Source organism: Phytophthora infestans, genomic scaffold (genome assembly GCF_000142945.1).
Source record: "Phytophthora infestans T30-4 supercont1.36 genomic scaffold, whole genome shotgun sequence".
NCBI lineage: Eukaryota > Oomycota > Peronosporomycetes > Peronosporales > Peronosporaceae > Phytophthora > Phytophthora infestans.
In genome coordinates, this window is record NW_003303723.1 from 826,406 (window position 1) to 883,016 (window position 56,611).

The following is a 56,611-nucleotide window of genomic DNA, read 5'->3' on the forward strand; positions in this document are numbered from 1 at the left end:
TTTTGTTGGGTTAATCACATATCCTGTGATCGGCTTTCTACGGTTTTTGGCTGGCACACAAAGCTCACATCAGCGTACAGGTTTGTTACAGAACATTGTAGACATATGAGATCGTTTTCAGGATAAAGCCATCGAGTATGTATTAATTGAGTCATTGCGGGAACGCTTTTACCGGTATACGTTTATTTTGTAAATAAAGCGATAAGCTAGGCTGTCTCGACGACGCCTAGTGTTGGCGATACTATCCCCTAGCGGGGTACTTCCGGACCGCCCCCCCCCCCCCCCCCCCCCCTCACTTATATTTTGCGATGCAAAAGAAATCCTATATGCCAAAGCAGCACTGATATACTGATTACATAAGGCTTTTGGAATGGTATTTTTCCATTTTTACGTTAAATTCGTGGTATTATTTCTTAGGCTAAAGTACGATACAAAAAAATGTTTACTGAGCGCCAGTGATTTGCAATAAAGCGCCGCGCCTTCCAATCAAAACATCAATTAGGTTTCCATATTGCTTACTTGGAACCGTCGCCCCTAAGATGGCTTTCTGCCTCAACTAACATATTAATCTTTCACAGTATAATCAACGCGTACTACAATAAGGTAATGTACGTCTTATACTACGCGCTGTACACTGTGCTAGAACAGTCTAAGAGTAGTGGTAGCGGCACATATGGGTGAAAATTTTAAGTCGACTTATTCGCATTGTGGTGTACACTGCTCGGTTTTGTCGTTGATCTACAATATCCACCGAGGTTAATCATCAGGCAACCGCCACCGATACTAGATCATAATATATGTAACTCAAAAGGCGTTTTGGTACAGAGAGATCAGCAACAGGGACCTTGCTGGCGGCAACATGCTTAACTACGGTGATGCGGATACCCTACCCATCCGAGGCACGCTTAGCGTAGAGGTGCCGCTCAGGGTCAAGCACACACACTTGGCCAAGGTTTACTGAGTCGTTCACGCGTCAGAAAAACGCTGACGGCTCCCGCTTACTACAATCTCTTCCCATACAGCACATTCTGCGTCGTACGAGCGCACCTTCAGAGCTTTGGCGGACGCTTTTCCCACCGACGCGTGCGTCACAGTATCCAGATACCACAAGGTCGTACATCTTTATATAAAGAGAGACATGAGTCTGAGTCTGGTGCGAGAGCATACGCTTTTCCAGCCGAAAATATACACTTTTTGGTGAGCGGTAGACATAATTTGACACGACCAAACACTTATGCCTCGAACTGACCGCTGGTATACACTTTTCTGACCGCTAGCAAACACTTAGAGAAAGGACGTGGGATTTCACCTCTTTTACGTACGTCTGCACTTTCCGCACGGAGCCTGCACAAAACGGGCGAAACGCTCATAATTTCCTGACTTTGTCAATTAATTGTGAGCCGCTGGTCCATAATTATCTGACTTTGTTAAGTAAATGTGAGCTGCCCGTTCATAATTACCGCTCCACAGCTCAGTGCACAGCCTCACCAGACACCGCCGCGAGGCGGTGAAGGGCTTCCCACTCGACACGAGTGAGATGAGGGAAAGCAGCATGTTCCAGGGTCGGCCCTGGAGTTTCAGACGTCATACCTTGGCTCATCGTGAACTTGGTCATGGGAAGGACTACAAAGTGCTACCAGGTGTAACGGGCCTGGGGTGTCCGTTACTTGCTTACACGTAGTGATGAGGAAGCGTACAAGTTCAGTGATACTGAAACCAAGTACTTAGTCTGAAGGAAAATCAACTCTGTTTTTATTTAGGTCCAGGGCAGCTTGCCCTGACCACTCAAATACACGTCAACTCCTTATTGGTTGATTATGGGTCTGGCTCCCCATATTTCAACCAATAAGGTGACGGCAGTGTGTACACGCTACTCGTGTGCTGCTGCACCTACTTTTGTAATGCAAATCTACCTACTTATGTAATGGTGTGAACCACTACAAAGAACCTATAAAACTACCTACATATGCAACTTGGGAGAGCCCATTACAAATACCGTACATGCAGCAGAGCTCGTTCGTCGACTGTGCGTCGACATCGGGTTTGTTTTTGGAACTACAATAGCGTTGCTAGATGATGATCCTATACGACTTCGTTCTGCGAGCGTTGATGATGTTGGACTAGCTCACGTTGGCAATCCAAAAAAGTAATGAAGCTTATCAGCGCTCTGAGCTGGTGTGTGGTGCTCACAAATAACGTGCGTGAGTAGATATGAACCAGTGCAGCATGGAGTAGTTTCGCTGGTTACTGGCATCTTTCATGGGGATCATGTCTCTGCTAGAGGGGGACTTCTGTGGAAATCGTCTGCATTCTTCAGTGTTCATTATGTGGGGCGTCGCCAGGAGTCATATTCGCCTGCCTGTAGTTATTCACGCTTTGGACAGAGACTACCAAATTTTACAGTCAATCAACAGATTACTAGTGTTGGTGGTAGCATCATCGGTACGCACAAGCGCACGGGGAAAATTATATTAGCCTTTAAAAAAGTCAGTATCAACAATTGATATCTGATAAGGGTGGCAATCGTCATACTGGGCGACCAAGCGGCTTCTATCAATGCCGGTACGATGCCCGTGCATGCACTCGCTTATCGTTCCGGCCTTAAAAAGGTTGCGTTGGGCTTCACGACAATGTCAAAATCTGGTCCTGGGCACTGGACGAGTGTCACTAGTCCTACGCTGCGATATAATCTTCACGAGGGTGATTTGGTTTCAGCATTCGAAGACAAGGTGCAGCTACTGACGATACCACAACGTACTCCGGATTGGTTTATGCTGCGTAAATTTGGAATAACTCGATCCTTTGCAGCGAAGGTTTTTAAAGCTATTACCCGCTGTGGTGGTGATTCTACTGCGGATGACCCTATGATAGACCCCGCGAGTCCTGATGTACGAGCAATCATCCTTCTACATTCGGTACAACAGTCATGTCAGTCTTCACCTGAAGTACTGCTCGAGCAGTCTTTTCGAGAGAAGAGCTTGAAAACAAAATGCAAAGAGCTGAAGTGCTTGAGTCAGGAAGTCTTGCTACCTGTTTCAGGAAGGAGAAATGATCTAATCGATCGCCTTCTTGGTGCTAGTATCGTCGTACATAGATTTAACGCTGTACAATCCATCTCAAAGGGCGTAGAAACTACACAGGTAGAGCGCTAGAGGGATCACACCCACCAGGCGTGGACCCGATTCAGGCTGGATAGGGACAAATCTAAAGAGGACGTTTGAAGGCAGCCGCAACCCGGTATTGTCTTGTGGCATGTCCTTCACCCAGTACACCCGTACATGTACCTACGGGACATGGACCCTTCCGTCCGCATGTAGACGCTTCAGGCCTCGTCCCCCTCAGTCAAGGCGCATACGTCTAACCCGCACCGTAACTCTTACAGTCACTAACCGTGATCCGAATTACTTTAAATGGCTATCCTCATCTTCGCACCTCCTGACCTTCTGTGCACTTACCATACTTTACGCTCACTCTACGCCGCCCTCCGTGAGCGCAGTGCGCAACGCTAACAACCTCTTCTTGCCGTTGGGTGAGACCGACAACCCGTGCCGCAGAATATCACACGTGTTAGATCAGATAAGTAACTCTTCTCTCTGTCGCTGAGCAGAATCACAACTGTGAGCTGGACAGCCGAGCGCGCACCAAGAGCCCTCAGTCTCACTTAAACGCACTATAGTCCTTACTCCTGCCAGTACACCAGTCCACGTGTCTTATCTCCTGGCGATCTATCCCAGTCTCACAGGTCCACCAACTTCAACGCCATTAGTCGGTGTGTCTAGCGCTCTGTACAAACCGCACAAACTTGACACGATCTCACCCACTCGTAAGATCTATCGTCTACGATACCTGCCCTTCAACTGCTAATCGTAGGCTCATGACACACGCCATCCCCGGACGTGAGCCCTCGATCTTCCCGTCATCGAACAACTCCTCGAGCTGCTTTGCTGGTAGCCACTTCGACGTCTTTGGTCCATGTGCACTCGCCTGGAACTCCACCTGGTATTAAGGCTCATAGTGATTTGCTCGGTTACGCACTCTCCGTCGTCCTCGCTCGCTGACCGATTCCCTAGCTGCTGTCTGTAACAGGTACTGTATCGGTGGTATCGCCGGTGTAGGTCCGCGACCTCGCATGGTCTGTGTCGCCCCACCGTACCCCTCGTGTTTCGCACCCAGTCGAATGTCATCTGGCTCGTCGTACTCTCGAGATGCTCTATCCCGCCCTGCACTCGTTGAAACTTCGTTCTGTATATGCTTCGGTAGCTCTTCTTCCGGCGCAACACTGATTCGTGTGTGATCATGTAGTCCGACATATGTAGCTCCATCACCATCGGTTCCTGTAGCACCTAGAGCTTCGCAACTTTCAGCTGCACCATCCTCCCTTTGTTTCCGTCTCCGTCGGCTGGTCACGCACAGCTCCCCGCTTGACTGCACTTCTCGGCATCCAGTCCCGTCGCTTGTCCCGTAGTTCTGGAGTGACGGCTCCACGTATAGCGCTGGTCTCTGCATTTGCTCTCCATTTCCCGCCTCTCCGTCTCGGTACTTCTCTGCCGTCGTGCTGTTGACGTCTGGCATCTGATGTCGGTCGCTGACCACGAGCTACCGGTCCCGTCTCATCCTCAGATCGACAAGTAACTCCTCTCTCTGGCTCTAGGCAGAATCTCAACTGAGAGCTGAGCGGCCGAACGCGCAATCAGAGCTCTCATCCTCACTTGAACGCACTAAAGTCCTACCAACCGCTCTCGTAGGTTCTTCGATACCTTCGCCCCAGCAGTATCACCTAGCTTCCCCGCCACTCATTATGGGTCTTCGATGTCGTGCGCCTGCCCCCCCCCCCTACTCCTGCCAGTACACCAGTCCACGTGTCTTATCTCCTGGCGATCTACCACAGTCGCAATCACTTCACAGGTCCACCAACTTCTACGCCACCAGCCGGTGCGTCTAACACTCTATACAAACCGAACAAACTTGACACGATCTCACACGCTCGTAAGATCGATCGTCTCCGCAACATGCTCTTCAAGTGCTAATGGCAGGCGCATTCCACACTAGTACTAATGCCGCACCGGAGCATGACGTATCAATCGAAGACACTAGATTCGACATTGGTGCGGACCTCAGCGCGTGAACCTTCGTGATCACCTCGTCCTCCTCCTTGAGAAAATCCTTTACGACAAGATTGAATATGCGGCTAGAACAGCCTAGATAGGGAATAGTGCCTTCCTTGATACCAATATACTGGTTTACCGAGCAATCATCTCCCGTGATCAACTTGACCGCGTCCCAGGTGGGAGAGACTAAGGAGCGCCCAAACTGGGAGCAACTTAACATAAACAGAGCAAACACATGCGCAAAGCAACACAACTGATAAGATCGTCTTATCAAGAAGTGTGAGAAGATCTTTGCCGTCTTATTAACGAATTCTATTCCTCGACAATTTTTTTGACGTCCTCAGGTTGTATTACCATAACTACAATTAAGCCCATCCACAAACACCGCTACAGAATGCAGATAGCAGACCCAGCTCTCATCGACCAAGACATTATTAGTAGCTCAACGCAGCCTCAGCTTTCACAAGTATATAAAATCGATTCCTTCTGAAGGTTTACACCCTTCTGAAGCTGCAGCTGAGGATATGATCCACAAGTGGACTTTGTCGAGGCACTTCAATGTGTCTAGACAGAAAGTGAAGAGAAACAAGAATGGCGCCGTCCGAACAAGACTGTTCGCTTGTGATAGAAGTGGAAAGCCAAAAAATACTCGTCATCTTTAAGAAGGGGATCGTGTTAGAACAATGCGTGGCTCGAAACGCATGGGATGTCCGATGCGTATCAAGATTGCAGCAGTCGACGAGAACAATACTGAAGGCCCATGGAAAATTGTACACACACGCGATGGAAGCGGTAAACACTATCATCCACCTTCTTTAGACGTTCGAGTACACGTTGGCCACAGGCAACGAAGCTCTAAGCAGAGCACAGCGCCTGAAGTGTCGATAGTGGGCGCTTTTTTTTATCAAAAGGCAGCAGGGGTTCCCATTTCAAAAGTTTACGCAACTCTCTTTCTGGCGAGCACTAACTCGCTTCTCATCCCTAAGGACATTGCCAACGTAAAGGGCGCTAAACGAAGAGATCTACTGGCAACCGACACGGCAATTGAAGCTCTTTTTCGCAATTTGACTGAGCATGGCTTCCACTTTAAGTATGAAGTTGATGAGGATTCGCGACGTCTTAAGTGCCTGCTGTGGGCGCACCCAGACACCTTAATACTTGCCCAACACTACATGGGTGTAGTAGTTGTTGACTGTACATACAAAACGAAGAAGCACAATTGGCCTTTGTTCAACATCATTGTCCTCACCGGGCCTAACAAGGTACTCCCTCTCGCTCAGTGCTGGTTACCAGGAGAAGCAGAGCATAATTACACATGGGCATTCACTCAACTGAAGTCACTACTCATAGACAACTCAATCCCGTTACCTCGGCGTTTTGCAACGGATCGAGACCTTTCTTGCATGAATGCAAGTGATACCGTTTATCCTGGTGTACCCAAGATTCTGTGCCGCTGGCATGCTAACTGCAACGCTCTCTCGCGGGTCCAGGACGATCTAGGAACTGTACGACTATCTCAACCTGGGCCAAATGGAGAAATGAAACAAAATTCAGTAGAGACCGACGTCTTTATGGCGAAGTATATTGAGGCGATTGCTTCAAAAACCACCACAGAGCTCGAACAACATTGTGTTGCACTTCACGATCTAAGTAGTGGTACCGCAGATTACCTAAAACGTACGTGGTGGAAATACAAAACACGGATCGTTAAATGCTGGACGAACCGATACGCGCACTTTGGATGCCACGACACGTCTACTGTAGAAGGAACCTACGCTAAGATAAAACGATGGCTCGATACGTCAAAAGGCGATCTGCTAACTGTGTTTGTGAAGCTGTTACCCTGGTGGAGTGCTGCGGCTACGTCGATCAGCTACCAGTCTTCAAAAGATGCTACAATACCACCGCACAGGCTGCGCTATGAACAGTATTCAGCGGTGGTCCGGTTGATCTCGACGTATGTGCTCATCAAGACGGACAAACTGTGGAAATAAGCTCGCAGTATTGTCACTTGTGGAGGCGAACGAACCCAATGCTCAGGCGTATTTCGGCGCACGCTCGGAAGACCATGCATTCATGAATTAGTGGAGATTTACGAGTCAAATGGAGAGTTGAAGATCTTACCTGAGCACTTCGATAGGCATTGGTGGGTGCTTTCAAATGACTCGCGCTTACAGTTTCGGGTTCTTGAACCAGCCAACTTTAACGACAAGCGCCGATCGGCCAGCTAGAGACGACCACATATTGCTGGGTTTGGCTCAACCAGCACTCGTCGAGAGCCGTCGTGGTTTGAAAGAAACGACCGAGCCAGCAACAAAGATCCACCCAATTTTTCATTTCAAGCGCTTCTTGAGGAAGACAATTTCAGCAGTACAGCACATCTACCGCCGCGATCGTGGGGTTACGCAAGCTTTAATTCATTTCAGTAAACTCATTTCAGTAGTACAGTAGACCTGAAAACATAAATGATAAAAATGAAATAAAACCACCGGGAGGAATCGAACCTCCTTCTTCCCTTTCGGGCGCTTTTCCATTAAGCTATGGTGATGCGCTAAAGACATATACATATCAGTTTTCAGTTAGTACTCACGTCTCCTTAGCCATAGGTTAAAGGTAGAGTAGCTTACCTTGAGTTGTCTGACGGAGAATTAACGGCATGCCGCGACAACCCTCTTAGGACAAGTCCCCGCTCATTGTGCCCTTCGGCAGTCAATCAGACAATGAGCTAGAATATACGAAAGCGGGAAGAACAAAATGGCAGCGAAATCCGCATGAACGCTCTTGAATAACTTTCTCGAAAGAAGACCTTCTCCGTCAATCGGAATAATTGATGTTTTATGGCTTCTATTGACCCATATTGAATAACATCTTGTACATTATTTTCGCTTCAACGTCTTCAGACATATGTATGTGTTTGCTCTATTTATGTTAGGTTGCTCCCAGTTTGGGCGCTCCTTAGTTTCTCTCGTCCCAGGTGTGTCTGTCATAAGGTCGAACTGACCCTGTGTGCAACGGGGTTACATGGTGTGGAACACACAGGGGTACGAAGTACCCGGAGAGTTAACATACTCTCAGTACATAAGTTGGAGAGTTAACAAGGTCTCTCAGTACGTTGGCTGAAAGCCACACGTTATGCATTTGATTAGGTTTAACTATGTTAGATAATTAAACAGACACATTTACCCCTAGGCGGCTTGGTCGCAATAATAGTAAATAAAACACTTCTGGTTTTGAAGCATAAAAGTTAAGGTGTTAACTTTGAGCCCTGGTCTTGGGCTGTAAGTGTCCTTTGGATAAGGAACTTAGTATTAGTGACTCTTTGAGTCGAACGTCTTCCTCTGACGCTAAAGCTACGGCAGTCCCGTTGCACTTGGTAGCACTTGCAGTCAATCCCGCTCCTGAGTCGGCTGACTATATCCTCTGCGAGGATGGAACACCCTGTGTTCGCAAATTTGCCCCCGGCGCAGCAGGACGCGCTTACTAAGCTTATGTCCTTGCTTGGCCCGGAGGGCGTGGCTCATCTTGCATCGCAAGGACCAGAGGCGGTCACCGCCAGGCTGGAATCGTTCTCCCGCTACGAGAACGCGCTCTTGGAGCACGTCCAAGAGAAGATGAGCGCCGCAACGGTGGCAGCGTCGATGACGCGTGAAGAGTCTATGAGACTGAAACCGCTCATGGTGAGCGTAAAAACCTTCGAGGGGAAGGATGGAGAGAATCTCCTTCTCTGGACCCGTGAGGTCGAGATGGCCATGGGATCGGCCCTGCTCCAGTCTGAGCATCAGCGCGTGGCGCTGGCTATCTCCAGGCTTGAAGGTCGCGCTCGCGAATGGGCACTAACGTGCGGCACGTCTGTTGACGCTGCATTTACCACTTGGGAGCAGCTGAAGCAACAGCTTTCGCGCGTGTTCGCGCCGCCTAATCAGGCGTACCGTATCCGGTCAAAGTTCCTTTCTACCCGCCAGGGTAAGAAGGATTTATTGGACTATGTCCAAGAGTTGAGACCTCTTATCGCCGGAATGGCGGCGGACCCTCTTCCGGAACTGGTCAGCGTGACCGTGTTCATGGAGGGACTTCGTGTGAGCGCAGCTCGAACGGAAGTGTTCCGTGTACACCCTAACTCTTTCGAAGAGGCGGTGAATGTGGCATTAAATGCCGAGCACAACTTCAGGTCGGCGCGACCTGGTTGGAGCGCTGGTAGCGCAAGCTCTTCGAGCGGTCTAGAGCCGATGGACCTCAGCTATGCTGAAGATGAAGAAGCGGAGCTTCTTGCTGCGGAGCAGCGCGCCGGTATCCGCCGATGCTTTGTGTGTAATAGCTCTAAGCACTTGAGGGCCTATTGCCCTCTGCGCAAGAAGCGCGGGGCTCCGGCGAGCCAACCCTCCGGGTTATCGCCGGGAAACGGCAACTCCCAGTAGGCGCGGGGCGGCCTACTGGGGAAGAACTGAGTTATGTTGTGCCTCGAGGAGGTAGAGGGCAACGGGGCTCAGCCCCGAAGAGAGCTGAGCTCTCTTACGAGAAGAGTGTGTGCAAGCCGGGCTTGCTGGTCGTTCAAGCGAACGTGAAGAGCTTTGCAAAGCCATGGAGAGTCTTGATTGACTCGGGAGCCTCGGGCAACTACGCCCCGTCGCTCCACCCTAGAAAGAGAGTCAGCTGTATGCTGAAGCACTGGAAGTGCCAACGAGAGATATGATCTCTGGTCGTCTCGCGACGAGGACACTGGTAACTATGTCGAAGGTCTCTGTCGACCTTGGAGTGAAGTTTGAGAACTTTGATAGCGTGGAACGCTGTTTGGTCTTCGACCTGGATGCGAGGCATGACCTCATCCTGGGCATGGCATGGCTGGAACGCCATGAGCCATGGATCGACTGGAAGTCGAAAACGCTGGGTGCGTCGCACCCTGCTCCTAGTGGAGCTTTGGTGAGTCATGAACCCACCTCTACTAGGAAGCAGAAGCGCTTTTGGCGCGAGCACGAGGCCGAGGCGGCCGTAGTGCTGGACATTGGTATGTCCGAAATTGTCAGCAGCGAGGTTGCTGTTTGCCCTGAGGGCGTACGTGGTGCGGCACGTTATCCGCTGAGCGGTGCAGGTCAGATCAATGACCGACTGCTGGGTCCTGGTGAGGACGAGCGCGGAGTGGCGCGTAATCCACTGAGTGGTACGAATCTGGTCGATGACCTACCGCTGCGTGACCCGAGGGTCGCGGTCGACTGCGAGTCGAGGCATCATGGGCGTGGCCCAGGAGATGCAGGTGAAGTGACACCTAGTTCACTGTGTGAAGGCCAAGGACATCTTGGCTTTCAGCCGAGTGTCTTGCGAGACACTGTATTCTCTTCGAGGAGTGATGGTGCTGCTGCACCCGGTGATGGTGACGGAGATGTTGCCACACCGCCCTCATCCGGCCGGGCTCGGTCGCGTAGGGAGAGGAGAAGAAGACGCAGGGCGTCTGTGACGTCTTCGACGTCGGACGATGTGTCCAACGTGACGAGCAGTGATGCTCCACATGATTGCTGTGAGCAGCTGTATACACTCGTGAACGGAGTGACGGGGGAGGTAGAAGGCGATATCAGCCTTGGCTCTCTGCCCGCTGCGGACGCTCTGCTAGAGCTGGACGAAATGTCCATTGCCGAGTTTGGCGAAGCCTTAAAGACATGCGAGCTAGCCGAGGTGGTCCTTCTGGGACCTGAGGAGGAGATGAACTCATCATCCGTCGTGGACGACGCGGTCCTAGAGAACACCAAGAAGGCGCTGAGCGCAAGAAGTGGATCGGCAATCCTCAAAGATCCTTCGGATCCCTTCTACTCGGTGGTGAAGGAGTATGGAGACGTTGTCTTGAAAGACCCACCGACGGGCCTGCCTCCGGATCGAGGCGTGTGTCATGAGATTGACCTGGTTCCTGAAGCCAAATACTGCGTAACAAGGCAATGTCCTTTGCCGAGAGAGCAGTGTGACGTCATTGACGCATTCTTCCGTGCGAAGCACGAGGCAGGGATGGTGCGTGAGAGTAAGTCTCCGCACTAGACACCCACGTTCTGTGTCAGAAAGCCGAGCGGCAAGTGGCGCATTGTTCATGCTTTTAACAAGCTAAATGCGGCCACTATCCCGGCGCAAACGCCGATTCCTCGCAAGGATATTCTGCAGAACAACATGGTAGGCTGTACGTTGTACAGCGCGCTCGACTTGGTCGATGGCTACTATCAATTGCTCATGAGAGCGAGCGACATTCCGCTGACAGCGGTGAGTACTCCGAGCGGTATGCTCTGGGAGTGGCTGGTGATGCCCCAGGGGCTGTAGAACGCACCAGCAACGTTCAATCGTCTTGTGACGCAGTTGTTTAGGCCCCACCGGGCGTACGCTCAAACGTACTTTGACGATAGTCGTGCTGAGCACGGAAAGTCAGACGTGGAAAACCACATTGACCACTTGCGAGCGGTGCTCGAGTGCATGCGCACTAATAAGTTGTATGCCAACTTGGACAAGTGCGTCTTTGGCGCGGAGGAAATACCTTTCCTCGGGTGCTTCATTGGGAAGCGAGGCTTAAGGGCAGATCCTGCCAAAGTCAAGGCCATCGTGGACTGGTCGGTTCCCAAGAACCAAAAAGACGTACGCAAGTGGCTAGGCTTAGCCAATTACTTGCACAAGTACAGCGCGAATTACGCGGAGATGGCTCGGCCATTATCAGATCTCCTTAAGAAGGAAGCACCATGGTGCTGGAACGTCGAGCACGACGGAGCCTTTGAGGCTGTGAAGGAGAGCCTCCTCCAGGCTCCGATCCTTGCGCTACCGGACCCGGATAGCCCGTTTAGCGTCGTCTGTGACGCCTCCGATTTTGCGATAGGTTGTGCTTTACTACAAGCAGACGCCGAAGGGCGTGAGCGCGTGATCGCGTTTGAGTCTCGCCAGCTCAAAGCTGCAGAGAAGAACTATCCAGTTCATGACAAAGAGCTACTTGCAATGAAGTATGCTCTAGTCAAATTCAGGGTACACCTGCTAGGCTCTAAGCCTTTTGTGATCTTTACTGATCATGCGTCGTTACGCACTGCGACACAGTCGCCTAATCTCTCGCAGAGAATGGCAAGATGGCTTTCCTTCTTTGCCGAGTATAACTTCGAGGTGAAGTACAAGCCGGGGCGACTTAATGTAGTGGCCGATACGCTCTCGCGCAGGCCGGACTACGAATTAGTTCATGTCACGACAGTGACATCGTCAGTACCTGACTTGATACGCAGGGCGTATGCGCAGGACGACATGTGCGTAGCGCTGCTACGGCTCTTGGGAGCGAAGAGCTTAAAGACTCTGACAAGGAATTGTCTGGGCGCTTACGCGCAAGGCTGCATCTATACTCACTCGATGGCGGCCTGCTGTACTACAGCACCGACTCTGAGGATAACCCTCGTGTAGTCGTTCCTCATGATGAGGATCTAAAGTATCGAATCCTCTATGAGGTTTATGATACGCCCGTGGGCGGGCACTTAGGTCGGGAGAAGACCTATGGCTCGGTGAGCTCGATGTACTGGTGGCCCAAGATGTATAAGTGGGTCGGCACCTATGCACGCACGTGTGAGACGTGTCAACGGACAAAGTCCGCGCCGAGCACGGCAGCGCCATTGGCGAGTTTGCCTGTCCCCAAGAGATGTTGGCAGTCCATGAGTATGGACTTTGTGTTTGGCCTTCCCAAGGATAAGGCGGGAAACACGGGTATTGGGGTCTTAGTAGACCGATTGAGCAAGATGGATCACTTAGCGGCGGTGCCGGACACCATTGATGGTGAGGGTACAGCTTTGCTGTTTTTAGACCGAGTCTTTCGCCAACATGGCTTGCCTGAGGCAATTGTCTCGGATCGATCACCGCGAAGTTCTGGACGTCCCTCTTCAGAGTGCTTGGCACTCGTTTGGACATGTCCACAGCGGACCATTCGCAGACCGATGGTCAAACCGAACGCGTGAATCGCGTTGTGGAGGATATCCTCCGAAGCGTATGCGCTGAGGCGCCAAAACGCTGGAGCCAGATGCTCCCACTCGTCGAGTTCGCATTAAATAATGCAGTGCACGCCTCGACAGGCTACACTCCGTTCTATGTGAACGGCTTGGTTAACCCTCGCGTCCCACTGACGCCGCCACGCAGTGGCTCAGGGCTTGATGGGGGAGGGATAGCCGAGCGGCTAGCTGATGTCATCCCTGTTGCGGTTCGCAAGCAAGTCAATGACTTTGTCTCTTTGAGACTGAGCGTAATGCGTCAAGTACGCGACGCTATGGCTGAAAGCCAGGACACGCAGAATGAACATGCAGATGCCAAGGGCAGAAGCAATGTTGAGAGGTTTGAGATCGGTGACCAAGTTTTATTAAACGCTAAAAACCTACCTACTCATGCAGTGTCTGCAGTATTCAAGACGAAGTTAAGACCTCGGTTCATAGGACCGTTCAAGGTCTGGGCCAGGAAGGGCCTAGCGTATACGCTCAATCTTCCGAAGAAGATGCGCACGCATCCGGTCTTCTATGTTGGCTTGCTTAAGCCATATCAAGACCCTGCTCAGGTGAGCGCGGAGGCGTTGGCACCAACGGTGGCTGGACCACGGACAGCTGTAGGGCAGCAGGTGGTAGAGCCACGGGAGGCTAAACGACAGCAAGTGGTGGATCCACATATGGCTGATCAACAGCATGTGGCAGAGCCAGAGGTCGCGGAGCGAAGTGCTCGAGATGCAGGAGCAAGGCAAGCTGAACGTTCAGCCGAGCGACTGGACGCTCAAGGTTCGAGACCTGGTTGTGAGTCAACAGTGGTGGCTCTAACCTATCCACAAGGTGGATCATCTCTTCGAGATCGACCGATGGGCGGTGAACGTGAACGTTCGCGTCGTGAACGCCGGCGTCGTATAGACGCAGACGTCGTTCCGGCAAGTGCTGACTCTCCCCGCGAGAGCCAAGCTGAGGCAAGGCCTCCTCCTGCTCTGCTCGATGAGCATGGTGAGCTCCACTTTCACGTGGAACGCCTTGTGGCGTGGCGTAGACGCCAGGGTCGTACCCAGTACTTGGTGAAGTGGAGGGGTTACCCTCACTCACAGAGCTCATGGGAGTTTGAGGTTATCCTCCGGCAAGATTGCCCTGACGTCGTTGACGCTTACGACCGGGCACATCATGTGCCGAAGCGCCACCATGGCGTGCGACAGCGTCACCAGGCGCTGGGCGCTTCCCACTAGAGTGGGGAGCGATCAGGTCAGTAGTTGAGCTCAGGCTCTGACCAGTGGCTGCAGCAGCCAGCTCGTACGTATGAGCGGTGCTCGCAGCGGGAGCAGGAGGTGGAGAGACCTCGTGGTGATAGGGACATGGTCCCGAAGGAAGCAGGTGCTTCGTGTTGTGCTGAACAAGGTTCAGGCACAAGCGTCTCGATAGACGCATAGTTGTTTTGAAACAACTTGCTCGATGAGCATGATCCAAATGTGGATGCGCTGTATCAGCGAAAGTGGTGTCCTGAACGGGGATCGAACCACTGGCCTTTGGCTTGACAGGACGGAGCTCTACCATTGAGCTATAAGGGCGATGCCCGTACGTCAGTCCGAGAACGGACTACTCATGGTATGAGAGGGCTGCGCCCGGGTGGATTTGAACCACCGACCTGTGGCTTCCAAAGCCAACGCTCGACCACTGAGCTAAACGGGTGTTGCCCTTAAGCTTGCCCAAGCGTGGACAATCGTTCATGGAACGAGAGGGCTGTGCCCTGGTGGGTTCGAACCACCGACCTGTGGCTTCCAAAGCCAACGCTCGACCACTGAGCTGAAAGGGCGTTGCCCTTAAGCTTGCCCAAGCGTGGACAATCGTTCATGGAACGAGAGGGCTGTGCCCTGGTGGGGTCGAACCACCGACCTGTGGCTTCCAAAGCCAACGCTCGACCACTGAGCTAAACGGGAGTTGCCCTTAAGCTTGTCCATTCAAGGACAACAGTTCATGGAACGAGAGAGCTGTGCCCTGGTGGGTTCGAACCACCGACCTATCGCTTGTGAAGCGAGGGTTCAACCGCTGAGCTGTTGTCGACGACTCGAATGAGTCAAGAGCATTGCTCTAAGCAGTTTGCAACTCTTGGAGTAGGCGCGGAGCGCGAGCGTAGGTCTGAGACCGCTTGAGAGCAAGATGCGCGCCGCGCTTGGAATCGTTGGTCCGTGGGCCGACGACGAGAAGCTGGGCATCAACGATGCGTAGGCGTTTGTGAGCTCACGGAGCTGTACAGCGCTGGTGTGAGATGTAGTAACCTCCGCCGTCTTAACAAGACGTGACCTTGCTGAGGAAAGTTTCGAGAACGGAATGTTCTCATCTTAGTGGGGGAGAGTGTAACGGGGTTACATGGTGTGGAACACACAGGGGTACGAAGTACCCGGAGAGTTAACAAACTATCAGTACATAAGTTGGAGAGCTAACAAGGTCTCTCAGTACGTTGGCTGAAAGCCACACGTTATGCATTTGATTAGGTTTAACTATGTTAGATAGTTAAACAGATACATTTACCCCTAGGCGGCTTGGCCGCAATAAGAGTAAATAAAACACTTCTGGTTTTGAAGCATAAAAAGTTAAGGTATTAACTTTGAGCCCTGGTCTTGGGCTGTAAGTGTCCTTTGGATAAGGAACTTAGTATTAGTGACTCTTTGAGTCGAACGTCTTCCTCTGACGCTAAAGCTACGGCAGCCCCGCTGCACTGTGCGCTCAGATTTTCTTTAGGTTCGATAGAAGAGAGCGTCAAGAGTAGGAACCGGTGGGACGTGCACTCCAAGTCGTCGAAATAGCCATTTGAAGTCCAAATACTGGTATTGCCGGTATTACCAGCTGTGTCGTGCACTGTAATGATTGCTACATAGTGACAATCGCTACTGGTCCAGTACGAGTCCAGACGAGTCCGGAAGCTCGCCCGCGACACGGGCTTCGACAGCCTCGCTCACTAGCTTCACGTACTTTGATAGAGTGTCCTCAGAGATGGTTCCGAGAGCGGAATTCAGTCTCGCGAGGCGGTGTTTCAACGAACTCTAACGCAAACCGTCCGGAGATAGCCCACTCAAGCCAGCGGTAGAGATATCGAGCACGCTGCCTGGTAAAACGTAGGCTTAGGTGATTTTGGCGGCGTGCAGCTTCCTAGGCCTCTTGCTCATAGTCGGCATGGCTGCGACGCAGGTGATTGAGTAGGTTCGTGTAGCAATTTTCCTTCTTGTAGGTCTTGCCACATGTCGTGCAGGTATGCATGTTGCCTCCAACTGCGGTAAAAGCATGGACTACTCGTAAGAGCCATCGCGGACTGAGAAGTTGACTGAGTTTTTAAAGAAAATTTGAGAATGACCTCAGGATTTAAAGTCGTTATAGAGCATTCACAGCAAATGGTGGAGAACGAAGACTGGTATTGTTGGTTGTGGAATCTATAGGCAATTGACCCCGATATTAACTGTTTAGATTTAAAAATGGAATCAATTTTTGTGAGTATTATTTTTAGGGCCCCCTGAAATTCTGCATACATTGAACAAGCTCGATGCGGATCCAGACGGCTGTTTGTGCAAAGTTTACAGCGTCAATATGCGCACTGGTCTGAAGTGATGTCAGTGCCACCACGAGCGCTAGCTGGACTCCGTACAATTTTCAGAGGGGACGGTCAAAAAGCGCGGGGAAAGCAGGTGTCACTGTTTTCTTTTTTTAATCGACCTTTACAGAACATACCAAATCATCAGTTTAGTACCTCTGAATAATGATAAATGTCCTTTTTGTATTACTAACGAAAATTTCCGATTAATATAATTAAAAGTACCCTGATTAGATGAGAAAAGTTATTCTTACGTAAGGAGGTACATTTTGCCTCCTTTAATCTTTCGAACATCACTTCAGCGTCCGACTTCTAAAAGATTTTTTATAAGGTGCCAAAGTTTGGTGGTGCATTAGAACCCGCCAATGCAATATCATCTGGTATAGTATTAGGATTGATCGATAGCTCTTCTGAACAAAGAAACGATACGATGACATCGTCGATCAGGCTTGGACCGTTTTAAAGTGGTTTAGATATTAAAGAAAAACTAGCGTGAATGTACTTAATTTCAGTGAGGCTACCCTTGGCTACTGCGAGGGTACGCGATGAGGGTAATATTTGGGCTAGAGAGTATTATTCGGGAATTTCCTTTTTTCACTAATGAAAGAATTTATCTTAAGTTTGTAGACCCTCTCACCCACCTTATTTGAAGAAAATTACTATTGAAGATATCAATATAATGATCCTAAGGCTCGTCTGTAATCAGGTAAGCTTGGACATGTAACCTAAGTGTATAGAGCACAGCGATTTCGTGCGGATGGACAAGGGCTCGAATTCCGTCTTGTCCGATAAATGTTATTGGTTAAATTCCGATGCTTTGGATTTTTTAATTCATCACAAATAAATACTTACTCTGTATTCTAATTATAATAACTCTGTACAGAAATACTTAGGACAGTATTTGTTTTAGTGTGGTGCACACAAGTTTGAAGATGCTGCTCCGTAGAACCTCAACTTTAGGAGTGTATCTCACTAAAATCAAGTGAATTTTGAGTACTGTACATTGTAGCGTCTCTTGTCGTGTCACAGGTGCATCATGTCAACATACTGCATGTCAGCTGAAAGCATCGGTACATCGACTGAAGTCATTTCAAGCCTGGTAATTTACTGCATCGGCTCACAACGAGCAGATGCGAGCTCGTTTGCAGCGACGTTGGTCGCGAGCAATACATGTACAGTACTGTACTGAACAATCGCCGGGTCGCGCCCAACTGTTCACAGCTACGTATTAAAATAGTGTGCTTATGTTACGCGTGCAAAAACAATACTGGTGTTTGGAGACTCGTAACATAATCATCACCACTTGTCCTTCCCTGTGTGCAATTTGTTCTCTCTAAAGGCCTTTTACCCATCAGTACTGATACATGTTATCATCTTGTACTTGCACTTCAAGAATAAACCGCCACATCTTATCCTCAAACAAACCAAAAGAAAGTGGCCCGTCTATTCTGATTACCTGCCAAACCCATCGTGTCAGCTTTCCGAGTATAAAAAAGCAAACGATTTTCTTTCCCACCAATCGCCACCATTTCCAAACCGTCGCGCCCGTACGCAAGTCTCGTAGAAAGACCGCTCCTCTCTCACGCGCAAAGGAAACTACAGCTACCCACCCAACGCCTTGGAGTGACTCCCCCGTTGCAGGACTAGTTGCAACTTCCCTCCATACACTCCGCTTGCTTGAGTCTCCACTCAACGCGAGCTCGAAACTATTAAAGAGGGAGTTTTGCCACCCCCGCTGCATGGCGAAATTTGCCGACTGCATTACCTGGACAACCCTCGACGTCGTGTACGTAACTGCACTTTTGCATTGCCATTGGAGATGGGTTAGCCTTGGCCTTTGTATGTGGAGACCCGTTGCTATTCTTAGCGACGGCCGGGACTCTTCGGGTTGTGCCACAGTCTCTTTCCAAGTCTCAGTGTTACACGAAACTAACCTTAATATGTGTACGTCATTCCCATTGTACAGCTTATCCAAGAATTTCCCCATACACCACTCACTAGGCACCTCATCTCATCAGATTGCGAAGCGCCTTAAAACAACTTTTTAATCGCTCAGAGCTCCAGGTTTCCCCCAACTGTCCGACTAGTCAAGCAGAGACTAGGAGGACGATGGGGATGATTACGGCCAATGTCGGCGAGGACGACGGATCTGGCGCGGGGGAGAGTGGTGGCGATAGTCCCAGTGGCAGTAGTAGTGGCAATAGCGGCTTAATACGAAACCATGGGCACAAGGCGGCCACTCCGTCCGCTGCCGCCCGAACCAAAGACCAAGTTAAACGTCGGCAATCCGCCGACGCGACTGCCACTAAGCCAAAGCCCAAACCACGAAGCGAGGCCAAAACTGCCCGGAAAGTTAAACTCCAACACTTGGACTCTAAGACGACGACCATGCCACGTCATTTTGGGTACGGTACTATCAAGTCAAGTACAGTAGATCTACCCGGTGATGCGACTTCGTGGAAATCGAACGTTGAAAAGTGGAACTTGGAGACGCTGAGCCCACGAGTCGGCTCGAGGATCAAAAAGCAGTTCAATGGACCTAATCGCCAGGCATGTTCGAAAGCGACCTTGCATTTCGGATCGGAAGAGTCTGGAGATGACTCGGAGACATCCAGCAGCTCGTACAGCTCGTCCAGCTCTAATAGTCCCACTAGTGCAGTGGCAATCCGAATTCGATCGTCATCGTTTTCAGCTGCAGACCGATGGGAAGCGCAAGTGCAACAGGCCAAGACACACAAGTCTCGCAACGTTGCGGAAGAACTACCACTACTTCAGTACACTCGAGATTCGGAGACTGATATTGAATCAGGTATTCTTCTGGAAGAAGAGGAGACTGATACACTTCCGGAGATCAAGACGGAGATCCTGAAGCTCATCACACTAGCGAACCCGGTCATTTTTACATATGTGCTGGAGTTTTTCCCTGCTTTAGTGAGTATGACGCTAGTTGGTCATTTGGATTCGCCGTTGACCAAGCAATACCTCGATGGCGTGGCTTTATCGACCATGGTATTAAATCTCACAGCAATCGGCGTGGGATTCGGATTGGCCACTGCCATGGATACACTATGCTCTCAAGCGTATGGTGCTGGCAAACCAAAGAAACTGGGCATCTATCTTCAAAGTGGTCTAATCGTGTTGGGAGTCGTGATGATCCCCGTGTTTTTCATCAACTGGTATACTGAAGCTCTGCTTCTTATGATTGGCCAGCATGCACAAGTTGCAGCGTTTGCTGGACGCTTCAGCCAGATCCTGTTGCCTGGTATCCCTGCTATGTATGTGTACGAGATGTTGAAGAAGGTGATGCAAGCCCAGAATGTCGTACTACCCATGGTGTACATTGCCGTGATTAGCAACGTGCTAAACCTCGTCTTGGGCGTCTATCTGACATTCTACACGTCGTTGGGCTTCGATGGTACAGCCATTGCACGTTTACTGTCCGAGATGGCACTACCGTTGTGTCTGATTCCGTATTTCTTGCGTAATCCTCATATCCCGGCTGAGTGGTGGCCTGGCTGGCGTACGAAGGAAGCGCTGAACCATTTGGGTATCTTTTTGAAACTGGGTATCCCCGGTGCGGTGATGTTGTTGTTCGAATGGGTATCGTTCGAAATTATGGCGGCAGTCATTGGCTGGTTGCCCGACAGTGTCGTTGCTATCAGTGTGCATTCCGTCCTGGTGAATGTGTCCACTTTTGCGTACAATTTTTTCCTGGGTATTTCGGTGGCTGCAAATGTACTCGTGGGCACTTACTTGGGACGCAACAAACCTCATCACGCGAAAATGGCCTCGACACTCGGCATGATGTTGTCGATAACGTTGTCAGCAGCTCTCGTCGTCCTTATCATCGCGACTCGATATTATATCCCGGAGATCTTCATCAACGATGCCGTGTCTATTGAGTTAGCTGGCCACGCTATGTTGTTCCTGATGCCGTATCAGATGTGTGATGCTGTCAACGCTGTAATGCAAGGTGTGCTCCGAGGCACGGGACGACTGTCACTAGGTGCGTACATCAACCTGGTCGCGTATTTCGTGCTTGGGCTGCCTATTGGTGCGTATCTGGCCTTCGGGATGGACATGGGCGTCGAGGGAATGTGGCTCGGTCTCACTGGCGGCATCTTCTTTGGCTGTGTCGTATCGTTTGTCAAGATTTGCGAGACGGACTGGAAAGTTATGGCCGACGACGCGCGTGTGCGCACAAGCTAAGCGCCTATAGTCGTGCTGCTTGATTTCCTTCATTTTTGCGAGAAAGCCTCAGTTGCTGTTTATTTTTCCCGCGTTGTGGCTGTGGCGCTTTCTCGTTTACATTTTTCTTTTTTTCCTCTAGCATCTTGCGTTTAGCAGATTCAATATGAATGCCCGTCATCATTTCTTGTTGCGTTTGTTTAAGTTTGTGGTAGAAACTGAGGCACCTCACGTAGAATTTGATTTTTGAAGAACGTTTACAGGATACTACTAGTATCTCTTAGTCCAAACGTAGGGCGCAGGTCCCTCTCGCCAGTTATTGCCTGAAAATGACTCAAAAGGTGGTCTGAACTGCCCAGAAAGGCCGCAGCACGCAAGCTCCTCAAGCTTCTTCAAAGTAGCGGCGAATGTGAAGTAAATATTTGAAAGCCAATGTTCAGCCATACAAGCTTCACTTTCTTCTTCAAAATGTAATCCCTCGCTGTCGCATTGCGTGTGTGTTCTCCAGAACAGCGATACACGTAATTTCGAAACAATCTGACATCTCACCGAGAAGCCCTTGTTCGTCACTGACTGACAGATGAGTGTCCAGAGTCTGGACTCCTGCCACTTGATCTACCACGCTGGACAGTTCCGCTTAGGCATGGCGGCTCCGGTGGAGCGCTTTCTCTCGGGTCGGTGCCACTGGCTGTCGGAAAGCAAGGGAGCGTTATTGCACGACTTACCTCGTACCTGTCGAGACGATGCCGAAACCCGTGGCGATTTCTAAATTCCTACCTGCTCTCCTGATTCCGGAGTCGGACCGCTCGCTACTTCAGGAGCTAGCGATGACGCTCGTAACGCACAATCTCGAGCAGTATAACAAACTATGCGTCACCAAAGACGGACACCCAGACAGTCGACAGTGGGTCTCTACCCGTAAGAACGACAAGATTCGCATTTATCGAGAGCGACCTCAGGCCACAGGCGATTCTCTACCAGCTATCCCGTCGCTATTGCTTCTAGGTTCAGTGGTCGGTAGCTTGGAGGACGTCATGTATGGCGTCGTGGCGCCTACAGATGAGTCGTTAAAGGTCAAGTCCTCGTGTATCCGTGACGGTGTTGTCGACAGCAAAGTGCTCGAGGAGATTGTGCGCCCCACCATGGATAACCCCTTCCACCACGTGAGTCTACAGTGGCGTCTTTACAATGATCGAGACTACGTGACACTCGATACAACGGGTATTACGCAAACTCCGTGGGGCGAGCGTGTTGGCTATAACGTATCACACTCGGTAGGCTTCCCTCAATTACCGGCGTTCACGAATCTCGGTATTGAGAGAGGAAACATGTCGGTGTGCTCGATTTACAGCCAAAAAGCCAACAACAAAGTCGATTGCTACACCCGTGGGTTCTTCGAATTATCGACAGAAAGGCATCTCCACACAATCCTGGCGCTACAAACTATTGCCAGTCAATGGCTTTCCTTATCACGTAACATAAAGTGCGCACAGATGAAGAAGCTCGCATGGAGGCTACGCAAGAACAGCGATGAGTCCGACTTACTACAGCTTGCGTTGCTGCAACCTAAGCAGAAACATGCTAATTCGACATGTCGACTGTGTGCCAAGAACTTCAGCTTTCTACCGGTAAGGAAAAGGACCTGTAAGAGCTGCTTCCGCGCCGTGTGCTCGCGCTGTTGCGTCAAGAAACTCGTGTGCGCGGTGGCGCCAGACCAGTGCTCAATCCTTGAAAAGAAACGCACTTTTTGCTCACGCTGCATTCACGAAGTCGAACACAGTGACGCTGTGGCCATCGCCAGGGATGAACTGGTGACCTTGCGAAAGGATATCGAGAGCACAGAATATGCGCTCTAAAATAAAAAAATATCTTTTAGAACTAGCTGATTCTTTTTTTTCTTTCTTACATCTTGTAGGTCGTGAAGTGGATATCGTCCAATCAGATCTTTTTTTATTATGGAGAGTTCGGACAGGCGGTGGCGTACTTCCACTGACGTCGATGAGCCTCTTCATGCGTCATTTGGTAGAACCTTAGGTTGAGTCATGCTCTCTCCACCTCATTTTCGTCATTGGCTCAGCTGGTCTCCTCTTAGCCTGCTTCGATAGAGTGACACATTGACTTTCGCCGGGTGACGCGAAAGTCCCCAAGATGAAGCGTTCATTACCGGTATCTTCGTTGAAGCTGGCAGATCTACTGCCAGAGCTCTCGGTGTCTGACGCGGACCAAGAAATGCTACGAGACCTGGCCAGCGATCTGGTCACACACAATCTGGAGCAAAGCAACACGCTGATGGTCACTAAGAAAGGGTACCCAGAATCGATCACAGGCCAATGGAAAGAGATGCGACGCAAAGACGGAGTGAGAATCTTCCGCGAGCGCCCAGGATCTGATCGAGGCAGCGCACCCTTCACACCGTCATTGTTATTACTGGGAACAGTGGATGGAACGGTGGAGGATGTAATGTATGGCGTAGTGGCAACTACGGACGCTGCGATGAGGATCAACTCTACGTACGTGAACGACGGCATGCTGGATACAAAAATGCTATGTGAGCTGGTAGAACCGTCGATAGAAGACCCATTCTACCACGTTGGTATCAAATGGAAGCTCTTTAGTGAACGAGACTACGTTTCATTAGATACAACCGGCATCCTACGTTTCAGCAACGGGGAACGGGTTGGGTATAATTTATCTCATTCCGTTGCGTTCCCGGGCCTACCAACATTTACAAAACATGGCGTTCTACGTGGCAATATGTCGATGTGCTCGCTCTACCGACAAAAGACCCTAACGACTGTTGAGTGCTATGTTCGAGGGTTCTTCGACTTTCCCACTAAAGGCGAAATGCTCAACAATGTTGCACTGCAAGCTCTGGCGTCGCAGTGGCTGTCATTTGGACGCAAAGTCGAGTGTGGGCGCACGAAGAAGCTCGCGTGGAGACTACGTAGGAATAGTCTCGATGCTCGCAGCTCAGACGGTAGTAATGCCAGCACCTGTTCAAGCTGTGCTTCGTCGCCAAGTGTTAGGACCTCCCAGCCATCTACTCGACCTGGGGTGTGTGCCCGTTGCTCTCACAGCTTCGGATTTTTCGGCACCAGTCGCGAGATCTGTAGAAGCTGCACGCAATCATTCTGTACCCGGTGCATAGTGAAGAAAGTTATGTGCGCGATGGCCCCCGACGGTCGCACTGTACAGGAGAAGAAGCGTCCATTCTGTCGAGAGTGCGTTGATGATGCCGCGATGAGTGACACACTTGCCATCGCTCGAGATGAGCTTGCGTTCGATCAGGACGACTTCCAATACAGTAGTGAGGCTTTGAAAGGCTTTGCTGCCAAAAGTATCCCGATGCCGGAGCCTATTACACGTCGGCGTAACTACATGTAATTGTTGTAATCTAGCTAGTACTCGTAATACTTCGACGCATTTGTACAGTAATAGCGATCCTTCAACAGGGTGACACCAATAGCTGTAGTGCGCTTTCTTAAACATCTACTTTAATAAAAAATGTGATCATCGTTAGAATAAAATGTACTTCGAAGTAGTGGTGTCCATGTACAATTAGTTGATGTTTTTGCCGGAGTGATTACCGCAACCGTAAATTGAGACATTTATGGTCGTTTTAAAGACTTTATGGTTGCGTTACCCAAATTCATAAATTACCTGCGAAACTAAAATAAAAAAAACGCTTCCGTCTTAGGTACGTACGTATCTGTTCTTTTAAGTTCGATTCGTTTTAAATACGATCATTCTGAGCCTCCCATTTCAGAAATTGCGCGGGAGCGAGAAGAACGCGCGGCTGCGCCAGGAACACGAGCTCCACACCCGACGCTGATGCAACTGAAGACCCATGAGTCGTGCGCAGGACGCGGCCAAGCCTGGTACGTACTGCAGTACTTGCGCCTGACGCAGCAAAAGTTAGTTTGACCTTATGTGCGAATCCGTAGACTGGCGAGGACGTACGAGGCTGCGAGATCTGTATGCGGTAATTGGCATCGAAGACGCCAACGACAGCAGTAGCGATGATAGCAGAGACGAGGATGCGTCTGCGGGCGAGGAGGATAGCAACGCGAAAGAGGAAGATTCCTTTTCGGAGTCAAAGAGTGATCTATCATTGAGCGCTGGTACGCACGTTTGCTGTCATGTTAATTTTTTGCGATGGGCAATTACTTATATTAACACTGGGGTGCGTTTTGCAGCTCGTGTGCAACGCAAGAAGACAAAGAAAAAGAGAAACGAGAAGACACACGCAGGTAAAGTTGCTTTAAAGCGGTTGTGTTTGATTTAGCGAAGGTAATTTTATATTTAATTTGTTATTTTAGCCTCTACGAAGAAAGAGAAGTTAATCCGCGAGTCACCACACCTGCAGTCGCTGCCGCGTCCCTCCAAGAAGCAGACAACTGGGGAACAGTCGGGTCCGGCGGAAGGTACACAGCGTGAGCGATCCAGACTTACACGCCTGCCCAAATCCACTGCAGATTACACGCCTAGAATCCGAAAAAGTAAGCACCTTGAAGAGATGGACTCCATGAACGGTGGTGGTGAGGACGAAATAGTGAACGTGGTGAAGCCGTTCAGGCCGAAGGCACCACTTTTGTCGTGGATTGATTTTGAAAAGGAATTCAAGAAATACACGGGGAAGAAGAATTTAAAGTTTCGTGTGCGGAGCTCCGAACGAACGGCGTCTTACAACACGTACGCTTGTTTTACTGGTGTGATCTGTCTAAATATATTCATGAAGAGGAATGCTCTTATTTTGTTTTAATATAGCGCGCATCAAGCACAAATCCCTACTTCGTTTGAGTATTCGGAAAGAATCTACCGGTGCACTCACGGTGTATCCCAAAAATCAAGGTCCAAGGGGCATCGCAATCGAAAGCAGCGGTACTGCAAATGCACAGCACGTTTAACGGCCACCGTGAGTCGCGTTTCGGGCAATCACTACGAAATCGTGCTACGAAACCAGGTTCGAGACTTATTATTAATGTGTGCGTGATAAAGAATCCGGCTGACATCTATAAACTTGTTGCTGTTTCAGAACCACACCCACTCGCACGACAACAGCAGAACACAAGCTTCAAGTTACTTGACAACGGCGACGCTGCCGCTGGACGAACAAGATCTGGAGGATGTGAAAACATTGGCAGATGCGTGTGTTTCTTCTACCCACATCACCAATTTCCTGAACGACCGCATTGGTTAGTTGTTCATTTTTTATTATGGGTGGTATTATTCAATCTAACCGACTGGTATGCAATGTCTTACGCTGTAAAGATTGTAAAGTGACACCACAGGAAACCAGAAATCTTCTCCGAAGTATCATGGGGCCAGATTCCGCTCAGGATCGTATGAAAGACTTGCTGCATGCTCTGCGACAGATTGAAGGAAGCGATGTGCTCGCTATCCAGGACCAGATGGACATCACCTGTGGAGCCATCATGCAAACGAAAGTGCAAAAGATGATGTTTGAGCGGTGGGGTGAAACCTTGACGATGGACTTCACGCACGGAACGAACAATCTTGGCTACCATTTAGGTACGTTCAGAAAAGCAACCTTATGTTTATAGCAACCTTAAGCGCAACCTTAATTTTTTACAACAGCCTTGAATCTCATTTGGTTGCTACTGTTGTGTAGGGAGCTTGGTTGTCACTACGTGTACGGGTAGAGGGTTCCCAGTGGTTGACTTTTTTTGCCTCAGTGAGAACGCTGTCACGATTAAAACGATCTTGGAATATTTCAAGGACAAAGATCCAAAGTGGAAAGACGTCACGAGTGTGGTTATCGACAAAGATTTTGTAGAGTGGCAAGTGCTAGAGGAGTGCTTTCCAACCGCCCAGGTGCTACTCTGTCAATTCCACGCCATTACATACTGGAAAAAAGTGATGAAACGCAAAGTATTTGAGCTCAAGATGGCACAGAGAGAAGAACTTATCGAGTTGCTGACGAAGATGCTGTATTGGTGCGTTACAGTCAGCAAATTTCTCTTTTGCCTTTTCACTCATTTGTTGTGGTTACTGGCAGCCGCTCACAAGACGCGTATGTATCTGCATATGATGCAATGAAGAAATACTGCAAAAAGTCAAGGAGGAGCAAATTCTTTGCGTATTTTGAGAAAAATTGGCATTCGTGTCGACAAATGTGATCGAACTATGAACGCGAAAAACATTTTACTGCTGGTAATACGACAACTAACAGGATCGAGTGTAACTGGAAATACTTGAAGATGCTTCTTGGCCTCAAGACCAGAATTGACAAGACGTTGGCGGGTTTACTCCAGCACCAGATGATCATCACGCGGCAGATTACATCTGAAATCGGGAAACAGCATTCTTCCTCTCGATTGTCCAAGACGGTTCCTACATTTTTAAGGGCCATATCAAGGAGGCTCTCTCCGTTTGTGTTGGATCTGCTGAAAAGAGAATGGGAAAAATTCGTGAACCGAGCTGAAAGCACAAATTGCGAGCGCAAAGTATCCGTTTCGAAATGGGATGTTTATGGAGGTCATCACAAATACGAGTGTGACGACGTTGAGTGGATCTGTACCTGCTTATTTTATACAAGCCACCACTTACCGTGCTGTCATCTCATGCATGTTGCCAGCCATGGCCATGGTTTCAATGTGCTACCTGGAATCTCTGTCCACGAACGATGGAGTACTTTCGACGCGTTGGACACTAAAGAAGAGCTCTGTTTAGCAGCCGATGCGCTTCAACCAATTGTCAATACGTCAAAGTTAAGGTTGCCGAGACCGATAAGGTTGCCGAACGTGTACGAAGATTCACGTCCTTTCGAATGGAAACAATCACATGCGGCATCCGACAGTGAGAAAGAGGTTGTATTTGTTCGATTGGGCCGGGACGAACGTGCAAACCAAGTTGTGCTGACATCTGGTGAAAAGTACTCGTACGCAAAGGCAATGCTAGAGCCACTGCTCCAGCATCTGTCCGAATTGGCCAGTGCTGATTTTTATCGAGAGCTTCAAGATTGGAAAGAAACCGTTGAAGTTGGATTACGAGGGAGGCAAATGGCTTCGACTCCGTGTAGAGACAGCAACAACGATGAAGACGTTGATGAAGACATGGATTCTTTGTTTGATTTTGAAAATGCAGTGGTCACTGCTAGTATTATGGAGGGGCTACAAAATATGGATGCCAACACTGACGGTAGCAGCGACTGTGAGGACGTCCCATCAACGCAGAAAGCTATAGAAATGTCACGGAAGCCCATAATCGTGAGCAAGGCACAATCGCCGGTATCCATCACAGATGAAGCTGATAACAAGAATGCAGATGATTACGAGAATGCAGATGATTACGAGAATGCAGTTGATTACAATAAAGTCGAAAATTGTGAGGTTGGTGAATCTGCTGTACATCCAACTACCGACCCAGCGATGCCTACGCGGCAAGTGGATATCATAAACGTCCCAAAGCCGAAGACCCGATGGAGACAACGATCAAATCCGAAGCAGCTAAGACAGACAAAGCTTACCTCGGCTCATACTCGTCTCGCCGTGCACAAATACCCTAGCGATCTTACCGTACAGCTTGACGAGTTTGTCGTTTGGGCTCGCAACACAGAGAATGTCAGAGCTGTGGCGGGCATTATAGACAAATACCCTGCCCAACTAGACGATGCGTACCTCAGGGGTCGCACAATCGAATGCAGCTAGGAAGCTGTACGACCAGCTACGTACATGCACCCATTTGTAATCCCTGGAGACATCACGCGGTCAATGCAAGCTTCAATCAAGACAGCTAAGTCCGAGCAACGTCACCCAGATCCACTCGACGACCGCATCAAGAAACAAGGAATCGTGCTCGATCTCGTGGCTTCTATCGACCCCAAACTTTGGCAATTCAGCGGGTAAGGTTGCCATTCTCGTATGGTTGCTTTTTATGGTCGTCATATTGTGGTTGCTATAAATATGAGCTGTGATTTGTACTAGACAATACGTGGGAGCTGCAATTACATTCTACGCGGTAAAGGCCAAGGTACAAGCATGGCTCGAAGATCGGAAATGGTTGGAGAAAAACTGGCGGAAGGTAAACTCCGATGTGGATCTATTTGCTGTGGAGACTGAAACGAGTGGGCTATCAGTTGATGCTGTAAAGGAGCGACACTGCACCATGGCAAACGAGGTGATTTCAAAGTTTGCATCCAGTCGACTGAGTTCTGAATACACGACACGGTCGGGTAAGGCCTGCATCGCCTTCGAAAACGTTGTTGGTGGACTCTGTAGAGGATGGCTGAATGATAGCCCAATTGACTTCTGTTTGGAATTCATTGGAAGCACGATGCGGGATTGCTACGTCCTGTCATCATTGACGGCAGCTGTTGGATGGCCAAAGACACCAAACACGCGTATCACGTCTACCAAGTTCATGATTCAACCTGTCAACCTGAACCAAAGCCACTGGGGTATCATAATAACTACGCTACGCTACGTTGAAGCCAAGGACACATTACATGTGCATCCCTACCTGTATGAGCCCCTGATTGACGAAGGTTATCATGGGGACATGGAGGTGGTTTGGAACGGTGTTAAGGACGGCGATGGTAACTCAGTTATGGAAGGGCTTTGTGGTTTTGTGGCGAGATGGAGTAAGGCATCAGCACCTGCGGCAAAATCATGCATAGACCCTATTGAGTGGATTGAAGTTCCACAGCAACCCGACTACTCAAGGTGTGGCGTGTTTGTTGTGGCCCAAGCTTACAGCTATGTGACCGCGAATCTTCGCTGGCAATGCAGAAACGTTTCCAAGAGTGATGTGGAAGCTATGCGTCTCCGAATGCTGTGGATAATACTCTGTAAATCGAGCAAGAGCCGTATGGCTCGTCGCACTGTGGATAATACGAAGTCTATTAATGAGAAACTGCTCAAGCAACTGAAGTGGGTAGATGTAGCTGTGTTATCCGTTAATACAAAAACCGCTAGCATACTACCATACTACCCATTCAATCTGTTGACTGCCATTTCTAGCAAAGCTCCGAAGGATAGGTGCCCGTCTTGACTCGCACCAGAATTGGCAATCTCAGACGCCAGCACGTAGATGCTCTCCTATTTCACCTCGATGCGTGACAGTAACTCCATCTGAGCTATTAGTATCTTCTCGAGGCTTGCGCCGATCTTTTCAAGCGTGTTCTTCATGTCCATGAGCTCGTAGATGCGCGCGCGCACCAGCTCCCGAGCGAGCGACCTTCCGTCCATCCTTGCTGCGATGTTGGATCCTTGAAATATTTGCTAAGTGAGAAAAAATGTGTTCCACACAGTGTAGTGTAAGAAACACACCCAGGTGTGGTGCACACACATTTAATGCTGTTTCAATAACTCTAAATTTAGGATGTTGTGGCGCTATTTACACTGGTATTGATGACGGCGACGACGTGGCCACGTCATTTATTATAAATTACCAGAGACCATATGTTTTTGTGGTCGCTTTAGGCGATAAGGTTGCATTATTTCCTGTCGTCTTGTCGTTTTGTGGTTGCAGTAAGAGCATCTCCAGCGGTAGGCTCTAACGATGGTTTTATCCCAAAAGTTGCGCAAATAAATCTCTCGACAAGTTTTTTTGCCCCACCCGTTGGTGGTATTATTAGTTTTAACTTCAGGAAGACTTATATTTCTGGTCCAAGGACTTTATATAAAACCTCAGTCTAACGAAAGGAAACCTTCGATCTCAGCACCGACACGGAAACTTGCAGTACGATGGGGAAGGGCTTAGCGTGGAGTGAGAGCGAGACCATACAGCTTTGCCTGTCGTGGCTGGAGGTATCGGAGGACGCAGTGCGTGGGTGCAGGACAGAAGAAGAGCACGTTCAGCAGTCGCTTGTACAGCCACTGGCTGGAAAACAAGAGACCAGAAGACAAGGATCCACGAACGGAGGTCGCGATAATGGGGCGATGGAAGAAACTGCAGCCAGAAGTAACGAAGTTCTGCGGTATATATGCGAAGGTCACCAGCAGAGAGCGATCAGGATGGAATGACGCTATGTATCTGGACGCCGCGTTGAAGGTTTACCCAGAGCGACGCAAACAGCCGTTCGAGTTTCTTGCGGCGTGGAAGGAGCTCAAGGACAAGCCCAAGTGGACCAACAAGATCACTTCGGCCTCATCTATTGGAGTCAAGCGAGGAACAAGTGACGTTGCGTCTTTGGAGAGACCAGAAGGCCGCAAAGCAGCAAAGGCGGCTAACGCCAAAACTAATGAGAGTCATGGAAGTGCTGGAGCTCGAACGATTGGGGGTGAAGCTCACCTTAGGTTCGTTGTTGCCACAGAAAAGAAGGTCGCTGTGATGGAGCAAAGTCTCCATCTATCTATCTTCTTGCAGAATCCCGCTAGCTACGAATCACAGGAATATTTTACTATGCAGCGAAAAACCATCCTCGCCAACATGAGGAAGACACTTGCTGTTTCACAAGAGCGCCAGCAGTTACAACAAAGCGAAGAGCTAAAAACACCTGAGCGTTCGTTCATGGAACCGCACGTGGCAGGACTACATAATGGCGAGGGTGAAGAAAGTGAAGTTGCTGACAATCAAATCAGTACTTTAATTTAGCTGGGCTTCTGCACGTAGTCTAGCTTAAAAACCTACTACACAGGATCCAGAGAAAAGTTTTGCTAGCCGAGATCACCGTAGCACTGCCATACGTGTTCGATCAAATCCGTTTTTAATTCATAGTGAAGCTCTTCGTCTTCAAGCACTTGCATCGCGTTTGCTATCATTGCGACTGGGCACTCATCCGGTACACCAACTTCTGCCGGGCTGACCCATTCATCTTCAAACAGGTACTGATGATTTAGCGAGGTAATTCGCTGCTCGTCTTCCACAATCATGTTATGGAGGATGATGCATGCTAGCATTACATCATTCAGTGCATCGACACTCCATAGTTTACAGGGCAGGGCAAGAATTCGAAAGCGTTGTTGTAATACTCCAAATGTGCGTTCAACGTCTTTGCGAGCGGCTTCCTGCTGGGCAGCGTAACATCTACGCTTGTTGCCTTGGGGCGCACTGATACTGGATTGGAAAATTGCCCAGGCAGGATAAATTCCATCTGTAAGATAGTATCCCTGATTGTACGTCGCACCATTCACAGTGAAGGAAATCCTGGGAGCAACACCGTTTACCAGGTCATTCAACAAAGGTGAACGCTCGAGTACATTCAAATCATTGTTGGCGCCAGGCATGCCATAGAATGCATGCCAAACCCATAACGACTTAGAAGCCACGGCTTCCAAGATCACCGTCGAACACTTCTCTTTTCCCTGAAAAGCTCCTTGCCATGCCGTTGGACAATTCTTCCATGTCCAGTGCATACAGTCCAAGCTACCAATCATACCCGGAAATCCGCGCTCAGCATTCTCGGCAAGAAGTATTTTCAAGTCATCCTTGGTCGGCTTTCGAAGATACTCTGGACCAAATAATCGGATAATATTTTTGCAGAACAGCTTTAAGGTCTCCAACACTGTGGACTCAGCCATACGAATCAACTCATCTAATTGATCTGCTGATGCTCCATATGCCAACATCCGTAAAGCACACGTCACCTTCTGTTCTGGTAGGAAACCAGCACGTCCAGTTGCGTCACTACGCTGGACGAAGTAGCTGCATTCTTCATCCTCAACCAGGGCAATGGTAATGAGCTCAAAGAGGTTACGACGCATACGAAATCGCCTGCGGAAGTCATCTGCATCAGAACGAGTAGCCATGAGCATTAATGGACAGTTTTAAAGGAGAACATGTCGTTTACTCAAATACATACCATCATCGTAGACTGGGTTGTCGCCAAAGTAGTCACTCATTAGGCGTTCACCCCATATTTCTCGATCCCGCTCTTTATTTGCTCTCCTGCCTTTGGTGGACCCGCCGTGTTTGCCCCGCACTGCGCTCGTGTTGTCCACCCCGCCCTCAGGCAACATGTAGGTGAAATAGTACTCTTCTTCCGAGTCGTCGTCCATACTTGACGTCGCCAGCAGTGCTTCACTCCTTCGTGTATTTCTGATAGTGCGGTATCGAGAGAGATCTTTTGTATCGTCGTTTGATTGGACAAAAAAATGTTAAGCCGCGGTGAGTTCCAAACCGCTGTAGACAAGATGCAATCAGGAGTTCTATCCTAAAAATTGAGGTCTCATCCGTCTCAATAGGACTTGCAAATAAGTCTAACCGCTGGAGATGCTCTAACGCCTCTCTGTTTTTGCTAATGAGATTTTGCTCTCTGGCAATCAGAGCAGATGGCTCACTTCCCCTCCAAGCAAAAACAGTAAAGGTGTTTCGCACGTGATTCCCGCTCCAGAACAACAGAACAATGCTCAGCAATAATTTGGGATTCCTTGAAGCCGCGGTGCAGATAATAAAAACAAAAGGTCGTGAGTTTCCCACCGAAATAGCCCCCAGACTGTCTAGGTTCTACGTACCTATGTTATTTTATTTAAAATGAAATACTTTGTAGTAGCTTACAAAAATCTAGGTGTATTAATAGCTTTAAATACTTTTTTAGAAGCGCTTTAGCATAAACATGCTTTTCCTTTTGTAGGTCAGCAAAAGTGCTTTTTATCGTCCCCTCGTTTAGGTCCTCCTAAACCTTTTCTTTTTTCTTTGATTTTCGAACATTATTTTCAGGACAGGTCTCCACAAACCATGTCATTTCACAATTGGGGCTCCTGTTTCCGAGTCGATCGCTCATATTATGAGGACGCAGGACTTGGCACACTACCACATACCACATAAGCTCGATCTATGTGTGTCGGACGTGGCATCGCTACGGAAACTGGCCGACACGTTGGCGACGCACAACATTGAGAGCTACAGATCGCTACAGGTGTCTCCGGACGGGCACGCGGACGCTAGACAATGGAAAGAGTTGCGTCGCAAAGACGATATCAGAGTATACAAGGAGCGATCTACAGCCTACGCATCGTCCGGATCGACGCTACCGTGCCTCCCTTCGCTGTTGCTATTGGGCACAGTTGTTGGCAAGCTGGAGGACGTACTGTTTGTAGCTGCAGCGGCTACTGAAGAGCAGATGAAGCTCACGTCCAGATGTCTACAAGATGGCGTGGTCGACAGCAAAGTGCTGCAGTCGATTGTGCAGCCGACGGACGACCACCCGTTCCGGCACGTCGGCGTTAAGTGGCGACTACACGACGCCCGGGACTACGTTTGTCTAGACACAACGGGCATCGCCACGAACTGTAATGGTGAGCAGCTCGGCTTTAGTATCTCGCACTCGGTCGCTTTCGCACAGGTCCCGAGCTTGGACAAGTTCGGGGTCGAGCGAGCGAACATGTCCGTGTGCTGTCTGTTCCGTCAAAAGACGCCAGAAACCGTCGAGTGCTACGCTCGAGGTTTCTTCGATTTTCGTAGCGATAGCAGCGAGTTACTTAATTCTTTGTCCATGAACGCGGTGGCCACACAGTGGCTAAGCGTTTCTAAATACGTGGAATGCGCCGAGATCAAGAAGATCGTGTGGCGCATGCGTAAAATCTCGGGTCTCCCGGTCAACGGCCCGATGGCTATTGAGCCGGTGGACGAGGCTTCGACACAGAACGCTACTGAGAAGAGCGGGAGTGGCTGCAGTGTCTGTGAACGCGGCTACGGCTTCCACCTGCGACGGACATGCAAGATCTGTCGGCGTGGCGTGTGCTCCAGCTGCAGCGTCAAGAAACTTGTGTGCGTCTTGGCGCCTGACCGCCGCACGGTATTGGACAAGAAACGCACATTTTGCTCCGTATGCATGTTAGAGGTGACCCGGAGCGACGCTGTGGCCATCGCGAGGGATGAGATTCGCGAGAAGAAGAGTTCAGAGCCACAGGACGATGAGCAACGTCCTACTGCAGTTTAGCTGCAATTAATAGTACCATAAGCGTGGGGAGGCCCAGTAGTCTTATACTTCGACTGTAGTCACGTTAATTTGAAACGAAGGCAGCTACACACAGGGGGTCCGAAAATGATATTGTTATTTATCGTAGTAGCATCTTCACGATAAATTATCGCGAAGCTAGCTTGTATGTTGGCAATACGTTATGATGCTTTAGCTACTGTAGAAGACCAATAAATAATTGAGTTACTGCTGCAATAACCAATGGTCAGTTTTGCAACGGACTGAGGCTCGAAGAGTCAAAGGACAACTGCTAAATGTCGGTTTCCCGATCGCGGTAGAGGTAGAGAGAATAGCTGAGCTCATTTCGAAACCTCATAGATAGCGCGCAACCCGCCACTCCTCACCCGCGGACGAAGAAAAATATGTATATTTTCCCCACTCGCACACGATTGTTGGAAAGGTTTATTGAATCAATAACAGGTATCTACGCTCGAGTTGCTGTGTCAAGTGTTTGTGCGTCCCAGTAACCAGCATTTCCGCGCAGGAACAGAATCATTTCTAACGTGGGAAGTGAGGGAAAAGAAAATGAGTCTGCTGAGATCAGCCGATTCGGCAACAAAACGACTGGTTCGTGGCGATCGATTGACTGCTGCAGATAACTTCAAGAAACTGTACGCATAAATTACCGTATGCACCATAAATTATGCACGAGCGTGACAACATAAATAATGTCTGCTTATTGATTGAATTACTGTGTCGTCAATTTTTTTTTCGGGGGCCCTGCCTACACATGTAAAATACAAGATGATAAGATGGTTGGTTGAAGACATGAATGCTGGACTGGACTTAATCTTGATAGCCCGTCGAGGCTTACAGCAGGTTCGGTCGTACGTGGACGCTTTGCCGCTCCAACCCAACGACGCAGAGCAGAATTCTAGTGCAGATCTTTGTCCGGGCCAGATTTCGGAAGATGATCAAAAGTCTAGTAGGCACGCTGGTCTGGGGCTCAAGAATCAAAGTGATTATGGAGCTCACTGTCCCGCAGAGATTGATAGCGGGAATTGAAGTCCTCGTGCTGCTAATACAATTCGCAACTACAAGTTTACGCTGTTTCACCAAAACATCTTCTAGTGGTAACGCTGGGAATACATGTTCCGCTTTTTTTTCATTGTATATCTGCGCTAACGTTATGCCACACGCTTGATGTAATAAAAAAAACTGCTCCGCGAACCCTTTTAATTCCTAACAGGTATTAATAAAAGTCGGTCGCAGGCTCCGGACAGGCCTTTATTTGCCTGAGTCCATTAATTACCGAAATAGAATAACTTTTTTTAAGTCTGGTGACTCGTGGCCTTCATAAAGTCGCCTGAAGAATTGACTTTTCTACTTGTGATTATTCTCTGCTTTTTTTTTCTTTAAAAAGAAGTCCACGCAGAAATACTTTGGCTTTACAGTTTGACAGTGGTAATCGACGTATACACAGCTTTCAAGCAGGTGTAACAACCCGATTTGTTTGCTTATGAATGACTTGATTTGAAGTTTGGAACGTTGTTCTGAGAAGATTCAGCTAAATTCGCTGCATACAGATCGCGCAACAAAATAAAATCGCTCTGCGGTAAGCGTTGCGTCTTTCTTGGCTTCGATGATGCCGTACCAGCGAGCGTTCATATCCATCAGCTTGCTCAACTGTAGTTGCGTTTGCTTGTTTAAAATAAATATTTGCAAAATATCAAAGCTACATGTGATAATTAGCCAAATGCGATTATGAGGCTTCCCGCAATCTGATTGGCTCCACTTTCTTCTAACAAAACTTAAAATAATCTAGTCGTGCTTCCCAATTAGTCGTGTATCGTACTTAAAGGAAGTAGTATGGTACTAGTACCGTATTTAGTCAAATAGACATTTGCATATTTAAGCGTGCACACCAACCAGTCGTTGACTCCATCCGTTGTCAGCGCGTTAAGGCACCTCACAAAGCCCGTCATATTCATTTCAGCACAGCGGACACGTTGTGGACGACGGAGTGAAGCGTGCGCTGCAGCATGTCGTCGGAATCCGCGATAGAGTGAAGGTCGTCGAATGGATGGCTTTGTACGCTGCAGAGAACGGAGAGAAGGGGCTTGCCTGTAAGGCGGTTGACGAGTTTCCGTCGCTTTTCCGCTCGAGCGACCGTCGTGTGAATCTCATGAAGGCAAGGGACTGGTGGAGAAAGAGAACGACGGAGAACAACCGCGAGGACCCAGACGTCACGGCTCGTAAATACACACACAGTGGGGCAGAAAACAGGCACCAGTTTATAGTCAAGGCAGAGCAAGGTCGAGGTCCTAAGCTAGACGAGCACTGGTTGTGGCTGTATCCAATCCTTCTGACTAATTTGAGCGTCTACGAAAGGCTGGTGTCAAGATGTCCACACGCCTGCTTCAAGACATTGCCGTCACGATGATTGAGGAGAGCCAGCACGCAAAGTACAACAATGGGTTTCGATTTAATGACAATATGTTTTCTAGTTTAGCTACCCCACGACGCATTCAACACTTTACGGACCGGTTCAATTTTGTCTATCGTCGTTTGAAAGGCAAGAAGCAAGCCAGTGCCGAAACAGCGAGAGATTCACATCAGTGTCGCTACCTACCTAGGCGAATCGAAGCGTCTTTTAAGTGACAATCTCATCAACCCTAGTCTCCAGTTCAACATGGACGAAAGTCACTTCGTCATCGACCTCGATGACGAACAAACACTAGACTTTCGCGGTTCGAAGCACGTCAAATACCGCAGTATTGTTTCAGGTAGGTAATGTGGCATGTGTCATCATTTTAAATGTGTAACTAGTTTTGTATGCTTTTTATCGTAGGACGTGAAGAAATCACCATATGTGTACTACTTAGAGGCGGCAGCAACGCAAGGATTATGTGCCCCACACACTTAATTTCAGAAAAAGGGCGCCAATTCCCAAAATTCAAGGTCTCCCAGACTCCGTCGACGGGGTTTCTTACCGCTCTTCGCCGACAGCGTTCATCAACAGCTCGATTATGCAGCAATGGCTTCGTGAAGCGCGGTGTTGGGGACCAGGGGGGCGGGGCATTTGCTGGCGAGCGCACTCTTTGAATGGACAACTCAAGTGGGCACAGTGGTGATGACGTTATCAAAGTTGCGCGCGAACTCCGTACGCATGTACGATTTTTTCCTCCAAACGCTACAGACTTAGTGCAACCTGCCGATAGGCTCCCAATTCAACGTATTAAGGAGCACTGGAGGCGCCTTTGCGAGAAATGCAACACGCAAGCTATTCAGCGCGGGGATTGGCGCCAAGGCTCAGGTGCTCTGCTCAACCCAGGCAAAAAAGTCTTATTACAGACTGCTGCAGAATGCGTGCGCCTCGTGAATGATGAGTGCAATAAAATGGTGCTAACTGGGCGAAGAGGTCTATGGTGCTGTGCGGGTTGGACATCGGAGCTGACGGGATCTGGAAAGTTGAGCAGCTTGGTAAAGACTTGCAAGAAGTTATCGCTGAGTACTCGGACGCGTTCAACAATGGATATGAGCAAGCAGCTCAGTCGATTAGTTTGTGACTACATGTAGCTTTTCTGGCAATTCACCTTAATTAGTCATGCCCCACGAATAGAAGTACACCTGATTTAGTCATCCCAGATTTCGTACTTGCTTTCCTTACACCGCAATTAGTCAGGGTATGACTAAATAGCGTGAAGGGTGTACTTGACGTACTGTATTCCTTATGTGATTAGCAATAGTCATATTTCCCAGTCTATCCGCCAGCATTTAGGCATAGAAAAAATGTGACGTGTGCAAAACAAAATGCAACGTGTGCAAAAAATTATTACAGTAAAATGTCGCTATCCGACGACGACAACATTTCGTCAACGGTGTCCTCTACCAAAGTTGCAGGGCATACACAAGCTTCAAACCTTGTCAAGGATAGCAGCAATAGAGTGGCTGATCTCTTATGCATAAGGACCAACCAGATCTCCACAATTTACACAATGCTTTAGCGAAGCACAGGATGACCAGCCCAGGCATTACGCAGAGCTTAGTGAAAATCCATCATGCATAACAAAAAACCTGTTGACATCAGCGCCATCCAGCCAAAACAAAGTAACATAGGCCGCCAAAGACAAGAGAAGCTTTCGGCATGAGTTAGATTAGACGAGAGTCCTCCCAATGCAACTTACCAGCAAACCCAATAGGCGATAATTTTATGGGCCGTCCACCAGTTCCCTCGTGCGTCTTCCGTTGCCTGAATACAGCACAAACAGGGCTCCCGATAATGGCATTAATCGCAGCTCAAATTTCAAGGCTCCCATACATTATGCACTTAAATTCGAGAAACCCGTCCATTCATACTGGTCATTAACTCTATCACTACCGGACCCCTCCTTTGTGGACATTACACCATCCTCAGTTTTAACCAATGCAAACTATCTATTTTGATTCTTTTCGGTCAATCGGCATGCGTGCTGCCCATCGATGAAGTCAGAGTTCCACTTTGTAATAGAACATGTACGGCAGTGCATGTGGTGGTAGTCATATTGGGAGCTTCACGGTACTTTGGGCATTTCCGCTTTCTGTGGTCCACGGTAATCTAGAATCATCACACGCACCGTCATTTGTTCGCCACTATGCTCTGCGATAAGTGCTGTAAAGACCCATGTGATTGGGAGACGTACGGAGAGGTGCTACGCGAGAGCAGAAGGCGTCTTCGTGATATCTACAGTGTTCCGCACCCCCGACGTCTGATGAAGACTTTGCCCCATGGGTACTTCTATTTCAAATTTGGTCGTCTCGACGCCGATGCAGCGCAACACTTTCCTGTGTGCGTAAGCTTATTCATACTAAACTGTCAATCTATCGTTTATACCATTCCTAACATAAAATCGCTATTTGGCCCAGGCGTCGAGATCTTCAGCTTCTCCATCGCGGATGTGTTCATGAGACAGTGAGAGTTGCGCGGACAGCTAATCACTCTCACAAGGAAAAATGGTGGATCTCGCACGCATAGTGAGTAGCTCAAACAGGCTGATGCAGTCATTAGAAGACCAGCTGGGTCTTTCCAACCGGCTCGCACTCTAGTGATCTACGTTGGTCTTTCAAGCTATGAACGCATTCCTTGTGATCAGAAGAATCGTCATAGCTGGTGTATTTCACCGAATCTAGATACTACCTGTATGCAGTGGGTTGTCCCGAAGCCATGTACCGATGTTTGGCAGTAATGGGTATTTTGTCGAAGGGGTAGGCGAAGCTAGCGGATTGGCCGTAGCTGCGTACATAGACGGCCTCCACGCCTCGAGCAATGTTTGACGTCCGTGAGGGTAACGCTATCTATCATATACAATGAACGACCGGGTGGTGGCAGTGTAGATCAATTTGTACGTTTTATGGAGAGCGCATGCAAGCAGATTTTTATAAATCACGAGTACGACCAGTCCCTACCGGTAAATTACCGGTTTGCTAAATGATTTTCTTCTAGACGTCATGTTTATTATCGGAGATTCACGCTCTTTACGCCTGATAGCCAACACATGAAGCTTTACCATATAGTCAACTAGTCCGACATGCCAGTTGACCCACGAGGTCAATATGAATACAGTAGCTCGAGTAACCAGTAGCGCAGAGGTACGCATTTCGGTTAATCAGCCAGCCTAGTCAGTAGCATGAAACCCCGATGACAGCAAACCACGACGACACGCCAGTCTGCAGCCGAAGCACGAACATCGACCAACCGGCTAGCCAATCTGCTTAGTCCAAGGCGACCCAGCCAGCAGTAAGAAGACGATTATGCCTTCCAGCACTGCGGCTACCCAACCAGCTTGATGACTTATCAGGCAGCTAGAAATTTGACAAACTAGACGCAATGACGACGCGCCGGCAGCATGTCAACCTATCCACTGCAGTACAACGTAGCCAGCATCAGTACATGACCGACCAGCTACCCAAACCTCGCGATGCCTAATCTGTATAGGTAGCAGTTTGATACAATGTGGAAAGGAGCAAAATGAAGAGCATTTAATTCAGAAAAATGAAAGTTTTATCAGCTGTGAAGAGGTAACGACTTTACGTCCTGCTGGTATTGATTAATCTGGAAGTGTGAGCATGTTGATCGGCGTGATTGTGTTGTTTTTTCTTGTTTGTGTTTGAAAGGCTTGATTTCCAGTCGCAGTCGCACACACCGAATATAGCGCCACACGCACATTTGGTATGGCTGAATCCTTGAATTCATCTTGGAAGTGGAGAGCTGCAAGTCGTTCTTCATGAAAGTCACGTTGGCACCCAACACACCCCGATCTAGCACGCATTTGCAAGGACTACTAGCCGATAAGCTCCTTCATTCTTGCCCTCGGAGTTTTCCCCATCCTGTTAGCTTTCTTGGAAGACCGTGGTAAGACTACGTCCTGTTATTCATTTCCCTTCCCCCGAAATACATAAGTTCGCCACGCTCAAAAGTATTAATCTTCTTGCTGTGACTATTGTAGAGCGTGTTTCGCCGGTTGTGTCTGTACTACGATGATGCGAGTCCCACCCCACCCGCTCATTTTGGGAAGGAAAGAAGGCTCGGGTTGAGTTTATGCCTGCTGTTATCTTTGTTGATTGCATGTCGCCACAAACGTTTTTTTGCTCTTGCAAATTTCGTAACTCGACTTCTGCCCATTGCAGTATATATAAACCGTCTTAGAGAGCAGCAGTCCAGACATCATGATGATATCCCGGTGTCACGAGAGTATTGACGACCACGGATGGCACGTTTTCTTCCCGGTGAAAAACCTTCGGCTTTCAAACAAGAAGTCGGTTAAGAAACCGTGTTTTGTAAGCGAAGCAAGTGGAACAGGCCCACGGCAGCCCCTTAGTCGCCGAACGAATGGCCGAAGGTGCGTCCCAAATCGTGTTCTCACTGTAGTGACCTCCATTGGCTGACCGAGTGCTAAAAAGCATCGAACAGTGAGAAAGATGGGATCCGTCGCAAAAAGCGGAGCTAGCGAGGGGATTGACACAAAAACGTAGAGGAGACCTAAATGTCTACGATAGTGTCTCCTCACGGAAGAAAGGACGGACAAGTTCAATGGCGTGACGGAATTGCCGCTCGGTTCTGACACTGATGCAGACCGAATGACAATTAGCCGGAAGCACGTTAAGGAACTGGTACTTCGTGATCCATCGATCACGTTGGCACGTCTAAGTACGCCTGTAGTGAATGCGACAGTGGCGAAACATGAGATAGCAAGAACTGAAGCTGTGCACCTCCGCGTGCTACTCAACACAGCCGCAGGCCCCGTGTGTGCTTTATAAGCCATATGAATTCCATACTATCGAAGATGACGAGCCTTGTTTCATTTTGGGCCGGAGTCAGGACTTATTAAGCGTCCTATGCATCAGCATGGACAGGCAGTTGGAGCAATTAGCAGAGTGCAGTACCGATGACGATGTAGATGAATTTTGCAGATCCTGAAGATGTCTGCCCAGCGCTACCTCTTCAGCAGAAGAATGATCTCCAGCTCTGCTCGTCGAATCGCTGCTTCTTCGCGCTGAGAGTGTCCTTACTCTCAGCGGTATTCGCAGCATGAAATTTTCTCAACTCCTCCGCTTCGCTTTTCAATCTTTCGGTATCCGAAAGGATGCATATTTGTTCGATGCGGTCATCGTACCGGTTCTTCGCGAAGCGCATCCAGCCCATGAACGGAAGCGACGTCAACTCCGACGCACTTGTAAAAGTCCTCTAATTGCATTGACCGGTACTGGAGACCAGGACGGGTCCGCGTCAAGACGCTCAGCTTCTCGACGCACGACGTCGTCTCCGATGTCTTCCCGGAAGGCATCGTTCGTATCGCCTCGGTCCCGGACCGAGACGTGCGCAGCTTTCGTCGCTTGCGCCGTCTTTTGCTCTTGTGAAACCCGGCTTCTCATGTTTCTCGTCCAGGCCCGGCCTTGGACGGATTTTTCGCTGTAACCGGCGACGGATTCTTTCCACGGACGCGAATGATCAAGCCCGGCTTGATTACATTCCGCTTCGTCGTAAACGGCTGCACGCGAGGACGCATGCGTTTTCAGTGTTGGATGTATGTAGCCGCTAACACTGATTGCCGCTGTCATCACCTCGACGACTTTCGGCAGAGTCCCCTCTTGATGTTAATGTCGAGTTTGTGTCACTCCTGAAGTCGACACGTCCTTGTAACCTCGACGCTTTTCGGCGGAGCCCTTCGTGAGCTCTTAACCAATTCGACCGTGTTAACTCCAGGAGCTGACACGCCGCCATTACAGCTACTGTATGTAGATGGATTACCTTGCATATTTGATGCGTCAGTCCCCGGGACCGACACACCATTGTCACAGCTATTGCCTGTGACTTGAAGTGCTTTCATACTTGATCAATCAACTCCCCGGGTAGTCCGGATAATTTTGCATCTGTCGGGTAAATAAAGAATGACGACAGCCAGTTTTCAGAGACACTATTGCTGATTGGTGAATTATCTACCAGTAAAAGCGTACCACTTGTATTTGCGTTAGAATACAGATATCGAACAGCTTGCAGCTTCTCCCTTTCAGTCAATCCGTCGCCGACAGCTCACGTTGGCAGTCAGTCTTACTTTTCTCAACGCTTCTGCGCTGATCTCCCGTACGGGCTACACGGTCTTCCAGGTCTCCAGATCACCTCCGACCTCCCTTCCAACGGTGTAGCTTAACTGTGAGAGCGCAAGGGTTTGGCATTGAGGATGCCTATTCAAATTGGGCCATCGTTATTGCTTACTTGGGTTAGAGGCCTTGTGGCGAAGATCAGTTTCGTGGACAGTTCAGGTTAGCAAAAAAGGTGGCGACATACGTGTGCTGAGGTCGAAAAAAATCAAGTATAGTCCGATATATGACTCGCATTAAATAAAAATAAAAAGTAGTCTCTCGACCCGAATGTGTACAGCTTATATATAGTTAATATATAATTAAACAATTTGTTTTTAAAGAACCGATGAGGTAATAATCTTTATAAAAATCATTGTTATGTTATCACAAAGAACTTACTACAGTAATGTGCCTCAATAGCGAACAGTCGACATTGAATATGCTCAGGAAAGCAATCAACTCGAATATGAACCATTATCGTATGAACCCGTTGTTTCTAACATACCTTTATCTTTTAGTGCACATTACTGTTTAACTTCATCTATCCTGAAGTTGTTATTAACACCATTAATTTCTGGTACAGAAAGGTACTTCAAGTTATTGCATGCAATCTATTGGCGATGCTGACCATCGATTACGGTCACCGCGTACAGTAATCGGTTGGATTGCTGATGTTGTTTACATGTAGACCAACGATTACGACTGCACCTGGTAATCAGTAATTTAGCTGATGCAATTGAATGGATAAAACATAAACAGTACTGCACCATTTTGGGGATCTTGAACCTTAAAAATCTAGAAATAATTAGACAAATCGAAATGAGCTACGTTGCGCATGCCGAGTGATTTCTCTGCAATTTGATTTGGTCCACCCCGCGAAAACATTAACTTCGTTAATTAAGCTCATAGAACGCTCGTTTTGATTACCGGTATCGCTTAAAAAATAGGCAGAGCGATAAAAGATTTATTAAATTATTCGAGCGATACAGAAAACAAAAATCTGAAAAAAACAAAGAGAGATAATTTTATGAAGCATCCATAAAATGTATGCCTATCCCTTTCAAAATATTTATCAGAGGGAATTGCGACGACCATACGTGCTTTTTTACTGATCGGAAATAAAATATATACAGCTCAGTGGCTAAATAAAAACTTTTGGTCGATTTAAGTGGCGTGTAAGGTTTTATCCATAACAACTACTACTTCCCTTGGTGTATATCAGGTCCAGTTTCGTCTCAAAGGCGTTCAAGCTTGCGTCGGTCTGGATTTTCTGCTGCTGGCGCCTGGCGTGTATCTGTGCGCAGGTGTTCTCCCAGGTCCTCAGCGTAAGTCGCACGCGTTCATGCTGCAGGTGACGAAGCATGGTCGCTTCGTTTCCGACGAAAGCCTCGTGCAGATGCCGCTGTTGGAATGCGCATTTTCGTGGCTGGCGAAAGTGCGGTTCATCCGACGCGTCCTGATTCGCTAAAATGCCGGTCTAGGGAGAAGTAGGCTAACTTGATAATTGCATGACTCCTTTTCAGCTTGGCGTTTGTATACTTGAACTTGCGCCTGGAACTTGAAGATAATCTTGATGTTTGTATACCTTGAACGTTTAACTGGATCTTGAACATAATCTTGAAATATAATCGCTAATCTAAATTCTTGGGTTTCTGTCGTGTCCGTCGACCTACTATTTCGTCCTCGGAAATTTGACGTCGTCTTCTCCTTGGTCTTTTAAGCGTCTTGGCTTCGTATGCTTGAATCAACCTAGTCACTTAATGTAAGCTCTCGAGCGGTTCCCACGTCGTCTTCCTCTCACCCACCCACCGAATGAGGTACTGTACGTTCCCCTTGCGCTGACGCTTGTTGATAACTGCTTCGACGATCTGTCCCACCCGTCCATCGTGCAATATTCCCTCGTGAGGTCGCAAGAATGCGTCGGAGACTCGTACGGCTTGAGTGAGCCGGTGTTGAAGACTGGATGTAGCTTGAGTCCGGGCGGCAAGTTGATCTCGTCACGACGGAACACGGTCCAATTCACTTGGGTCCAAATTGCGTGAGTTGGGAAACCCCGTGTGCGCTGTCTCCAGGTTCTTCGTGCTTAGGTACACTTGGTCACCAACGCTGAAGTCTTGATCTTTGCGTCCGCGGTCGTACACGTCGGCCATAAGGGCTTGCGCGTCCTCGAGGGTCTCCTGGCACTGGCGAAGTACGGCTGCTTGATGTTCCGTAAACGGAACGCCTTGGCGTCGTCCCCCGCGCAATCCTCGCCGACTTATCTCAGCAACAGCAGAAAGTGGGCTGTGCGGGACATATCCAATGTCGGCCTCGAATGGTGACATCATGGTGCTTGAGTTGACCGCTGAGTTGATGGCAAACTCTGCGTTCGCAAGATGTACATCCCAGTCATCTTGTCGTGGAGATACAAAGCAGCGGAGGTACTCTTCAAGAGTTCGGTTCGTCCTCTCGGTTTGACCATCACCTTGAGCCCGGTACGCTACCGTCATCTTGAGCTTGGTACCCACATTGTCGAAGACTTGACTCTAGAATCCAGAGACAAACTTGGTATCTCGATCTGAAACGATATCACCTGGCATACTGTGAAGCCTCCAGATGTTGTCGATAAATAACGTCGCAACCTCTTGCGCGGAAACTGTCTTCATCGTTGCGATGAAATGGGAACGCTTGTTTGGCGATCCACGACAACCCAAATCGAGTTCTTCCCGTTTTTTGTATTCGGTAAGTCCGTGATGAAATCCATCGAAATCGAACGCCATCGTTCTTCTGGAATCTGTAGAGGCTCCAATCGCCCAGGGGTCTTCGTCAATCGAGGTTTGTTCCGTCTGCAATCTTCACAACCCGTGACGTACTTCTTGATCGTACGAACCATTTGCGGCCAATACCAGTCAGCACGTAGCTTCAGAAATGTGCGATCGGTGCCGGAATGTCCACCGTAGTTTGAGTCGTGTACTTCGGTGATGACGCGATGCTTTAGCGCCACCACGTTTGGAACAACAATCCGTGGCTTCTCATCCGTTGTTCCTTGGTACCAGATCAGGTTCTTTTCCTCAAAGAGCGTCTTGTATTGCTTCTCAGACGTACCACGAGAGTTCGCTGTCGTACCACGCTTCTTGATCGCGCGTCGAATTTCTCGAATGATTTTGTCCTTAGCGTACCCGTTGATATCAACTTCATTAGCTCATTTGCTGCCCGAATCTCGGTAACACGAAGTTGGTAACTCGTCTCGTTGAAGCTTGGGACGAGTAAATCGTGGAAATCCTTCGTCTCAGGTTGAAGATCTGGTCTTCGGCTCAGTGCGCCCCCGATACCGCTCTTCGCTCCTGGTAAGTACGCGAAGACTGGTTGGTGTTCTGCGAGGATGTCGTACCACCGGGCTAGCCGTCGATTCGCCATCTTCTGCTGGAAAATTCCCTCGAGTGACTTGTGGTCCGTCTCGATCATCACCGGTTAATCCAAACAGTAAATCCGAAACGCCGCCAATGCGTTAACAATCGCGAGTAGCTCCAGCTGTTGAGTTGGGTACTTCAGCTCTACTGACTTCATCTTCCGGCTGGTATAAGCGATTGGCCGCTCGATTTCATCGACAACTTGAAAGAGAACACCATCCACAACGAACAGACTTGCGTCCGGCCGCAAATGCATCTGCTTTGTGAAGGCGGGTAAATGTAGAACTGGTGTGTCGGATAGCCGTCGTTTCAGATCCTTGAGGCTCTTCAACTGCACTGTATTCAGTGTTATCTTCGCGCCCCGCTGTTTTTTCTTTTTCAACAGAGTAAACCGTGGTGCCGTCAGTTCAGCATACTGCTCACAGAATCGCTGCACGTTTCCTGTTAAAACGAGAAAGCTGTGGAGTTGTTCTTGGGTCCTTGGGACCGGCCAATCGCGAATTGTCTGTACTTTGTCTGGGTCTATACGAACTCCGTTTCGGCCAATAAAATCACCAAGACACGGGATCTCTTTAGCGCAGAACACACACTTGAAAAATTTCACGTACAGATTGTTCTCCTTGAGTATCGCCAGCACGTCGTGTAGCGCTTGCAAGTGATCGTTGATGTCCTTAGACTTCGTGAAGACGTAAATATCATCGCAGAATGATCTGGTGTGCGACAACCCCTGAACAACGACGACGTCAGCCTATGCATAGTTGCAGGAGCATTGCTGACTCTCACAGGTAGTACCAGGTATTTATAGAGGCCGCTTGGCGCTTGGAATGCGGTGTACTTCGCATGGTCCATCTTCATTCGAGCTTGGTAGTACGCTGACATTAAATCCATACACGAAAAATAGTAGGCGCCAGCCATACTATCGAAAACGTCTTCCTTGCGCGTCATCGGCACGCTCTGTCTGATCATGTTGCTGTTGAGGTACCGGTAGTCGTGAACGATACGCCATCCCACGGGTTTGCGTACGCACAATGTCGGTGCAGCGTGAGGGCTGATGCTTGGTCGAATCAGTCCCTTCGCGATCATCTCGCGTACTCACTTATCGATTTCCGTCTTCTGCTCTGGCGAGAGACGCCACTGCTGCCGATACATTGCAGTGTTTGGGTCCTTCACGTCGATACGGTGCTCAATGTCGCGCTCCATTGGCAGTCCATCGGGAAACTCTGGCTTGAACACATTATCCTTGTACTCGACGAGAACAGGTTATGCTGGGTTATCCTTGAACGTCTCCCAGTCCGTGTTTAGGAATCGCCTGGCCTTCTCGGATCCAACGTTGTCTGATTCATCGCTCCTCTTACGGTCTCGTTCGATCTCCTTGATCGTATCGCTCGTTAGCACAATCATGAAGTCGTATTCCGGTTGAATGGCGTTAGTACACCCTTAACTACAACAACACGACAGACTTGGAGCACCTTTAAGCCACTTGGGCGCCCTTAACTGCAAGCGTTAGGGCGCCCTAAAGCCTTGGGCGCCCTTACCACTAGGAATAAATAACCGTGTTTTAAAAAATTGATGCGAAGTATTACCATAAGCGCTATTGTCAATCTTGTCGGAGATGAAGAAACGCAATAGCACATAAGAAGAAGAAGACGAAAAGCACAAGTAGGAAAGGGAAAGTGATATATATATTTATTGTTTAACAAAGCCACGAATGGCTACAAGATTTTTGTGGAAGCATCTTACTAACCTCTTGGTCTGTCTTCTGCTTTTCCGTCAAATTTTTCTCACTGTGTGGCACCAGCTTCGTCGTGTACAGCAACAACCAAGCTAGTCTTAAGCCGCATCACGCTTACATAAGCTTCTGTCACCCGATGGTGTTCAAATCGATGGGTGTTGCGCAAGTGTGCGTACACAATACCCAGGACCATTACTCCACAGCTCTTTAATCAGGTTGTGAGGGCTTATCGATCCACTTCGCGATAATTTCCTTATCAAAGCTCTTTTGCACCGCAGGCACTGTGCCATTTCTCCAGTTATGGCAGCAAATGAAATTCCATCATCTTCCAGCTCTTTTCAGTAGCACTCCTGGTGTAGCGGCTCATAGAAATACACCTTCGGTACATGTATTGTCGGAAACTGTTGTCGAGGTGGGAAATTGGAAAGTGAGCTGATGAGATAGACTGAGTGCACTATGTTGAACTAGAGGAGCGTACGTTAACAGAAACGCGATCTCCACAATAATGACCCCCCCCCCCGTGGTTCAAGCTTAAATTTATGGGCATAACCACAAAAGGTGTCTCTGATAACCGCTGTCTTGGTGGTTCAGGCCACCCAATAGCCAATGTCAACGAAGAAAATGCGATGCAGCCGTCCACACTTTTTGCAATCATTCTGATTCCGAAATCAATCACGGCGTCGTTCAGCAATCCGTTGCGTAGAACTCCAGAGACAACGTCAAAAAATACGATGACCGTCGTGTTGATTCTGCATTTGCGACAGATTTCGTCGTGAAAGTGGCGCGTCTATTCAAAGACACGTGAGAACGGAATTCATATACTTATAAAAATTTAGAGTTATACATAATAAAGTTCTTCGTAGTAGTGTAACTTTACCTATCTCGTGGAGTATGGCTTCTAGCGCCTCACTTAAATCGCTTAGATAGTCGAAGTGTCTTCGTCACTGCCATCGCTACCAGAGGAAGAACAAACGTCCAGCACAGTGACGCCGGGCGCGCCATCGCTCTCGCCATCTTTGGCACTGGCGCCTGTGCCAGTGCTTAAGAACTTGTACGTGGATTTTTAAATGATCACAACAAAACCACTGGCTATCAGACTCGGAATTATCTGAGAGTAACGGTACTTGATGGTAATTTATTTGGGAATATATTTCTCGTGGAATTTCTCACGAAACCTAAATTTTGTGAAAATATTGCTAGGGCGCCGAGCACCCTTATCGGTACTTTTTATGAAAAAAGTTAAGTAACGACTATGGTTCCGGTTGGTCCTTCGCAGGTAACCATAGGAACTTCCGTAGCTTCTTCCTAGTGATGTACTTGGTCTCAGCTCCTTTTGAATCAACCACTCCAAGAGAAAACATTGCTTCAGCTCTAGCATTCTTCTTCTCACGCTTCGAGAGCTTCTCCACGTCCTCAGCTGGCCTTTCAACGCTTTCAACTTCGCCATCCAGCCGTGTTTCTGGCACGGCGGCTCGACAGGAATCACGGCTTATCGCGGAAGAGCGTTCGCAATCCACAGCATCGTGAAGCCCAGGATAGACGCGCCGATCTTGTTGTCGCCGAGCTATACCTTGATAGTCCGGTCGGTGTAAGCGTGTGGCTTCAGCTCGTGCTTCTTGACGAATCCACGGGACACGTATACGGTTGTGGTACCACAATCCAACAGGATCTTGGCACCGCAAATGTTTACACCCTGTACTATTGAACCTTCAATCGAAAACAATGGCGCACAAGTGTAGACGAGAGGCGCTTCGCAAAGCAGATTCAACGTATCCTCGTTTACAGTTAAATCTTCTTCGCTAGCCTTCGTCACGTCAGGTCTCCTCTTCTACTGGCGTGGCTGATCGTTCCCCTCTTCACTCTTCAGGCTCTTGCAATCACGCTTGAAGTGCCCTGGCTTCTTGCAATAGTGGCACACGGGTCCTTCCTTGACTTGTTCTGCGGGGGCGTAGTGACCGGGCTTGAAGGACTTCTTGCTGAACGGCTTATTCTTGTTGGGCTGGTTAGAGCTTGCTTGTCCGCGGGACTGTTGCTCACGCTCCGGCTTCTCGCGGGTCGGTTTGCGCTCGCCACCGAAATGAAACATCTCATACTTCGCAGAATGGTTAATCGCCTCACTTAGCATCATCGCGTTTTGAAGCTTAACATAGGCTTGATTCGCACGCTTGAGACCGTCACAATAGTAGCTAACTTGGTCAACGTCGCTCATGTCCTCAACGCGGAAGATCAACGACGAATACTTCCCATTGTACTCTTCGATGTCATTGACCTGACGGAGTTCACGTAGCTTCTGGCGTAGCACCGCTTGATAGTTGGCGGCGTGAGCGAAGGCATCATTCGCGAACCGACGCCACGTCTGCATATCCGCGGAAGTTCTTGAGGCCCAGAATACGAACCATTCCGACGCAGGTTCCTCCATCGCTGTCCCTGCGATCGAAGCAGCGTGTAGTTGTCGTCCGTCGCGTCGTGACCGTTGATTCGGCACAGGGTCTCCACTTGGAAGAGCCACTGGCGCACATCGTCGTCACGCTTCCCCTTGAACTTCGGCAGACGCCAGTCTTGGACGCTATCGGCAGTGAACGCTGCGCTTGATTGTTGGCTTGGAGGGCACGTAGCTGTGTGAGCTGCGCTTCCAGCTCGGCTTGTCTCTCTCCTCCCCGTGGCGCGTCTTGGTCGCTCTTGCCCGTCGCGGAGGCCATGGTCGTCGAGTCTTGACCAATATGTGCTATCAGTGTAACACACTGGCCCTTGGCGGAGGAAGAGGAGAACGAAGAGAGTCTTGGGGCTAGCGGGGAGAAAGCAAAGTGCGCTGGTCTCCCCGGCCAGCTGCCCTCAACCAAACAGTTGGTTGAGAGAGCCCTGTATTATTTAATATCAATTTCTAAAGTGATATTTCGCTATCTCGATAATATAGGCTATTCGATACAATTACGAAACATTATTTTATTCAGATCAAATGTGACGATATGCAGCTAAGAAATAACTAAGTGACCTACCAAACATTAATGCATTCTGTCTTTACTACTTAAATTAAAAGTATTTGTAAGATACTGCTCGCACGTGCTGTTGTTGCTGCTGTTTTGTTGTTGCTGCTGTTAATTCACTGTCCAAATAAGAACTCTATACCACGATTTGTCGGCAACACGTCCGCCCATAAAGAAGTTTCGTTCTTTCCAGCATAATACAATGCGACACACATTACTACGCGGTATCTTTTATCAAACTATTTTCAAAAAGATCTTTCACTGAGAAGGTATGAAAAGTAACACAGTGGTCCACATTGTTTTTTTTTTTAAGTTTACTAAGTAACAAAAGAGAAAGTGTCAAACGTAAGTTTTTTTAACCAATGGACATATTTTATTTTGTACCCATTTAGATGTTTAGCTTCACCTTCTTCGAGCGACGAGGTTCCTGCATGCGTTAGAGGCGGCGGCGGTCGTGATCTGTGCAGGGTCGTGGTGGTGAGGTGGCAGAGACGGCGTGCCAATAGCAACGACCAGTGGGAGCATCCGCTGCTCGCGCTGGTCATGCTTCGGCGGTGCTGCATCGAAGCGGTGCAAATAGGCCCGTGCGCTGAGCCCCATTGGCACACGCAATGCAGAGACGGCCCCCAGCTCTTGCAAAACTAACTGCAAATGCGTCCCACGAAAGGAACGCTTTGCAGCAGGCACACTGCAGGAGTGTCAGCTCAAGACCGTCAAGGTCAATGGGCGGCGGCACCACATGGGCTTCACAGGCCCGACAGATTAGCGGCTCCATTTTTTCATGTGTAAGATGAAGGGTTGCTAAAGTTTTTTACCCGATTAGAATATTTTGTTGTTAGCCAATCACGACAAAGATATCTCAGCCACTCCTTAAGATCGAATGACAATAAATTCGAGCCGCCTTTGCTTCGCTCAGCAGCGAATGAGAAAGATCTGAGGGTTTCATGTGATGAACTGACAGATACCGTGCTAGCACTAATAGTTAGGACTAGCCGAGCGCCACCCCTACGTGGCGGTAGTTAAGGTCTAGCTCTAGCGTTTCTAAATCGACTTTTTTAAGTTTCATAAATTTGGGTATAATTTAGATCACCAGGCACGAATTCATTTAAAGCAGTCTTTAGGAAGCCGTGCAATTATTTATACAGAAGATTGAGCCCCCAGCATAATGCTTACCTAATTCATTATTCTAAATATCGTGGTACAATTTCTTTATTTTTCTTGGCTATCAGTGTCTCTGTATCGTCTACTCAAAACCACCTGCACTTCAAATAACATTTATACAAGCGCTACATAATATGTTTAGTTTAGCGTCATGCTTGATACGACGGGCCGTTTCGGAGCCACTACGAAGCTTAGCTCACATCAACACAAACGATAGTAAGAACCTCCCCAGCTTGCACTAATTACCCGCTTGTACAGTGAACTACCTGTTTGAGCTTGTAAGTAGCTAAAGATTAATTACTTCCCATAGCAAACTCAATGAAACCTGAAACATATTCAAATTGTAACACTTTAAATGCATTTAGTGTTTATGAGTCGTCAGACACACTAATCTGTGTCTGTTCCGATTAAATTTTTATTTAATGCAGCGCTGCTATTGTTGTTGTTGACGGCGGTGCTTTTAATTTAACAACTTAAACAAAAATTAAACGTCATTTAGGCTCTAAGTTTATTAGTTTTTCTTAATGGGATCTACTTAACCAACTATAATTTACACCTCTCGTGCCAACACCGCAATATCATGGTGGTTCAATGGGACCCATCCACGATTGAGTACCATCATGGTACTTGGTGTGAGTAGCAGATAACAATTCGCTTGTAGTATTGTGGCGGTTCGCACCACAATGAAGGAGTACCATCAAGGTACAGTCTTAAAGAGATGCTTGTGTAAACGCAAATAATACGCACCATACAACGGCCCGATGCTGGTCTGGGCATATGCGGCGTTGTGAATGAACACTTTTCGTCTTGAGGTGCTTTTGATTGTGTTTACGTCGGATGGATTAATCCCTGTCTGGAAGTCTCCTTCCGGTCAGAAATGGCAAGTGTTTCTTTGTGTTCAATGCTGTCAAGATTCAATCACTCGATTCGAGCGCTGGCCTTGCACCGGTGTGTGTTTTTATCATACTTTGGGTTTCGGGCGTAAGGCACAACTTACTGTGTAACAAAAACGTTTGATTCCATAGTTTGAGAAAGCCGTTCAAAATTGACCAGTATGTCGGAGTTACGGCCAGTCAACTGAAGTTAAGATCGACCCCTCCACGGTCTGAAAGAAAAAGAAAGGGCTACATATAGTTTGTATAGGACTCTGATTGCATATATGTAGCGTTTTAGTTATCTGAGCTATAACGATTGTTAAAGATGCACATGCGTCTTTAACACCACTTGATGGGAGCGCCGAGCAGCCGCTGCCGTCCTCTTCATGTTACCTGATATTTTGGCAAAAACCACGGATAGAAACGTGGGGCTCAGAGGCAAGATTCGCTCTCGGTCACCGCTCCTGAAAAGGAAGGCTGAGTGGAATTTGACCGCTGAATGTCAGCAAGCCTTCGATACAGTCAAGTAGGGCTTGCCTGAGGCGCTGATCTCGGCAGTGGCTGACCAAGCTCGCTCATTCCACATATTGTGGGACGCGTCCGATTTTGCAATCAGATGCGCGTTGATACAGCACGATCACGAGGGCCGCCATCGTGTGGTCTACTACTAGTCGCGTCAGCTGAAGCCAGCTGAGCGTAACTACCCTGTACATGACAAGAAGCCCGTTCCCATAAAGTATGCACTCGCGAAGCTCCGAGTGTATTTACATGGGAGTAGACCATTCGTGGCTTACACCGACCACGCTTCACTGCGAACAGCAGTGAGGCGCATCTCGCAACGAATGACGAGAGGGTTGTCGTTCGTTGCGGTGAACGACATTCAGGTCGAGTACAAACCTGGAAGGCTGAATGTGGTTGTCGCCGCGTTGTCGCTTCGACGTGATTACGTGGTTAAGGCAGCCGACGTCAATCGAATTGGCGTTGAGCGCGAATGTGAGTGACGCAGACGCGAAACAATCGCTAGCCTATGTCTTAGCACCTTCCGACGTGTCACGTCGGAAGTTGTCGCCACATTTGCGAGCTTGTGCGTACCGATATCGTGTGCAAGAAGGCCTGTGTTTATAGTGCAATGGACGACGATGCGTTCCACAGCGTCGTGCCGGATGAATATGATCTGCATAAGCCGATCATGTGCGAGTATCACAAGGCTCCAACGGCAGGACGTCCGGGTCGTGAGAGGATATTCACTATTATCACGAGAGACTTCTACTGGAACCTCCAGTACAAGTGGGTGCGTAAGAACGTACCTGCTTGCGAGGTGTGCCAACGCGTGAAGCATGTTGCGTATTCGCAGGCTCCATGGCAATCGCTATCGATACCGTCGAGCCGTTCGCAGTCCATTTCTATGGACTTGTATTCGGTCTGCCGGACAACAAGCGTAGAACTGGCGTTGTGGTCTTTGTTGACCGATTCAGCAAGATGGTTCATCTTGTTGCAGTACCGGCTGACGTCACGGCCGTGCAGACTGCACGACGGTTTGTTGACATGGTGTTCCGACACCATGATATGCCGCTCGTCGTTGGATTATCCGCAGACGGACGGACAGACCGAGCACGTGAATCGCGTTCTCGAAAACGTACTGAAGAGCTACACACACTCGTTCCCGCGGTGGAACGACTGCTTGCCGATGGCAAAGTTTGCCATCAACAACTCGGTGCATGTCTCGACAGGGCATATACCGTTTTACGTAAATGCCATGCGGTATCCACGCCTTCCGAGATTGCTCGGAGCGGTGAGTTCCTCCTTGAGTGTGTGTGAGGGGGGGGTCTACGGTTGCGTCGAAACAACGGCAGAAGAACACTGATACCGACGTGATATCAGCGGTGACGACGCGAAGACAAGCGTCTCGTTCTCAGAACGAGAAGAAAAGCGAAGCACACCGTGCGGGGCACATACAGCGCGAAGACCGGTCTTGCTGCGGAGAAGGAGCCGTGCTGAAGTAGCCATTCAGCATGCGATCACTGAGCTTTGTCCAGCGCTGACAAGCCGTTATACGGTTTGTCCAGGACACAATAACAGCTTCTGTAGCCACACAGAAGCTGAACGCAGGCAATGTCGGTGGAGGCAGCACAAATGAATTCAAACAGAGTTCACTAGTTATGTTAGCTACGCAGAGCCTAGCACGACATGCGGTATCTGACTTCGGTGCAAGCAAGCTTGCTCTACGCTTCATCGGCCTGTTCACAGAACTTGAGCGGTATGGCAACGCGTATACGTTGGAAATACCGTCCAGCATTCGACTTCATCCGACATTTTACGTCGGGCGGATGAAGCCTTATCTGCAACACGAGCCATCTAGTCTCGACGGCTCAAGGACGGCGAAGCCGCGTAAACTAGCTTCTCGCGCGACGACGTGGTCGCAGAGGCGCCTCAGCTCCGATTCAAGTGGGACTTGGATGTTCGAAGCGGTCTGAGCAGTCTCGGTGAAATGCGGCTTCTGTAGGTGCAGCTCCTGTTGCTGGGCAGCAAACGCACCGCTCTTAAATTGTTTTGACCGTGCAGAGTTATAGAGCCATGGTCCATCTGGGGCTGACCAAAACGAAGTGTGTCTTTCCGCCCCCACCACCGCCGCTGCGCGTCGCGCACGGCTTGACACACTGGATTGTCGGGCGGGTAGTGGACAATGAAGCCCCGAAAACGAATTGATGTCAGGCTCGGCTTCGTATTCGTTGGCGAGCATTATCTACCTATCTCGATACATGGAAGCCACGGCACGTATCGATGAAGGACCGTCCGGAAAGGTTGAGGGCGTACAAAACCCAGAACCGAGTGCAGGCAAAATGCCAGCACTAGAATTGCGAGTATCACCAGTACGGGGTGCATCACGGCTCTCCAGTTTAGCACGGAGATCTTCCAGTAGATCGGATACACGCACGGAAGGTACCCGAGAACGTTGCGTTCAGAAAGGCGCACTGCCACGTAGCGGCAGTGCGGACACGCAGTTTCAGCTGGAACGTCGAATGGAATTCCCGCATCCATAGCGTCACTATGGAGGCGATCAATGCGATGACGCCTGAAAACGGTCTCGAACCGCTGGCGAGCCGCGACAATGCGCTCGCGGTAGCCTCTTGCATTGTTGTTGAAGCCCACAATAAAAGTGATCGAAGACTAACAAAGTGCCACCCACTC

General features: G+C 48.9%; 5 protein-coding genes across 5 annotated transcripts; 4 read left to right on the forward strand and 1 right to left on the reverse strand.

Moving 5' to 3' along the window:
• Positions 1-18,761: 18,761 nt before the first annotated feature.
• On the forward strand, positions 18,762-20,861 carry PITG_14674 (Multidrug/Oligosaccharidyl-lipid/Polysaccharide (MOP) Flippase Superfamily; the record flags this gene model as incomplete). Its single annotated transcript, XM_002898517.1, has 1 exon — positions 18,762-20,861. The coding sequence occupies one exon, from the start codon at positions 18,762-18,764 to the stop codon at positions 20,859-20,861; it is 2,100 nt and encodes a 699-aa protein (XP_002898563.1).
• A 722-nt stretch (positions 20,862-21,583) lies between these two features.
• PITG_14675 (uncharacterized protein) lies at positions 21,584-22,696 on the forward strand (the record flags this gene model as incomplete). Its single annotated transcript, XM_002898518.1, has 1 exon — positions 21,584-22,696. The coding sequence occupies one exon, from the start codon at positions 21,584-21,586 to the stop codon at positions 22,694-22,696; it is 1,113 nt and encodes a 370-aa protein (XP_002898564.1).
• Positions 22,697-22,988: 292 nt separating this feature from the next.
• Positions 22,989-24,084, forward strand: PITG_14676 (uncharacterized protein; the record flags this gene model as incomplete). Its single annotated transcript, XM_002898519.1, has 2 exons — positions 22,989-23,980; positions 24,036-24,084. 2 exons carry the CDS (start codon positions 22,989-22,991, stop codon positions 24,082-24,084), a joined length of 1,041 nt encoding a protein of 346 aa, XP_002898565.1.
• Positions 24,085-31,459: 7,375 nt separating this feature from the next.
• Positions 31,460-32,179, reverse strand: PITG_14679 (uncharacterized protein; the record flags this gene model as incomplete). The annotated part of the gene is made up of 2 exons (XM_002898520.1): positions 31,460-31,525; positions 31,610-32,179. 2 exons carry the CDS (start codon positions 32,177-32,179, stop codon positions 31,460-31,462), a joined length of 636 nt encoding a protein of 211 aa, XP_002898566.1.
• Positions 32,180-33,528: 1,349 nt separating this feature from the next.
• PITG_14680 (uncharacterized protein) lies at positions 33,529-34,683 on the forward strand (the record flags this gene model as incomplete). The annotated part of the gene is made up of 1 exon (XM_002898521.1): positions 33,529-34,683. One exon carries the CDS (start codon positions 33,529-33,531, stop codon positions 34,681-34,683), a length of 1,155 nt encoding a protein of 384 aa, XP_002898567.1.
• Between the last annotated feature and the right edge of the window lie 21,928 nt (positions 34,684-56,611).